We start from the raw sequence: 72,089 nt of genomic DNA on the forward strand, positions 1-72,089 counted from the left end.
GACTCTCATTTCTCCGTCCGACCCTCTTCTTTAAACGAGTCTCTGGACTTAATGCGATCGCTCGCCATTACGGAAGGATCACTTCCGAATTATGCCCAGCCCAGACTAGGGGCTGAAAGCAGGGAATTTTACATCCCACCCACCACCCACTTCATAGCTGATACGTCTCCAACGTATCTATAATTTTTGATTGTTCCATGCTATTATATTATCCATCTTGGATGTTTTATATGCTATTTTATATGATTTTTGGGACTAACCTATTAACCTAGAGCCCAGTGCTAGTTTCTGTTTTTTCCTTGTTTTTGAGTTTTACAGAAAAGGAATACCAAACGGAGTCCAATTGACGTGCCAAATTTTGATGATTTTTTATGGACCAAAAGAAGCCCCCGAAGTAAAAGAGTTGGGCCAGAAGAGTCTCGAGCTGTCCACGAGGGTGGAGGGCGTGCCCTACCCCCCTAGGCACGTCCCCCTATCTTGTGGACGACTCGGAGACCCCCCTGGCGTGAGACAGATGCCAAAAATTCCAATAAATATAGAAACCTCCTGAAAATAACCTAGATCGGGAGTTCCGCCACTGCAAGCCTCTGTAGCCACCAAAAACCAATCGGGGCCCTGTTCCAGCACCCTGCCGGAATGGGGAATCATCACCGGTGGCCATCTTCATCATCCCGACACTCTCCATGACGAGGAGGGAGTAGTTCACCCTCGGGGCTGAGGGTATGTACCAGTAGCTATGTGTTTGATCTCTCTCTCTCTCTCTCTCGTGTTCTTGATATGGCATGATCTTGATGTATCGCGAGCCTTGCTATTATAGTTGGATCTTATGATGTTTCTCCCCCTCTATCTCTTGTAATGGATTGAGTCTTCCCTTTGAAGTTATCTTATCGGATTGAGTCTTCAAGGATTTGAGAACACTTGATGTATGTCTTGAATGTGCTTATCTGTGGTGACGATGGGATATTCACGTGATCCACTTGATGTATGTTTTGGTGATCAACTTGCGAGTTCTATGACCTTGTGAACTTATGCATAGGGGTTGGCACACATTTTCATCTTGACTCTTCAGTAGAAACTTTGGGGAACTCTTTGAAGTTCTTTGTGTTGGTTGAATAGATGAATCTGAGATTGTGTGATGCATATCGTATAATCATACCCGCGGATACTTGAGGTGACATTGGAGTATCTAGGTGACATTAGGGTTTTGGTTGATTTGTGTCTTAAGGTGTTACTATGAACTCTAGGGTTGTTTGTGACACTTATAGGAATAGCCCAATGGATTGATCAGAAAGAATAACTTTGAGGTGGTTTCGTACCCTACAATAATCTCTTCGTTTGTTCTCCGCTATTAGTGACTTTGGAGTTACTCTTTGTTTCATGTTGAGGGATTGTTATATGATCTAATTATGTTGTTATTGTTGAGAGAACTTGCACTAGTGAAAGTATGAACCCTAGGCCTTGTTTCAACGCGTTGCAATACTGTTTTCACTCACTTTTATCACTAGTTACCTTGCTGTTTTTATATTTTCAGATTACAAAAACCTATATCTACCATCCATATTGCACTTGTATCACCATCTCTTCGCCGAACTAGTGCACCTATACAATTTACCATTGTATTGGGTGTGTTGGGGGGACAAGAGACTCTTTGTTATTTTGTTGCAGGGTTACTTGAGAGAGACCATCTTCATCCTACGCCTCCCACGGATTGATAAACCATAGGTCATCAACTTGAGGGAAATTTGCTATTGTCCTACAAACCTCTGCACTTGGAGGCCCAACAACGTCTACAAGAAGAAGGTTGTGTAGTAGACATCAGGCTCTTTTCTCGCGCTGTTGCCGGGGAGGCGAGTGCTTGAAGGTATATCTTTAGATCTTGCAATCGAATCTTTTTATTTCTTGTTTTATCACTAGTTAGTTTATAAAAGAAAATTACAAGAAAATGGAATTGAGGGTGCCTCATATGCTTCATCTTTTTAATATCTTTCGTGAAAATAAGGATTCCGATAATTGTGCCAAAATGCTAGAAGAAGAATGCATTAAAATGTTTGGCACTAAATCTTTGAATGATGAGCATGATTGCAATGTTGTTAGTACGGACTCTTTGAATATCCATACTACTAATGATGATTGCATTAGTCATGATGAAAATGTCTCTTATAAGCATGTCAATTTTTGTGGAGTGCATAGACTTTGCAAGTACACACCAAATAGGGAAGATAGATTTTGCAAGAGGCATAAGTACTTAGAAACTAAATGGTTGCAAGAAAGGCTAGATGTTTGTGCTGAAAATTTAAATTTTCTTAGCCATCCTTGTGAACTTTGCAATGAACATGGTCATTTAAGTATCCAATGCAAATTTTTTCATGATCGAATCGTGTCCAAAAATTGTGATGACTTGATTTCCCTTGCGCATCATAATGAACTTAGTTTGCTTGTGGGTTATGAAGAAATGAAACATATAACTAAGGATATTCCAGAATTTGCCCTTGATAAAGTTCTTGATTTTGATCTAGAGGAAATTTATATGTATTGTGCGGTGAATTGCATTGAAAATCCTTATATTGCCAATTATATAAAGACAAGAAAACAAATAGAAGATGAAGAGAATACTAATGAAAGGGAAGAGATTTCCCAATATCCTCCTATTCTTTCTTATGATGAATCAGGTAACGAGGAGGAGCCTTCTATTCAACCAATCTCATTAATAAGGAGCTCAAAAAGGAGGATTAAACCCACACATAGTGTGAAGAAGAAAAAGAAAAGATGGAGAAGCAAAGGTAAAAAGGTATCCCTCCCAAATGATGTTGCTCCTATTACTCATTGTAGTGATGATAATTGCTATACTATTGGTGCTATCCATACTATTAAGGATGAGAGTGAGTATGCTTATGATATGCAAAGGCCCAAGCTTTGGGATGCTATGTTTGATGAGAATGACATGTTTGAGAATTTATTTGCTGCAATTAATGTTTGTCCCAAGCTTGGGGATGCTATGTTTGATGAAGATGATATTTTTAGTCTCCCAAGTTTTGATGAGAAAATTTATTATGATGATAGCATGTCTCCTATTTATGATGATTATATTAATGAAAGTGGGTTTGGAAGAGTGTCAACTTTAGGAAGTAATGATCCCACTATTTTGGACGAATCTCATTGTGATAATTATAAAAGTGGATTTGGAGAGGTCATGACTTTATTTAGTAATGATTCCACTATCTTGGAAGAGGTTTCAATTGATTATGATGAGAACAAAGTTGCTACTTATGATGATTATTTTGATGATACTTATGTTATAAAAAGTAGTGATGATTATATTTACAAAACTTGTCATGATTACGATTACCCTTTTCCTGAAAGTTACTCTTTTAATGTGGAAACAATTTATAGTATTCGAGTTTCTTATGACACTCCCACTATTCCGAATGAGAAGAATTTTGCTTATGTGGAGAGTAATAAAAATTCTATGCTTGTAGATCATGAAAAGAATGATTTGTGTGATAGTTATATTGTTGAATTCATTCATGATGCTACTGAAAATTATTATGAGGGAGGAATATGTGCTTGCAGGAATTGCAATAATATCAAGTTTCCTCTCTATGTGCTTAAAATCTTGAAGTTATGCTTGTTTTTCCTTCCTATGCTAGTTGATTCTTGTTCCCATAAATTGTTTGCTCACAAAATCCCTATGAATAGGAAGTGGGCTAGGCTTAAATGTGTTAGTCATATTCTTCATGGTGCTCCCCTTATGTTTAATTCTTATCTTTTATACGAGCATCATTGGAATCATTATGCCTAGCTAAAAAGGCATTAAAAATAAGCGCTTGTTGGGAGACAACCCAATATTTACCCTTACTGTTTTTGTGTCTCCACATGATTAAGCTACTGTATTAATCATGTTTTATAGCTTTTGTTTCAATAAAGTGCCAAGTAAGACCTTTGGGATGATCTATGGTGATTGTTGTTTGATCTTGCTGATAAAAACAGAAAGTATGCGCTCACGAAAATAATTATCATTTTTACTAGAGAGAGATAAAATACCAATTACAACTGCAATAGATCAATATAATTTTTATCCTGGTCGTCCTAATTTTTCAGAATTTTTGGAGTTGCATAAGTATTCGAAACCTCCAGATTGCTATAGACTGTTCTGTTTTTGACAGATTCTGTTTTCGATGCATAGTTTGCTTGTTTTCTAGTTTCTATGGCTTATATTGCTTAATATAAATTCTAGAAATTATAGGGTACAGTAGGAATCATATGAGAAAAATTATGAATCTTGTCTCGACAGTACCTAAGTGGTGATTTGCTTTCTTATAGTAACGGAGCTTACGAGTTTTTTGTTAAGTTTTGTGTTGTGAAGTTTTCAAGTTTTGGGTAAAGATTTGATGGACTATGGAATAAGGACAACCAAGAGACTAAGCTTGGGGATGACCAAGGCACCCCAAGGTAATATTCAAGGACAACCAAGAGCCTAGCTTGGGGATGCCCCGGATGGCATCCCCTCTTTGGTCTTCGTTCATCAGTAACTTTACTTGGAGCTATATTTTTATTCACCAGATGATATGTGTTTTGCTTGGAGCGTCATTTTATTTTATTTTGTTTTGCTTGCTGTTTGAATAATATCCCAAGATCTGGAATTATTAAATGTTAGAGAGTCTTCATATAGTTACATAATTATTCAACTACTCATTGATCTTCACTTATATCTTTTGAAGTAGTTTGTCGTTTGCTCTAGTGCTTCACTTATATCTTTTAGAGCACGGCGGTAGTTTTATTTTATAGAAATTATTGATCTCTTATGCTTCACTTATATTATTTTGAGAGTCTTTTAGAACAGGATGGTAATTTTCTTTGGTTATGAAATTAGTCCTAATATGATAGGCATCCAAGATGGGTATAACAAAAACTTTCATATAGAGTGCATTGAATACTATGAGAAGTTTGATACTTGATGATTGTTTTGAGATATTAAGATGGTGATATTAGAGTCATGCTAGTTGAGTATTTGTGAATTTGAGAAATACTTGTGTTGAGGTTTGGAAGTCCCATAGCATGCACGTATGGTAACTGTTGTGTAACAAATTTGAAGCATGAGGTGTTTCTTTGATTGTCCTCCTTATGAGTGGCGGTCGGGGATGAGCGATGGTATTTTCCTACCAATCTATCCCCCTAGGAGCATGCGCGTAGTGCTTGGTTTTGATGACTTGTAGATTTTTTCAATAATTATGTGAGTTCTTTATGACTAATGTTGAGTCCATGGATTATACACACTCTCACCCTTCCATCATTGCTAGCCTCTTCGGTACCGTGCATTGCCCTTTCTCACCTCTAGAGTCGGTGCAAACTTCGCCGGTGCATCCAAACCCTGTGATATGATATGCTCTATCACACATAAGCCTCCTTATATCTTCCTCAAAATAGCCACCATACCTACCTATTATGGCATTTCCATAGCCATTCCAAGATATATTGCCATGCAACTTTCCACCGTTCCGTTTATTATGACACGCTTCATCATTGTGATATTGCCTTGCATGATCATGTAGTTGACATCGTATTTTTGGCAAAGCCACCGCTCATAATTTTTATACATGTCACTCTTGAATCATTGCACATCCCGGTACACCGCCGGAGGCATTCATATAGAGTCATATTTTGTTCTAGTATCGAGTTGTACTTTTTTAGTTGTAAATAAATAGTAGTGTGATGATCATCATTATTAGAGCATTGTCCCATGTGAGGAAAAAAAGAGAAAGGCCAAAAAAAGAGAAGGCCCAAAAAAAATATAAGAGAAAAAGAGAGAAGGAACAATGTTACTATCCTTTTCCACACTCGTGCTTCAAAGTAGCACCATGATCTTCATGATAGCGAGTCTCTTATTTTTTCACTTTCATATACTAGTGGGAATTTTCATTATAGAACTTGGCTTGTATATTCCAACAATGGGCTTCCTCAAAATGCCCTAGGTCTTCGTGAGCAAGCAAATTGGATGCACACCCACTTAGTTTATTTTGTTGAGCTTCCATATATTTATAGCTCTAGTGCATCCGTTGCATGGCAATCCCTACTCCTCGCATTGACATCAATTGATGGGCATCTCCATAGCCCGTTGATTAGCCATGTCGATGTGAGACTTTATCCTTTTTTGTCTTCTCCACACAACCTCCATCATCATATTTTGTTCCACCTATAGTGCTATGTCCATGGCTCGCGCTCATGTATTGCGTGAAAGTTGAAAAAGTTTGAGAATACTAAAGTATGAAACAATTGCTTGGCTTGTCATCGGGGTTGTGCATGATGGGAGAATTTTGTGTGACGAAAATGAAGCATGGCCAAACTATATGATTTTGTAGGGATGAACTTTCTTTGGCTATGTTATTTTGAGAGGACATGATTGCTTGGTTAGTATGCTTGAAGTATTATTGTTTTTATGTCAATATTAAACTTTTCTCTTGAATCTTATGGATCTGAATATTCTTGCCACAATAGAGAAGATTACATTGATGAATATGTTAGGTAGCATTCCACATCAAAAATTCTGTTTTTATCATTTACCTACTCGAGGACAAGCAGGAATTAAGCTTGGGGATGCTTGATATGTCTCCAACGTATCTATAATTTTTTTATTATTCCATCTATTATATTGTCCATCTTGGATGTTTTATATGCATTTATATGCTAATTTATATGATTTTTGGGACTAACCTATTAACCTAGAGCTCAGTGTCAGTTTTTGTTTTTTCCTTGTTCCAATTTTTGATGATTTTTTATGGACCAAAAGAAGCCCCTGAAGTAAAAGAGTTGGGCCAGAAGAGTCCCGAGCCGTCCACGAGGGTGAAGGGCGCGCCCTATGAGGGAGTGATAACCCACAAGTATAGGGGATCAATTGTAGCCTGTTTCGATAAGTAAGAGTGTCGAACCCAACGAGGAGCTAAAGGTAGAACAAATATTCCCTAAAGTTCTACGGACCACCGATACAACTCTACGCATGCTTAACGTTCGCTTTACCTAGAACAAGTATGAAACTAGAAGTACTTTGTAGGTGTAACGGGATAGGTTTGCAAGAATATAAAGAGCACGTAAATAAAACTAGGGGATGTTTTAGGAAAAGAAGCAATAAAGTTAGTATAGCGAGTGTGGAAAAGTGGTGGTAGGAGTTGCGAAATTGTCCCTAAGCAATTGACTATGTTACTAGACCGATAGCAAGTTTTATGTGGGAGAGGCCACTGCTAGCATGTCATCCGTGACTTCGAATTCCATGCACTTATGATTGGAACTATTAGCAAGCATCCGCAACTACTAATGTTCATTAAGGCAAAACCCAATGATAGCATTAAGATATATTGGTCCCCCTTCAATCCCGTATGCATTAATTTCTATGCTAGGTTGAAGCTTCTGTCACTCTTTCCCTCCAATACATAGTCCTATCAACATACAACTAACCCTATGGTGTGATCCACGCGCGCGCTCATATGATGGGCACCAAAGGACAACAACATAACCACAAGAAAATTAAACCAATCATAGCAATTCACCAATTACCAATAGGACAACGAAAATCTACTCAGACAGCATAGGATGGCAACACATCATTGGATAATAATATGAATAATAAAGCACCATGTTCAAGTAGAGGGTACAGAGGGTTGCGGGAGAGTGGACCGTTGTAGATAGATGGGGGAAGGTGATGAAGATGTTGGTGAGGATGACGGAGGTGTTGGTGTAGATTGCGGTGATGATGATGGCCCCGGCGGCGTTCTAGCGCCACCGGGGGAGAGGGGGAGAGGGTTGTCGGTGTCAAAACCGGCGGATCTCGGGTAGGGGGTCCCGAACTGTGCGTCTAGGATCGATGGTAATAGGAGACAGGGGACACGATGTTTACCCAGGTTCGGGCCCTCTCTATGGAGGTAATACCCTACGTCCTGCTTGATTGATATTGATGAATATGGGTGTTACAAGAGTTGATCTACCACGAGATCGTAATGGCTAAACCCTAGGAGTCTAACCTGTATGACTATGGTACTGAATGTGTCCTTTCCGGACTATCCCCTCCAGTTTATATAGACACCGAGGGGATCAAGGGTTTACACAGAGTCGGTTACATAAGAAGGAATCTTCCTAGTCGGTCGCCAAGCTTGCCTTCCACGCCAAGGAGAGTCCAATCTGGACTCAGGTATAGTCTTCGGCCTTCATGTCTTCACAGCCCATCAGTCCGGCCCATGATAACAGGCCGGACGCCCGAGGACCCCTTAGTCCAGGATTCCCTCAGTAGCCCCTGAACCTGGCTTCAATGATGAGGAGTTTGGCGCGCAGATTGTCTTCGGCATTGCAAGGCTGGTTCCCTTTTATCCGAACTTCAAGATAGTCTTCGAACGCGATGATAGTATCCGTACTTGTCACACACACCATACAAAACCATAGAGAGAATATATATTTTTACACGAGTCTAATCCGCTGACAGCTTTTACAATATGACATCATGTCTGTCTGGTCATAATTTCAGACCGTTTTTCGTCTGTTGTTCCACGTTTTGAGACGCGGTTGTCATTGGCACATCTTGTCAAAGTGGAGATCGTGCCCCATTATTACGGGATTCTCATCAATACGGGCGTGGGTAACCCAACCGTGTCATTTATACAGCCCTTGGGAATAGGCGAATCTTAAGGCGAGTGAGCAGGCGTTCAATATTCGTTGCCTTTATAAGGGGATAAGGATTCCCTCTTCCTCCCTCACGCCCTCTCTCTGTCTTTCCAATCTCGAGCTCCAGCGCCCAAGTTCTCATCTCCTTCCCACCCAAGCAACCATGTCCAGATCCAGAGGTCAGTGCAAGTGGATGGTTTCCTCCGTCAAGGAGTAGAACATTACGGAGCTTCGGGCGGCCCGATACTTGGCGAAGGAGATCATTCACCGCCTACCGGCCAAGGGACAAGTCGTCCCCACGCCGAAGCCCACCGAGAGGGTGGTGTTCCTCCCCCATTTCTTCCGTGGGCTAGGGTTTCCACTCCACCCTTTCGTCCGCGGGCTGATGTACTATTATGGGATAGATTTCCATGATTTGTCCCCGAATTCCTTCCTCAACATCTCGGCGTTTATCGTCGTGTGCGAGGCCTTCCTCTGCATCCAACCCCACTTCGGGTTGTGGCTCAAAGTCTTAAACGTGAAGCCGAAGGTGGTGGACGGCCAACAAGCAGAGTGCAGAGGAGCTATGGTGAGAAAGTTGTCCAACGTATCCTGGCCCAAAGGCACTTTTGTGGACACAGTGAAGGAGTGGCAGAAGCAGTGGTTCTACATCACAGAACCTCATGGCACCACCTGGGCCGTAGCTGCCGAATTCCGCTCAGACGCCCCCACGTGACTCACCTCGGGGGTTGAGAAGAGTCCGGACTGGGGTTCCCCTGACGAGGTGATAGCTCTGCAGACGCGCGTTCGGAGCATGTCAACCAAGAAAGTCAAGCTCGTTGATGTGATCCAGGTGATGCTGGTTCGCCGGATACTTCCGCGCCAGCGCCGAAGCCGTCCTTTGTGGGAGTTCAACCCGAAGAAGGATCAGACTTTGGTGAGGCTCTTCGAGACTACTCACGAAGGCGCATGGAAGTTGCTATTTAAGGGCAACGAGAAGCCACCGGCCACGGATTCAGACCGTGGTCACGATTGTAAACACCTGGCCGGTGAGGTATGCTATCTTTCGATGTATTCCCAACTTAATCATTTCAAGGATGATGTCTGAGCTTATCATTGCATTTCCAGGACTTGATGGAGAGGGCGAAGCGGATCCAGTGTCCGACTCCACTCCCTGAAAAACCGGTCATCCCGCGTCTGGCGAAGATGCTGGTGCCGGTGCCTTATAAGGTGCCGGAGAAGAAGGCCAAGGGGGCCAAGGGTGGCCCCCATCATAAGGGCACTACGGACATGACGTCCGAAGATGACAAAGCCCATTCCTCTGTCCCTGAGGACAACTGCAACGAAGAGGAGGAGGAGGAGGAAAAACACCCCCCCCCTGAGGAGAGGAAGAAGAAGAGGGCGGCTTCGGCGCATCCGGAGGCGGACACGCCCAAGAAGGGGAAAAGCGTCCCAGCGGTCAACACCGCGTGGGACATTGATAGCAGTCCGGAGAGACGCCCCCGCGCTAAGCCCCAGGCCGCATCGTAAGTGACACGGCTCTCTCATGCGCACATCCGGCCCTTTCTCTTTATTATTATGACATAGTTAATTGTGCTATTACTGTCCGTCCCGCGACCTTACCCAGCGATCCTCATCTGGAGTTTGCTGGCTCCGTCGGAGATGGCGAGCATGTCACCACCGCCTGCTTATTCCCCCGGGGCCAGGGACGACGCCGAGGTGTTATCCCAGAGGACCGCTCCGAAGCAGGGAGGAGCCCAGGACGTTGTCCGGGAGGCGCCACAGGGCAAGACCTCCACTGCCGGACACATGGGGGAGCCGATCCCCATGGAGATTGGCGTAGAGGACCGTATCTAGTTTGGCCCTCAGCCGAATACGATTCCAGAGGCCCATATGGCTCCGGAGTTGAGTGAGCGGACCCCTTTAAAGGAGGGGGATGTGTCGCTTCCACCGGTGGCCCTTGTCCATCCAGGGGTGCTGGATAACCTGATGGAGGCGCTTCGAAGCGCCTCTGTCGTGGACGAGCACCGTGTCCTTATGGGTGCGGTGATCGAGACGTTCAGTCCACCAAGAGTGGACTGAATGAAGCCTGCAGCAGCCTGTTGACAGGTTTCGAGGTAAGAAAGAGAAAAAACTCGAGTAGCCGGTAGCCCCTAAGACATTGTCCGGTGTTCGGAAAGAAGAACCGGACAGAGGATCAATCTTTCTGTTGTAGGAGACTAACGTGATATGTATGAATAAGCAGGCGTCGTTGTTGGCCGCGACCTCCCATGCTGCCGAAGTCTCTGAGCTGAGGCAGAGGCTGGAGCGGACCGAGAACGAGCTCGGCGAGGTTAAGGTTCAGCTCCAGGACAAGCAAGGTGAGTGACGACTTGCTGTGTGTTTAGAAAGGATAGGCGATGTATATTGACCGCTATGTCGTAATATGTGCAGGAGCCGCGACTGAGGTCGAGGCCGTGAAGAAGGCCCTGGGTGAGGCCGAGGAGAAGGTTGTCCAGCAACAAGCCGCCCATAAGAAGTCCAAGGCTCGGGTCAAAGAAATCCAGCAGGAGCTCCAGGATGCGATCAAGAAATGTGAAGCATTGGAGCATGATGCGTCGGCTCAAGGGACCGAACTCGCCCAGGCTCATCAGAGCGCGGAGACCACACAGAGTGAGGCCCAGGCTGCCCTCCCGGAGATCCAGGAGGCCAAGAAGATCACGGCGGGTAAGGCATTTAAGATGCAAAGCAAGTATGCGGAGAAGCAGTACCTTTTACTAACCCGGGTTCGGAGTTCCCCAGGAGCATTTGCGGATTTACCATGCAGTGTATCAGACGCTGCAGAGTTCTACCGAGCCGAAGGAGGGGGTTCTACGGAGAAGCTATTCTGGTCGCAGTATGCGGCGCCAGAGCATCCCGTGTCCTTCACCGATCAGCTGAAACAGCTGGTGGAGCTGCATAGGGTGGCCAAACTAGCCATGAAGGATCTTATGATCCGGCTATGGCCAGCCGAAGCTATGCCAAGCAGCTACTTCAGACTCGTGAGGCGAATGGTGAGCGCATGTCCTCGGCTGGACATCGTCAAGCGCTCGGCTTGTATTGAAGGTGCGCGCATGGCCTTTGCCTGTTGCAAGATGTGGTGGGCGAAGATGGATGTCGTCGAGGTGACCAGAGGGCCAACGGAGGGCTAGGAACACCGCACACCCGAACGGTATTTTGCGGATCTTTTGGAGGGTTCTCTCCTTGAGGCCGGACAATGTTCGTAGGATATTGTATTTGAATAAATGTATTCATGTTACCTTTGCCTTGTATTATGGGAACAAAGCCTATTTTGTAATGTAATATTGTTATGCTTTGAATTGTTTCCTCATGTGCGATCGTTTTGTATGTAATCTGAGGGTTGGCCAATCGTCGGCTTCTGCCCTCACGTAGGTAGTACGGAGGTGTTCAGGATGGAATCTAAACAATCTTGATCCAATTGTATGGTCCTTGAAGGAGTTGTTTAGCGCAACGAATAAGGCAATCAGACTGTACGGCTTAAATGCCCTCACTTAGCCATAGGAGTTTTATAATAAAGCGTAGGTGCAACCCCTGGTTCGAACCAGGGGGTTGTTAGCATCTGATCGGGAAGTGCCTATCTTTCTCATAATGCGGAAAAAATCTCCAACGATTTGTGACCCTCGAACAGCTGACCGGCTCTCGCCGTATCATGATAGTCAGTTTTCGGCTTTCTCTACTGAGGTGCTCATCTGGTCAAGGCCAAGCACAATCGCAGTAGTTCTCCCTTTACTACCCTAGCCAATTTAGCAGAACATAGGGTAGCAAGCACAGGAGCCGGGCAACCCAACTATTGACCAAAGACATGATTCGGAGCCAATGCATATAATGCTAAATTCAGGGTGCCGAACTTATCTTTAGGGATTGTTCAGACTTTGTTGCCGTATCATGGGGCGATGGAGAGCCCCTGGCAAATATGATACATACCAGTTTGTACGACTGCTAGGAACTAAGGAAAACAGAGGGAGAACAGAGATAGGGTCCGGAGCCCTTGAACTTGGCTTATAAACTGTTTCCATTATAGTTGGGTTAATGCGTCCAAGCACATTGGTACAAAATAATGCAATAAGCAACTGGCTATTTGACATGCCATACCCGAAGGTGGACTGCGCGTGGGTCCTGAAGAACGGTTAGCCTCTAGGGCTTCCCATGTACGCCTGTGCTCCGTGTCAATCTGGTGTGTTTGTCCTTTGACGGGATTGTTAATCTGGCCGTCGAAGGAGGCCCCCATAGGAGAAACCTGAAACAAGGGAAGAAGAGGTAGTAAAGTTATATGTGTGTCCGGGATCGGTCTGGCCGAACCGTGGATCCCGGGATAGCTTGTGCCTCCGTCGATGCCCATGGAATTTTGAGTGCGTAGTTATGGACGCGTGGTATGAATGCCACTACCTCATTGGGATTAGGACGGAGGCCTAATTGCTAATCAAGCTCTTGACGAGCCGCGTTGTCCTGTTGCAGTGTGGTCCGAACCCTCTTAATGATGTCTAGGGGCTCGGTAGCCAGACTATGTTGCTGCTTGAGAAGGCCGCTTTGTACCTCTGCTGCTAGGGCAGCGGTGTGCTCCTCTGTCCGGAGGGAGCGTTATGTGTTTCCGTTGACTGTTATGATGTCGCGCGGACCGGGCATCTTCAGCTTGAGATAAGCATAGTGTGGTACCACGTTGAATCTAGCAAACATGGTTCGTCCGAGTAATGTGTGGTAGCCACTGCGGAAGGGGACGATGTCGAATATTAACTCCTTGCTTCGGAAGTTGTCCGGGGAACCGAAGACCATCTCCAGCGTGATTGAGCCTATACAGCGGGCCTCAACGCCTGGTATGACTCCTTTAAAGGTAGTCTTTGTGGGTTTGATTCGTGAGGGATTAATGCCCATCTTCTGCACCGTATCCTGATATAGCAGGTTGAGGCTGTTGCCACCGTCCATTAGGACTCGTGTTAGGTGAAATCCGTCGATGATTGAGTCGAGGACCAGTGCGGCTGAACCGCCATGCCCGATACTAGTTGGATGATCTCGACGATCGAAGGTGATCGGGAATGACGACCACGGGTCAAATTTTGGGGCGACTGCCTCTACCGCGTAGACGTCCCTAAGTGCTCGCTTGCGCTCCCTTTTGGGGATGTGTGTAGCGTATATCATGTTTACCATTTTGACTTGAGGGGGCGATTTCTTCTGCTCTCCAGTGTGCAGTTGCCGGGGCTCTTCGTCCTCGTCCTCACTTTGTGATCCCTTTTCTTTGTTTTTGGCATTTAATTTGCCAGCCTGTTTGAAAACCCAACAGTCTTTGTTGGTGTGATTGGCTTGTTTGTCTGGGGTACCATGTATCTGGCATGGACGATCGAGTATGCGATCCAGGCTGGATGGTCCCTCGCTGTTCCTTTTGAAGGGCTTCTTTCGCTGTCCAGATTTGGAGCCGCTGAATCCGGCATTAACGGTGGTGTCATCGGTGTTGTCGCCATTGCTTCGGCGTTTGTGTCTGTTACGTCGGATCTTTCCGGAGCTGTTCTTGGCCTCGGAAGGGCCTGTCTTGCTGGTTGTGCTTTTGCTACGAGCCAGCCAGCTGTTCTCTCCCGCTCAAAAGCGGGTCATGAGTGCCATAAGGGGTGCCATGGACTTCGGCTTTTCTTGGCCGAGGTGGCATGCTAGCCATTCATCACGGATGCTGTGTTTAAAGGCCGCTGGGGCTTTGGCATCCGGACAGTCAACGATCTGGTTCGTTTTGGTTAGGAACCTAGTCCAGAATTTTTTGGCTGATTCTCCAGGTTGTTGAACTATGTGTCTTAAGTCATCGGCATCGGGTGGCTGGACATATGTACCTTGGAAGTTGTCAAGAAAGGCCTCTTCCAGATCCTCCCAGCTGCCTGTGTAATTCTCGGGCAGGCTATTCAGCCAGTGTCTAGTTGGCCCTTTGAGTTTCAGTAGGAGGTATTTGATGGCGTGGAGGTCGTCTCCCCGGGCCATGTGGATGTGGAGAATAAAGTCCTCAATCCATACTGCGGGGTCGGTTGTTCCGTCGTATGATTCAATATTGATGGGCTTGAATCCCTCAGGGAATTCATGATCCAACACCTCATCTGTGAAGCAGAGAGGGTGTGTGGCGCCTCTATATCAGGCCGCATCACGACGCACCTCTGATGGAGTGCGTCTGCGGTTATCAGCCCGGGTGTGACTAGGTTTGTCATGCCCGAATAGGTAGCCGTCATCCCGAGTTGGGAAGCGTCCTCGCGATCCGTAGATTGATCTGGTGTGTTCTGCTCTGCTGTCCAGCTCCTGCCGAAGGTCGTATGTATGGTTCCGAGCTGTTTTCTCCCTATTTTTGCGAGGTAGTGGGGCGGGCTGTTGTTCGGCCTGAGTTGCCGCTTTATCCCGACCGCGGGGTGGTCGATCCGCCGCACTATCCTGACCACGTGGTGGTCGGTCCGCATTGCGTGAGGGAGGTATGGGATTTGGTGCCTCCTCATCGAACTGAGGTAGCAGTCTACGCTTTGGGTAACTCTTGGCTAGGCACTTGAGGTCGTATTCTTCGGTTGCCAGGACATCAGTCCACCTATCAATGAGCAGGTCTTGATCGGCTTGAAGCTGCTTCTGCTTCTTCTTCAGGCTTCTCGTGATGGCTATTAGCTGGCACTTGAAGCGCTCCTGCTCAAGGGGTGCCTCAGGTATGATGAAGTCCTCATTGCCGAGGCTCTCATCATCCTCAGAGACTGGACAATAACTATCATCATCTGGGTCATTGGGCATGGTCTGATTATTAGGGTTATCTTGCCCGTTGTCTTGTTCCTCCTGTTCGGATGCAGCCCCGACAGGGTCTTCGTTATTTTCGGCGTCACCTGGAGTACTATTCTCTCCGGTGCTAGTATTCCCGTCGTTTGAGCGATGAGGCTTAGAGCGGCGTTTAGGGCGCCGGCGCTTGGACTATGTCTCAGGAGGTTTATTCGCAACTGGATCTCCTTTGTCATCATCGCTAGCTTTTTTAGGTGTGCCGACCATGTACACATCGTACAAAGAGGTGGCCGTCCAACGTCCAGTAAATGGCGGGTTTTGGCCTTGCTCCTGGCCGGCATCGTCGTCCATACCGTCGATGTCTTCGGAGCCGTAATCGAGCATGTCGGTTAAATCATCGACAATGGCTATGAAGTGGGTGGCGGGTGGGAAATAGAATTTCCCATCATCAGCCTCTGGCTCGAACCAAACATAGTTCGGCTGTGAGTGCTTCTCCAAGGACAAGTTCTTTAAAGAGTTTAGCACATCACCCAAGGGTGAATGCTGGAAGATGTCTGCGGTGCTAAATTCGAAAATCAATAACCGATCCAGCTCGGTGCCCGCAGGCGTACCCGATTTGGAACTCATAGCCAGAAACGAGTCTGGAGTTCCATTGACCTAGATATCGTGGGGTGCCGAGTCCATGTGCGGCTCCAATGTCGGGGACTCTGTGGCTTCGGATGGCACGATTTGCTCCGGTTCTAAGGTCGTTGCAGCAGCAGGGACCATCTGCTGGATGTGATCCGATGACAGATTTAGGTCATGTTCATCGGAGCGAGGGGGAGCGATCACTGCGGTCTCAAATCCATTAAATAAAGTCTCCACGGATATCCGTGATGTAGTTCAGGCTTCCAAACCTGACCTGGTGGCCAGGGGCGTAGCTATCAATCTGCTCCCTGTAGTACAAAGCCGCTGAACACGAAAATCTGTCCGAGGAAGAAGGTTTCTCCTTGGGCAGCGTCGCTGTAGATGATTGAAGGAGCGATCGAACCTTTCGTGGACGGCACAGTGGAATTCTCAATGAAAGCACCAATGTCGGTGTAAAAACCGACGGATCTCAGGTAGGGGGTCCCGAACTGTGCGTCTAGGATCGATGGTAACAGGAGACAGGGGACACAATGTTTACCCAGCTTCAGGCCCTCTCTATGGAGGTAATACCCTACGTCCTACTTGATTGATATTGATGAATATGGGTGTTACAAGAGTTGATCTACCACGAGATCATAATGGCTAAACCCTAGGAGTCTAACCTGTATGACTATGGTAATGAATGTGTCCTTTACGGACTATCCCCTCTGGTTTATATAGACACCGAGGGGATCTAGGGTTTACACAGAGTCGGTTACATAAGAAGGAATCTTCATAGTCGGTCGCCAAGCTTGCCTTCCACGCCAAGGAGAGTCCAATCCGAACTCAGGTATAGTCTTCGGCCTTCATGTCTTCACAACCCATCAGTCCGGCCCATGATAACAGGCCGGACGCCCGAGGACCCCTTAGTCTAGGACTCCCTCAAGGGCCCCCTTCTTCTTCTCCTTCTTCTCCTTCTTCTTCTTCTTCTTCTTCCTTGACCTTCTCCCTAGATGGAGAAGGGTTTCCCCTCTGGTCCATGGCCTCCATGGCGGCGGAGGGGCGAGAGCCCCTTCGAGATTGGATCTGTCTCTCTATCTCTCTCTGTTTCTGCGTTCCAGATTCTGGCCTTTCACCGTTTCTTAAATTCCTAGAGATCCGTAACTCCGATTGGGCTGAATTTTGGAAACGATTTTTACCCAAATATTAGCTTTCTTGCGGCGAAATAAGGGCACTAACCGCCTTACAGGGTGGCAACGAGGTCCCAGGGCACACCTGACCCCCTGGGGCGCGCCCCCCTGCCTCGTGGCTCCCTCGGGCATCGTCTCGCGTTGATTCTTCTTCCCAAAAATCACATATATTCCAAAAAAATATTCGTCAGTTTTTATCCGTTTGGACTCCATTTGATATGGATTTTTTGCGAAACAAAAAACATGCAACAAACAGGAATTGGCACTGGGCACTGGATCAATATGTTAGTCCCAAAATAGTATAAAATGTTGCCAAAAGTATATAAAAGTTGTAGAATATTGGCATGGAACAATAAAAAATTATAGATACGATGGAGACATATCAGCATCCCCAAGCTTAATTCCTGCTCGTCCTCGAGTAGGTAAATGATAAAAAAGATAATTTTTGATGTGGAATGCTACCTAGCGTAATCTTGATCATGTAATCTAATCATGGCATGAATATTAAGAAACGAGTGATTCAAAGCAATAGTCTATCATTTGACATTAAGACAATAATACCTCAGGCATACTAATAAAGCAATCATGTCTTTTCAAAATAACATGGCCAAAGAAAGTTATCCCTACAAAATCATATGGTCTGGCTATGCTCCATCTTCACCACACAAAGCATTCAAATCATGCACAACCTTGATAACAAGCCAAGCAATTGTTTCATACTTTTGACGTTATCAAACCTTTTCAACTTTCATGCAATACATGAGCGTGAGCCATGGACATAGCACTATAGGTGGAATAGAATATGATGGTGGAGGCTGTGTGGAGAAGACAAAAAGGAGAAAGTCTCACATCGACGCGGCTAATCAATGGGCTATGGAGATGCCCATCAATTGCTGTCAATGCGAGGAGTAGGGATTGCCATGCAACGGATGCACTAATAGCTATAAGTGTATGAAAGCTCAAACTGAAACTAAGTGGGTGTGCATCCAACTTGCTTGCTCATGAAGACCTAGGGCAATTTAGGAAGCCCATCGTTGGAATATACAAGCCAAGTTCTATAATAAAAATTCCCACTAGTATATGAAAGTGATAACTCAAGAGACTCTCTATATGAAGAACATGGTGCTACTCTGAAGCACAAGTGTGGTAAAAGGATAGTAACATTGTCCCTTCTCTCTTTTCTCTCATTTTTTATTTTTTTCTCTCTCTTTTTTAGGCTTCTTTGGCCTCTCTCTTTTGTTTTTTTGGGGGGGGGGGCTTCTTTGGCCACTTTTATTTTATAACCTCACATGGGACAATGTTCTAATAATGATGATCATCACACTTTTATTTACCTACAACACAATATTACAACTCGATACTAGAACAAAATATGACTCTATACGAATGCCTTCGGCGGTGTATCGGGATGTGCAATGATCTAGCATAGCAATGACATCAAAAACGGACAAGCCATGAAAACATCATGCTAGCTATCTTATGATCATGCAAAGCAATATGACAATGATGCTCAAGTCATGTATATGGATATGATGGAAGTCGCATGGCAATATATCTCGGAATGGCTATGGAAATGCCATGATAGGTAGGTATGGTGGCTGTTTTGAGCAAGATATAAGGAGGCTTATGTGTGATAGAACGTATCGTATCACGGGGTTTGGATGCACCGGCGAAGTTTGCACCGACTCTCAAGGTGAGAAAGGGCAATGCATGGTACCGAAGAGGCTAGCAATGATGGAAGGGTGAGAGTGCATATAATCCATGGACTCAACATTAGTCATAAAGAACTCACATACTTATTGCAAAAATCTATTACTCATAGAAACAAAGTACTACATGCATGCTCCTAGGGGGATAGATTGGTAGGAAAAGACCATCGCTCATCCCCGACCTCCACTCATAAGGAAGACAATCAATAAATACCTCATGCTCCAACTTCGTTACATAACGGTTCACCATACGTGCATGCTACGGGAATCACAAACTTCAACACAAGTATTTCTACAATCCACAACTACCCACTAGCATGACTCTAATATCACCATCTTTATATCGCAAAACTATTGCAGGGAATCAAACATATCATATTCAGTGATCTACAAGTTTTATGTAGGATTTTATGACTAACAATGTGAATGACCAATTCCTGTCATCTCTCTAAATAGATATAAGTGAAGAAAGAGAGTTTAATTCTTTCTACAAAAGATATGCCCACGCTCTAACAAATATAATTGAAGCAAAAGAGCATTCTACAAATGGCGGTTTTCTAAGTGAAGAGAAACATGCAATCCAAACTTCAAATGATATAAGTGAAGCACATGAAGCATTCTATAAAGCCATACTCAAAAAAATATAAGTGAAATTGTCAGGACCCTGATTCCAAGTCACATCAATCTAGCTGGTAACACCTCATATCACCTTGCGGCCTCACGCACGGTATTCCCACGCTTGTCGCCTTACCATTGCCAGGGACCATTTGCGCCTTTTGGCTCACATATATGATAGTGTCGCTAGCATCCATATGACAGAGAAGCCGGGCCGACATGGCTAGTCGTGAACCCAAAGCGGCACTAACCCATGGAGACAGGCATACATGAATCAACTTCGAGCATGATGGTCAGCAGCGTGTGAATCCGGGCTGTAGCACTGGGCTAGCAGGACTCCGGTAAACCGGGCTGTAGCAGGCTAGGCAAGACTCTGGATGTCACCCCGTGACATTCCCCCGAAGGGACAAACATAGGAACGAAGTGAAACACATGCCAGCCAGTCAAGTGTCCTGAGCAGTAGTGCTGGGCTAGCAGGACTCCGGTGAACCGGGCTGTAGCAGACTACTATGGCTCAAGGAAGCACTAGACTACATTTCCCCATAAGAGACGCTGCCAAGGATAAACAACTAGATTGTCGGATCCCACACATACCAAGCATTTCAATCATACACACAATATGCTCGATATGTGTAAATACAACATGGCATCACAACAAGACTCTACAACTCAAGTATTTATCATTAGGCTCCGAGGAGCGAGATATTACAAACATGGGTCTCCTGACCCAACAATCATAGCATACAAATCAAAGCACAAGCGGAAGCTTAACATGTCTGAGTACAGACATCTACAAATGAAAAAGGCTAAGAAGCATGACTATCTACCAGATCCTGCCAAGGGCACAAGATCGTAGCTGAGGTATCAAGCTAAATGTCGAAGTCCATGCAGAACTACTAGCGGGACTGAAGTCTCTCTGCAAAACATAAATTAAGCAAAGTGAGTACAAAAGTACTCAGCAAGACTTACATCAGAACTAGCTACATATGCATCGGTATCAACAAGGGAGGTGGTGGATTTTAACTGCAGCAAGCCAGCTTTGACCCAGTGGCTAACCTAATCTACGACTGCAAGCAACTCTTTTGAGGTGGCGCACACGAGTCCACATATTCACCATTCAACACACCACTATGGATCCGCTCCCATCTCCCTACGAGAAGGCCAACCATAGCACTCACACTTATATTGCGATTTTTAGAGTATCCACTTTCACTTGTCTATGAACTGTTATAGGCAACCCAGAAGTCCTTTACCGCGGACATGGCTATTCGAATAGATCATTTATAACCCTGCAGGGGTGTACTTCTTCACACACGCTCTCGCCACTTACCACCATGTACACATTGTGTATCTCGGCAACCTTCAAGCAGAAGCCTGGCGAGGGAGTCGGCCACGACCTAACTAACCACACAAGTCTCTAGTCCAGGTTTATTGCCTATTCGGGTTCCATCCGCGAGGAGATCCGGCCGGAGTTTCGCTCACAGTCCCAAACGATGTGTGCAGGGTTCCCGAGACACCAAACGGGCGCCCGGTACACCGTGCCATGGTGTATCTACCGCATCATAGCCCACCCCTAGGGTCAGGGCTACGCACGGCCGCCAACACATATCCTACAAACACCAGAAACTAGTTGCAACTCCTGGACAGAGGACAAGGGCAGTTAATAAGTCGAGAGGGTCCATTGGTTTCGGGCCCAATGCGTGGTAGCAGCTGTTCATGGATCACAAACACAGAACTCAGTTCCTAAGAACGGTTTCAATGAGACAACCCACCATGTACTCCTACATGGCCTCTCACCGCTACCTTTACCAAATTGTGTTCACACACTTAGCTCACACACAGTAGGACATGTTCATCACTGTTCCAATTCATCCCCGATGAATCAGACCTGACTGAACTATAAGCAGTAGCAGGCATGACAAACAAGCATGAATGAGTAGGCACATCAGGGCTCAAACAACTCCTACTCATGCTAGTGGGTTTCATCTATTTACTGTGGCAATGACAGGTCATGCAGAGGATAAGGGGTTCAACTACCGCAGCAAGTAACAGATGAATCGTTGTTGTCCTAATGCAGTAAAAGAGAGCAGGAGCGAGAGAGTGGGATTGTATCAGAATGAACAAGGGGGTTTTGCTTGCCTGGCACTTCTGAAGATATTATAGCTCTTCATCGGTGTCATCGAACTCATCGTCGGGATACGCCTACTGAGAGGGGACAAGCACGGGCAATAGAGAAGAACACAATCAATGCAAATGCGACAATATGATGCATGATCATGACATGGCAATATGCTATGATTTGTGCTAATGCATCTAGCAACAATTTAAATGAAGTCCATATGAACCAAGGGTTCATATGCAAATTCCATAAGGGGTATTTAAATGCCGTTATCATGTTTTCACATATACAGGGGGTATAAGTTGGTTGAACATGCATGAAAGTAGCATAAATGGATAGATTGGATTTTTCTGATAATTTTTCATATATAATTTATTTCATTTGGAGTTACGGTTGATTTTCTATGATTTTTAGAAGTTTAGGCAATTTCTAGAATTTCTGTAAAAGAATAAATCCAGAAAAGAGTTATTGCATCAGCATGATGTCACTGTGATGTCAGCGGTCAACGGGCGCGGTCCAGGTCAACCCTGACCAGTGGGACCCACTGGTCAGTGGTTAGTTAACTAACTAAATTTAGTTAGTGTTAAACTAATACTAATCCTAGTTTAGTTAGTGGCCTGGGGCCCACATGTCAGTGAGCCAGGGGAGGTCAAACCCCTGGTTAGCTAGGTCAAACTCGCCGGAGTTGACCCGCGTGTCGTCGCCGGCGACACCAGAGACGGCGGAGGGCGTCGGAAAAGCTCCTCCGGCGACCAAATTAGCGGCCGAGATGCTCTACGTGACGAGGAGTCTCGTCCGCGTCCAGTGGTGCTCACAGCAGCAGCTCTAGTGGCCTAAAACGACGGCGGCGGTGACTTGCACGGCGGCCGGAGCTCGGTTGTTCGCGGAAACGGCGCTGCGGTGTGCAAACGAGTGCAGCGTGGCACTGGGGAGACTCTACGCGCGGCGGTGAGCATGTTGGGCGCACGCCCGGGACCAAATGGTCACCGGAACGTCACCGGCATCGAGCGCAGGCGGCGGCACGTTTCGGCCGCGGCGGGGAACGGAGCTAGGGGACGAGGGCGAACGCTAAAGAAGAGGGGAAAAAGAGAGGAGCTCACGGCGGAGTCGATGAGCAGGTCAGTAGCTCGGGGGAGGCGTCAGAGCGAGCGGGGCGGCGAGAACGATCTCCAGCGAGCATGGTGAAGATGAGCTCGAAGACGACATTGCAGAGCTCCCGCGGTTGAATGGGTTGGCGTAGACGATGCAGGAGTGGACGACGGTTCTTCTGGACGCATCGACATGATGAGGGGTGGACGGTGGCTGTGGCTACGGCGAGCGGCGGCGGCGGTGGCGTTCGGCCGTGCGCGTGAGAGAGAGACAGAGGGGAGGAGGAGCACGGGGAGAGTGAGAGAGAGCCGGAGGGGTTGCGTTGCACCCTTAGCCAACTCCAGGCGGTCGGCGGCAAGCAGGAGGTGGCGAGCTACCGGTGCGCGCGCGTCAGGCACACGCTCTGCGTCCGACTGGCGCGAGGTGGAAGACGCCTCTGCCCCTGGTGGGCTGGGCTGGCCTACTGGGCCGCCAGGTAAGGGTTTTGTCTTTCCTGTGCTTTTCTAGTTATGTTCTGTTTTCTATTTTGCAGGTTTGTTTTGAATTTGGTTTTGAAACCAATTCAATTTTTTTTGCTTCTGAAAATATTTTTAGCGGCTAACAGAATTAAACCAATGCTCCACAAAATATTTCAGAATTATTGGACCTATATTGATTTAATAGTAGATATAAATCGAATTCAAATAGCTATTGACTTAATTCAAATGCCCAAAATAAATGTTTCTGAGACACCAAAAATATTGGTTTGGGTTTTACTTCTTGCCAATATTTCCAGAGGATAACAGGAACATTTTCTTGGACTCATTTGATGAGATTTAAATGTTGGTTATTTTTAGAGGTCTTCTGAGGCTTTTGAAAATTCCTCAATTCAAATTTCATTTGAATTTAAACATGATGCTCACATGAAGGGCTAGCCTAGCGCATACTAGAACTAGGGATGTGACAGCTCACCCCTACTAAACAAGAATCTCGTCCCGAGATTCAAGTCATGAGGTAAGAAGACAGAGGGGTCACAAAGCTAACACGATCTTCATGATCCGATTTGCCCTTCTCGAAGATGTAGATTCATTTCTCCAATTGATCTTGACGTCTTTGCTTTTGGAATCTTCTTCCAACACGACAAAGAGAAGGAAGGGAAAACCTAAAGAGTCGATCCTCTCGAGGATCGAGCAACTCACGATCAACTCACGAGATGAGACATAGAAACATATCTTGAGCTGAGACATGAAACATACATTCAGGGGGATGGGGTGTAATAGATGACAAAGGTCCAGTAGGTAGGCAACAAACCCACGCTCGATCACGACGTAGCGAGGAGTTAGCTGCCATAATTCCACAACGGGGCACCTTGGGGGAGGTGGCTTGTTGGATTGTTCCCTTAAGTGGCAAAAAGAATTACTTTTGATTCAAAGATCATTGAAACTCTTTATACCAGCCTAAGGCAAATCACAATCGATCATTTGAAGGAGTTTGAAGGAATGACATACTTGGACTAGAATGGATGATGTGGACTACCTTGTTGAAGACAACGTAATGGATGAATTTTCTTGCGCGTGCTCTCAAGAACTTGAGCATTTCCATATTCATCAAGATTCTACCAACATCCGAGTCGAGGATCCTGGCAACACATCTTACTACCTTGACGAATAGTGATGGACAATGTAGATGCATAGAAAGACAACCCTTTCTCAGATTTCACCTTAGCGATGCCAAGGGAATGAAATCTGGATGATCGACCGAGAGACATTTAGCACTCCGCTTCTAATGTTCTCCTTGATGTACTGGTTACCACGGTCATGCTTTAAAGCATCAACATAGTCATCAAGTAGTGGTCGGACTTCAGAATACAAAGGATCCATAAGGAACAACTACTGGAGTAAATCCTACGAAATCCTTATGGGGAGGTGGCCAACTTTCTCAATCAAGATACTACAATAATAAGTCTTCCGGTTGGGTGTGTTGGCCACACATCCACTTTACCAGGTTACAGAGAGACCAATATTACAGTCCTTGAGAAACGTTCCAACCATCATAGCTGCCTGGGATTCAGATCTGGTTAGTGTCAGGATAATCCAGACTCATCGGGTCTGGAAAGAAAAATGAAAGTTTGCAACACAAATCGACGAGATGACATTGCGAGATTCTCAGGGGAATGAACTACGATAGTAAGCTCCAAAACATGAGCCGGTTCTGCTACAAGCATGTGAACATGCTATCCTAGACAAGCATGGCCACCTGGTAGTCTTACAACGAAACACTACCGAGTTCAGGAGGGAACCATCAACGAGGATATCGAAGTTCTTGCGTAAGTCTAGCTCCTAAGAAGAAACTTCTTCTCCTTGAACAAACCAATCAGTGGCTTGGTGTGCTAGGAACACATATGGAGTGGAGGTAATTAATCTACCACACCATAGAATACTTCGCACATATACATGACTGATTTGGGATGATTCCAAGGGAAACATAACAAACCTTTCTCAAATTCATGGCGGCAACTTACACCTAATGCACGTGAACTTGGAGAAAGTCACTTCTTTCATCCAAGCATAAGCTTCATGAACGGAACATGAAGGCATTTCTTACAAAGTTTTCAACACTAGGTTGATGTTCAACATGAATCATGGGGGGACAAAATGTTGTTGATGGGCTCAACAACAACTCATCAGAATTTCCATATCACTGGACTTCCACCATCATGTGAACACGGTGATAGCATTGGTCAGACCAAAGGATGTAATGGTGTATGCTCGAGGAATCAACCACGAGTAAGACAACATTACGAATATCGTTGGTTCTAACTTGATTTGACGATGGCCCATACTCAAATCAAGGTTTAGACAAGACAATAGGTTCAACAACTGATCACGGGGATTAGTCGATGAAGATATCATCTATCTTCAACACACACACACACACACACACACACACACACACACACACACACACAAGGATATCCCTTAGCATGAACTAAGTCAGACAAGCTTCCATCTTCCAACTCTCCAAGTTGTTGTTTAGCTTAACCAACTAGCTCGGGGGTATCCAACACAGATTCTTGGAGAATGGATGGTTTAGAAAAAAACCAGCATGATCATGAACTCAACATAGCGGTCAGGTTACAACCTGGTAGTACTTCCAAGAAGATATTCGGAACATCATGAACCACCGATATGTTACTAAGCTTGAGAACAATCTTGCTTTTCAGAGCAAGACGATATGACCAAATAAGCAAGGGATTGAATAATCCTAACTCATTGATCGAAGAGTGCACCAGAAATAAGGACTACGTAGCACGATCAATCTTAGGATGATGATTTAATAATCAACACTCTAAAAATGAGAATATTGTCCATTTACTACAAAGCAACCAGTTGCTCGGAGTATTGTTTTCACACATCACAATTCACTAGTTGGAATTCCGGTTACAACAACACGGGGCCGAGGAATGAACAATGATGGCAAGAAGTATCACTAAATCAAGAATTCATAAGAAATGGTGCAATTGTCATGACAATCCTGACATAAAGGGGGTAATACTCCGAGGTAGAACAGAACAAAAGCTGGATTGGCATTTGATCTGCGGAATACAACTACTTTGACCCAATCCTAGAGATGGACGAGGTACTGGAGTTTGTTTCTCCTAGTTATTCCGGAATAGAATGGCTTGACGGACCACAAGAATAATAGGCATCGATGAACACGAATGCACAACTATTCCTGACTATCAATTGATAGGCTAGGGTCGGAATACAGCTGAGGAGGGTCAACTCAAGGAACATATAACTTTCTGAGTTGTGGATGCATAGGTTAGTATGTCGAACCAAGTTCAACATGTTTCTTCTGGATAACTCATGCAGAGAGGTAGGACTGGCAGAGTCACAATTATGAATGGAGAACTCCTCAAGAGTACTCTGATTGTGATCCTTTGGTTCAAATAACTTCTGCCTTAATGGTTCATGGTATTTGGAAGAAGGAAATTCCACGGACCTCGAGGACTGTCGCAAGGTTTCTAATATCCTAAAGGAACGAGCAACACTATCTACACGAATTAAGTAGAGTGAATCTTGGGTTCAAGAACCCAGGAAAGAATACCTACTAACTAATAACATCACGAGATGCTTTCGAGAATGGTGGTCAGAATCATCACACCGGGAACACAAAACATGGCTAGATTACTAGGTGACTCCCTAAAACACCTAGGGTCATAATAATAGCTCTAACATATATGTCGAGGTAGTAGAGTACCTCAGCAGACTGTTAGTGTGCTTAATCTTCCCCAAAAGGACAACGAAAACAGGAAGAAAGGATTTGCAAATGCATCAGACTAGTTAGAGACCTGGGATGACTCGGACAGCATAACGGCTGTAAATGCTTGAAATGATTTGAGACATCATGCAAAATGGTGGCATAACCACTCAACAACACAATATCAAGGTTCCGAGATCAACTGTCAACACACAGAAGATAGTAGGAACTGAACTGTGGCTTGAACTCAACAATCCTAGGCAACTACGATTTAGCAACACGTCGTCCTGAGAGATAGAAGAGAAGCCTAGTTCTTAACCCCCGCAGAAAAGAAGAGGGTGACTCAGATCAGAAGGCATAGGGTATAAGAAGTAAAAAGAGCCTTATGTTCCCTTCCAAAATCAATTCCCCTACATAACTAAAGCATTTCTAGACACAACTTCGACCAGTATGGCTTGGTAATCCTACAGGCAGTCAGGCTCTGATACCAACACTGTCAGGACCCCGATTCCAAGTCACATCGATCTAGCTGGTAACACCTCATATCACCTTGCGGCCTCATGCATGGTATTCCCACGGTTGTCGCCTTACCATGGCCCGGGACCATTTGCGCCTTTTGGCTCATGTATATGATAGTGTCACTAGCATCCATATGACAGAGAACCCGGGCCGACATGGCTAGTCGTGAACCCAAAGCGGCACTAACCCATGGAGACAGGCATACATGAATCAACTTCGAGCATGTCGGTCAGCAGCGTGTGAATCCGGGCTGTAGCACTGGGCTAACATGACTCCGGTAAACCGGGCTGTAGCAGGCTAGGCAGGACTCCAGATGTCACCCCATGACATTCCCCCGAAGGGACAGACACAGGAATGAAGTGAAACACATGCTGGCCAGTCAAGTGTCCTGAGCAGTAGTGCTGGGCTAGCAGGACTCCGGTGAACCGGGCTGTAGCGGATTACTATGGCTCAAGGAAGTACTAGACTACATTTCCCAATAAGAGAGGCCGCCAAGGATAAACAACTAGATTGTCGGATCCCACACATACCAAGCATTTCAATCATACACACAATATGCTCGATATGTGTAAATACAACGTGGCATCACAACAAGACTCTACGACTCAATTATTTATCATTAGGCTCCGAGGAGCGAGATATTACAAACATGGGTCTCATGACCCAACAATCATAGCATACAAATCAAAGCACAAGCGGAAGCTTAACATGTATGAGTACAGACATCTACAAATGAAAAAGGCTAAGAAGCCTGACTATCTACCAGATCCTGTCGAGGGCACAAGATCGTAGCTGAGGTATCAAGCTAAACGTCGAAGTCCACGCGGAACTACTAGCGGGACTGAAGTCTCTCTGCAAAACATAAATTAAGCAAACGTGAGTACAAAAGTACTCAGCAAGACTTACATCAGAACTAGCTACATATGCATCGGTATCAACAAGGGGGTGGTGGAGTTTAACTGCAACAAGCCATCTTTGACTGAGTGGCTAACCTGAACTACGACTGCAAGCAACTCTTTTGAGGTGGCGCACACGAGTCCACATATTCACCATTCAATACACCACTATGGATCCGCTCCCGTCTCCCTACGAGAAGGCCATCCATAGCACTGACACTTATCTTGTGATTTTTAGAGTATCCACTTTCACTTGTCTATGAACTGTTATAGGCAACCCAGAAGTCCTTTACCGCGGACACGGCTATTCGAATATATCATTTATAACCCTGCAGGGGTGTACTTCTTCACACACACTCTCTCCACTTACCACCATGTACACGTCGTGTATCTTGGCAACCTTCAAGCGGAAGCCTGGCAAGGGAGTCGGCCACGACCTGACTAACCACACAAGTCTCTAGTCCAGGTTTATCGCCTATTCGGGTTCCATCTGCGAGGAGATCCGGCCGGAGTTTTGCTCACAGCCTCAAATGATGTGTGCAGGGTTCCCGAGACACCAAACGGGCGCCCGGTACATTGCGCCACGGTGTATCTTCCGCATCATAGCCCACCACTAGGGTCAGCGCTACACACGGCCGCCAACACATATCCTACAAACACCAGAAACTAGTTGCAACTCCTGGACATGGGACAAGGGCAGTTAATAAGTCGAGAGGGTCCATTGGTTTCGGGCCCAATGCGTGGTAGCAGCTGTTCATGGATCACAAACACAGAACTCAGTTCCTAAGAACGGTTTCAATGAGACAACCCACCATGTACTCCTACATGGCCTCTCACCGCTACCTTTACCAAATCGTGTTCACACACTTAGCTCACACACAGTAGGACATGTTCATCACTGTTCCAATTCATCCCCGATGAATCAGACCTGACTCAACTCTAAGTAGTAGCAGGCATGACAAACAAGCATGAATGAGTAGGCACATCAGGGCTCAAATAACTCCTACTCATGCTAGTGGGTTTCATCTATTTACTGTGGCAATGACAGGTCATGCAGAGGATAAGGGGTTCAACTACCGCAGCAAGTAACAGATGAATCGTTGTTGTCCTAATGCAGTAAAAGAGAGCAAGAGCGAGAGAGTGGGATTGTATCGGAATGAACAAGGGTTTTTTTGCTTTCCTGGCACTTCTGAAGATATTATAACTCTTCATCGGTGTCATCGAACTCATCATCGGGATACGCCTACCGAGAGGGGACAAGCACGGGCAATAGAGAAGAACACAATCAATGCAAATGCGACAATATGATGCATGATCATGACATGGCAATATGCTATGATTTGTGCTAATGCATCTAGCAACAATTGAAATGAAGTCCATATGAACCAAGGGTTCATATGCAAATTCCATAAGGGGTATTTAAATGCCATTATCATGTTTTCACTTATACAGGGGGTATAAGTTGGTCGAACATGCATGAAAGTAGCATAAATGGATAGATTGGATTTTTCTGATAATTTTTCATATATAATTTATTTCATTTGGAGTTACGGTTGATTTTCTATGATTTTTAGAAGTTTAGGCAATTTTCTGGAATTTCCTGTAAAAGAATAAATCCAGAAAAGAGTTATTGCATCAGCATGACGTCACTGTGATGTCAGCCGTCAACGAGCGCGGTCCAGGTCAACCCTGACCAGTGGGACCCGCTGGTCAGTGGTTAGTTAACTAACTAAATTTAGTTAGTGTTAAACTAATACTAATCCTAGTTTAGTTAGTGGCCTGGGGCCCACATGTCAGTGAGCCAGGGGAGGTCAAACCCCTGGTCAGCAGGGTCAAACTCGCCGGAGTTGACCCATGTGTCATCGCCGGCGACACCAGAGATGGCGGAGAGCATCGGAAAAGCTCCTCCGGCGACCAAATTAGCGGTCGAGATGCTCTATGTGACGAGGAGACTTGTCCACGTCCAGTGGTGCTCACAGTAGCAGCTCTAGTGGCCTAAAACAACGGCGGTGGCGACTTGCGCGGCGGCCAGAGCTCGGGTGTTCGCGGAAATGGCACTGCGGTGTGAAAACGAGTGCAGCGTGGCACTGGGGAGACTCTACGCGTGGCGGTGAGCATGTTGGGTGCACGCCCGGGACCAAATGGTTACCGGAACGTCACCAGCGTCGAGCGCAGGCGGCGGCGTGTTTCGGCCGCGGCGGGGAACGGAGCTAGGGGACGAGGGCGAACGCTAAAGAAGAGGAGAAAATGAGAGGAGCTCATGGCGGAGTCGATGAGCAGGTCAATAGCTCGGGGGAGGCGTCAGAGCGAGCGGGGCGGCGAGAACAATCTCCGGCGGGCGCGGTGAAGATGAGCTCGAAGACGACGTTGCAGAGCTCCCGTGGTTGAACAGGTTGGCGTAGACGATGCAGGAGTGGACGACGGTTCTTCTGGACGCATCGACAGGACGAGGGGTGGACGGTGATTGTGGCTACAATGAGCGGCGGCGACGGTGGCGTTCGGCCATGCGCATGAGAGAGAGACAGAGGGGAGGAGGAAGACGGGGAGAGTGAGAGAGAGCCAGAGGGGTTGTGTGGCGCCCTTAGCCAACTCCAGGCGGTCGGCGGCAAGCAGGAGGTGGCGAGCTACGGGCGCGCGCGCGTCGGGCACACGCTCTGCGTCCGACTGGCGCGAGGTGGAAGACGCCTCTGCCCCTGGTGGGCTGGGCCGGCCTACTGGGCCGCCAGGTAAGGGTTTTGTCTTTCCTGTGCTTTTCTAATTATGTTCTGTTTTCTATTTTGCAGGTTTGTTTTGAATTTGGTTTTGAAACCAATTCAATTTTTTTTTTGCTTCTGAAAATATTTTTAGAAGCTAACAGAATTAAACCAATGCTCCACAAAATATTTCAGAATTATTGGACCTATATTGATTTAATAGTAGATATAAATCAATTCAAATAGCTATTGACTTAATTCAAATGCCCAAAATAAATGTTTCTGAGACACCAAAAATATTTGCTTGGGTTTTACTTCTTGGCACTATTTCCAGAGGATAACAGGAACATTTTCTTGGACTCATTTGATGAGATTTAAATGTTGGTTATTTTTAGAGGTCTTCTGAGGCTTTTGAAAATTCCTCAATTCAAATTTCATTTGAATTTAAACATGATGCTCACATGAAGTGCTAGCCTAGCGCATACTGGAACTAGGGATGTGATAGAAGTGCAATGAGCATTCTATAAATCAGCCAAGGACTATCTCATACCAGGATGGTGCATAAAAGAAAAGTGAGAACTAAATGCAAAAGACGCTCCAAGATTTGCACATATCACATGAACGAAGCGAAACTGAAATCATACCGATACTTGTTGAAGAAAGATGGGATGCCTTCCGAGGCATCCCCAAGCTTAGACCCTTGAGTCTCCTTGAATATTTACTTGGGGTACCTTGGGCATCCCCAAGCTTGAGCTATTGCCTCTCCTCCTTCTCCTCATATCGAGACATTCTCGATCTTTGAACACTTCATCCACACAAAACTCAACAGAAAGCTCGGTAAGATCCGTTAGTATAATAAAGCAAATCACTACTCTAAGTACTATTGCAAACCAATTCATATTTTATTTTTGCGTTGTAGCTATTGTAATATAAATTTTCCATGGCTTAATCCACTGATAGAAATCGATAGTTTCATCAAAACAAGCAAACTATGCATCAAAAACAAAATCTCTCTTAAACATGACAGTCTATAGTAATCTGAACATTCACCATACCTCTGGTACTCCAAAAATTCTGAAATAATTAGGAAAAATAAACATTTTTTATAGAAAGACAGTGCAAAAAGTTTCAGAGCCGTTTGACGTTCTAGTAAAAAAATGTAAAATCGCGCACTACAGCCAAAGTTTCTGTCTTGCACTGCACAAACCAACAAGCAATGTAAACATCCTAAAAGAAAATCTTGGCACATTATTCTTGTTTTTAAACTTTACAAAAGCACACAACAAAAATAAATGACTCTCTAAAACTTCTGGGTTGTCTCCTTGGCAGCCCTTTCTTTAAGGCCATTAAGCTAGGCATATAGTGCTCAAGTAATGGATCCACCCGGATCCCAAGGTATATCAAAGGCAATTTTAATTAACAATGATTTGTAATTTAGTAGTGAGCACAAAGTAACATATATCAAGCAATGACGAAGTCTAACTCTCTTCTTATGCACCGGCATGCCATACAAGAACAATTCATGCACATCAAGTAAAGGCCAATACATAGCATAAGCAGTTTCTTGCAATTCTATCGTGTTGGAAACGTAAAGAGGCGGAGATGTAGTTCCTCTCTCATAATAATTGCAAGTAGGAGCAGCAAGCACATGCATATTATATCTATAAAAACCATCATGTGTAGTAGTGAAACACAACCCATCAATATAATCCTTAATAATGGCAAACTTCTTTGATATACTGTAGTCGGGAGAATTCAAAAAGATAATAGGACTATCATGTGTGGGTGAAATAGCAACAATTTCATGTTTAATATAAGGAACTATAGAAATTTCATCTTCGTAAGAATAATTCATATTGGCATCTTGGCCACAAGCATAGCAGACATCAAGTTCATCAAAAAGGGATATTTCAAACGAATCAACGGGATCATAGCAATTATCATGGCATTCATCCTTCGGTAAGAACGAAGGGAAATTAAATAATGTATGAGTTGGAGAGTTACTCTCATTAAAAGGTGGGCATGGGTAGCTAATCCGATCTTCCTCCTTTTGTTCTTCGCTCTCCTCATCATCTTTTTCATCCAATGAGCTCACAGTTTCATCAATTTCTTCTTCCATAGACTCCTGCAAAATATTAGTCTCTTCTTGGACAGCGGAGACTTTCTCAATAAATTCGTCAATGTCATAATTGTATTTATAATTCTCATAGCAATATTTAAGGATAGCTAAATTTTCAGGTCTATAAACTGAATCATCAAAATCTTCAAACTCTTTAAACAAAGATTCAATTTCACAAGCACCCTTAAAAGCAACAAATTCTTATATTCATTCCACATCATAGTAATCATATATTTAGCATAAGAAGCTAGGGTTTGATTATCGGTAAATTCGCATGAAAAGGGAAGGTGTGGAGCCTTCATCCTAGAGCAACAAGTATAATCATATCTCAAGCATAGTTGTCGAGCATACCAATGCAACCTATAAATTTGATCCCATAATAGTTTCCCTTTTTGAGTCAAGCGATAATCCCTAAAGTATTCACGTTGATCCAACATGCCTCCCATTATATAATTGAATGGGATTTTCTCAGGATTATCAAAGTAGTACATAATATCTTTCACATAATGATCATCGAGGGTTTTAGGAGGTTCCCCATCTCCATCAGTAGCAAGTAAACCTAATTTTTTTGGTATTTCGTGTTCCATATCCATAACTAAGGATAGAGAACAACTTAGAACACCAAATAAAAATTAATTAGTGATAAAGCAAACAAGCACACATGAGAATATTCACCCCACGCTATAACTCCCCGACAACGGCGCCAGAAAAAGGTCTTGATAACCCACAAGTATACGGGATCAATTGTAGCCTCTTTCGATAAGTAAGAGTGTCGAACCCAACGAGGAGCTAAAGGTAGAACAAATATTCCCTCAAGTTCTACCGACCAACGATACAATTCTACGCATGCTTAACGTTCGCTTTACCTAGAACAAGTATGAAACTAGAAGTACTTTGTATGTGTAACGGGATAGGTTTGCAAGAATATAAAGAGCATGTAAATAAAAACTAGGGGATGTTTTAGGAAAAGAAGCAATAAAGTTAGTATAGCGAGTGTGGAAAAGTGGTGGTAGGAGTTGTGAAATTGTCCCTAAGCAATTGACTACGTTACTAGACCGATAGCAAGTTTTATGTGGGAGAGGCCACTGCTAGCATGTCATCCCTAACTTGGAATTCTATGAACTTATGATTGGAACTATTAGCAAGCATCCGCAACAACTAATGTTCATTAAGGCAAAACCCAACCATAGCATTAAGATATAATTGTCCCCCTTCAATCTCGTATGCATCAATTTCTATGCTAGGTTGAAGCTTCTATCACTCTTTCCCTCCAATACATAGTCCTATCAACATACAACTAACCCTATGGTGTGATCCACGCGCGCGCTTATATGATGGGCACCAAAGGACAGCAACATAACCACAAGCAAATTAAACCAATCATAGCAATTCACCAATTACCGATAGGACAACGAAAATCTACTCAGACATCATAGGATGGCAACATATCATTGGATAATAATATGAAGCATAAAGCACCATGTTCAAGTAGAGGGTACAAAGGGTTGCAGGAGAGTGGACCGCTTTATATAGATGGGGGAAGGTGATGAAGATGTTGGTGAGGATGACGAAGGTGTTGGTGTAGATTGCGGTGACGATGATGGCCCCGGCAGTGTTCCGGCGCCACCGGGAGAGAGGGGGAGAGGGGGCCCCTTCTTATTATTCTTCCTTGACCTTCTCCCTAGATGGAGAAGGGTTTCCCCTCTGGTCCATGGCCTCCATGGTGTAGGAAGGGCGAGAGCCCCTCCGAGATTGGATCTGTCTCTCTGTCTCTGTTTCTGCGTTCCAGATTCTGGCCTTTCACCGTTTCTTAAATTCCCGGAGATCCGTAACTCCGATTGGGCTGAATTTTGGACACGATTTTTATCCGGATATTGGCTTTCTTGTGGCGAAAGAAGGGAACCAACCGCCTTACGGGGTGGCCATGAGGGCCTAGGGCGTGCCCCCTGCCTCGTGGCCCCCTCGGGCATCGTCTCACATTGATTTTTCTTCCCAAAAATCACATATATTCCAAAAAAATCTCCGTCAGTTTTTATCCCGTTTGGACTCCATTTGATATGGATTTTCTGCGAAACAAAAAACATGCAACAAACAGGAACTTGCACTGGGCACTGGATCAATATGTTAGTCCCAAAAATAGTATAAAAAGTTGCCGAAAGTATATAAAAGTTGTAGAATATTGGCATGGAACAATAAAAAATTATAGATATGACGGAGACGTATCAGGGAGTACTGGACTAAGGGGTCCTCGGGCGTCCGGCTTGTTGGACATGGGCCGGACTAATGGGCTATGAAGATACAAGACCGAAGATTCTCTCACCCATGTCCGGATGGGACTCTCCTTGGCGTGGATGGCAAGCTTGGCGTTCAGATACGAAGATTCCTTTATCTGTAACCAACTTTGTACAACCCTAGTCCCCTCCGATGTCTATATAAACCAGAGGGTTTAGTCCGTAGAAGCCATCATAATCATATAGGCTAGACTTCTAGGGTTTTAGCCATTACGATCTCGTGGTAGATCAACTCTTGTAACCCCCATACTCATCAATATTAATCAAGGAGGACGTAGGGTATTACCTCCATCAAGAGGGTCCAAACCAGGGTAAAACTTCGTGTCCCTTGTCTCCTGATACCATCAACCTCAGACGCACAGTTCAGGACCCCCTACCCTAGATCCACCGGTTTTGACACCAACATTGGTGCTTTCATTGATAGTTCCACTGTGTCGTCTTCAAGAGGTTCGATGGCCCCGTCAATTATCTATAATAATGCTGTCCAGGGGGAAGTTTTTCTCCCCGGACAGATCTTTGTATTTGGCAGCGTTGCACCGCGGGCCAACTCACTTGGCCATCTAGAGCAGATCGACAGCTACGCCCTTGGCCATCAGGTCAGGTTTGGAAGCTTGAACTACGTTGCTGATACCCGCGGAGACTTGATCTTCGACGGGTTCGAGCCCACGGCAACCGCTCCCTGCCACCGCGATGAGCATGACCTAAATCTGTCATCGGACCATACCCAGGAGATAGCACCTGTGAGTGCTCCGGTCCTAGATCCAGAGCAGATTGCGCCACCTGAGGACGGGAAGCTCAACCCTGCCACGGGAGCCTCAGACTCAGCGGCGCTGGAGCTGCACCTAGACCCAACCTCGAACATGACATGCGTCATCGGAACCTCAGATTCGTCTCCGGCCACAGGTTTCGAACTCCGTGCGCCCGCGTCCGTCAAGCCCGATCAGGCGTCGGTCGTCAAATTCAGCGCCGCGGACATCGCCCAGAACTCACCTTTAAGCGATGTGCTGAACTCATTAAAATCCCTCTCCTTAGCAGGGAACTCAGAGTCGAATTGTATCCGGCTCGAACTAGGGGTTGATGATGGGGAATTTTGCTTCCCACCCACCTCCCACTTCATAGCCACTGTCGAGGACTTAACCGACATGCTCGATTATGGTTCCGAAGACATCAATGGTATGGACGACGATGCCGGAGAAGAGGAGGCCCAAAACCCGCCACTTACCGAATGCTGGACGGCCACATCCTCGTATGATGTGTACATGGTGGATACACCCAAAGTGAATAGCGGCGACGACAAGGAAGACCCAGTCGAGGATAAACCTCCTGAGATACAACCAAAGCGCCAACGTCAGCGGTGCCACTCCAAGTCACACCGTGGAAAAGACAGCAAGACCGGCACAGGAGAAAACAATACTCCGAACAATGCCGAAGACAATGAAGACCCTGTTGAGCCAACTTCAGAGCAGGACGAACGGGAAAACGGGCAAGTTAGCCCTGATGAACAGGCCATAAACAAAGACTCGAAGGACAGTAATTATCTTCCGCTCTCCGAGGATGAGGTGAGCCTCGACAACGAGGATTTTATCATGCCTGCGGAACCTCTTGAGCAGGAGCGCTTCAAGCGCCGACTAATAGCCACTGCAAGGAGCCTGAAAAAGAAGCAGCAGCAGCTTCAAGCTGACAAAGATCTGCTCAACGATAGATGGACTCATGTCCTGGCAGCCGAGGAATACGGCCTCGAGCGCCCATCCAAAAGTTATCCAAGCGCAAATTGCTACCTCAGTTCGATGACGAGGCACTGGAGCCCGTACCATCATCGCGCAATGTGGCTGACCGACCACCACGTGGCCGGGACAAAGCGGCAACTCAAGCCGAACACCAGCCCGTACTACCTCACCATAAAGGCAGAGATAAAACAGCTCGGGGACATACATATGACCTGCGGCAGGACTTGGACAGTAGAGCAGGTCAGAACAAATCAATCTATGGATCGCGGCGGCGTGCCCCGGCATGCGACAACGGCTACCTAGCCGGACGCAACAATCATAATCTCGCCCGGGCCGAGAACTATAGATGGACTCCATCCGAGCTACGTCGTGACGTGGCCCGATATAGAGGCGCCGCACACCCCCTTTGCTTCACTGATGAGGTAATGGAGCATGAATTCCCAGAAGGGTTTAAACCCGTAAATATCAAATCATATGATGGTACAACAGACCCCGCAGTATGGATCGAGGATTTTCTTCTCCATATTCATATGGCCCGCAGTGATGATCTCCATGCCATCAAATACCTCCCACTAAAACTCAAAGGACCAGCTCGGCACTGGTTGAACAGTCTGCCCGAAAACTCCATTGGTAGCTGGGACGACTTGGAAGAAGCCTTCCTTGACAACTTCCAAGGTACATATGTTCGACCTTCGGATGCCGACGACCTAACTCATATAATTCAACAGCCCGGAGAGTCAGCCAGGAAATTTTGGAGTAGGTTCTTGACCAAAAAGAACCAGATCGTCGGCTGTCCGGATGTCGAAGCCCTAGCGGCCTTTAAACATAGCATCCGGGATGAATGGCTCGCTCGACACCTCGGCCAAGAAAAGCCGAAGTCCATGGCGGCCCTCGCAGCACTCATGACTCACTTTTACGCGGGCGGAGATAGCTGGCTAGCCCGCAGCACTAACAATGCAAGCGAACCTGGCACTTGTGAAGCCAGAAATAGCAACGGCAAGCCCCGGCATAACAGGCACAATCGTTGAAACAATGCTGACAATACTGATGACACGGCGGTCAACACTGGATTCAGTGGCTCCAAGTCCGGTCAGTGGACAAAGCCATGTAAAAGAAATAACCAGGGCCCTTCCAGCCTGGACCGCATACTCAATCGTCCATGTCAGGTCCATGGCACCCTTGATAAACCAGCCAATCATACTCACCGGAGTTGTTGGGTCTTCAAACAGGCCGGCAAGTTAAATGCCGAAGACAAGTAGAAGGGGTCGCAAAGTGAGAATGACGACGAGGAGCCCCGTCCACCGAACATAGGGGACAGAAGAAGTTTCTCCCTCAAGTCAAAATGGTGAACATGATATACACTACCCATATCCCCAAGAGGGAGCGCAAGCGTGCGCTTGGGGACGTCTATGCGATAGAGCTAGTTGCCCCATAATTCAACCCATGGTCATCATGCCCGATCACCTTTGATCGCAGGGACCATCCGACCAGTATCTGTCATGGCGGTTCAGCCGCACTGGTTCTTGACCCAATAATTGATGGATTCTACCTCACACGAGTCCTCATGGATGGTGGCAGCAGCCTCAACCTGCTCTATCAGGATACAGTGCGGAAAATGGGCATCGATCCATCAAGGATCAAGCCCACCAAAACTACCTTTAAAGGAGTTATACCGGGTGTAGAGGCCTGCTGCTCGGGCTCAATCACATTGGAGGTCGTCTTCGGATCTCCGAACAACTTCGATATCATCCCCTTCCGCAGCGGCTGTCATGCACTGCTCGGACGAACCGCATACCCGATTCAATGCGGTGCCGCAGTATGCTTATCTCAAGCTCAAGATGCCCGGACCACGCGGTGTCATAATAGTTAATGGAATCACGGAGCGCTCCCTCCATACCAAGGAGCACACCGCGGCCCTGGCAGCAAAGGTACAGAGCGGCCTTCACAAGCAGAACCTTAATTTCGCGGCCATGCTCCCGGACACTGTCAAACGAGTCCAGACTACTCTCTGGCAGGACAGTCCAGCTCGTTAGGAGCTCGACTAGCAATTCGACCTCCATCTCAGTCTCGACCAAGTGGCGGCACAGGTACAACGCGTATATAACTATGCACTGAAAATACCATGGGCAGAGACGGAGGCATAACCAGACTGTGGTCCACAATATGGCTCAACCTTCCTTGGACACACATATACTTTTACTTTTCTTTTTATCCTTTTCAGGTTTCTTTCCCGCAGGCCCCTCTCGACGGCCTTATAATCGGTCATTTCGAAGGACGGATATACCAAGGTGGCAAGTAGCACAGCCGTATGGGGCAATCAATAGATGTTCTTCTTAGTGGTCATTCTACCTGTTTTCAGGACCCGTATGCAACTCCCCCTTGGTCTTGGCATATTAAATAGCCACTGTTGCTTATTGCACTATTTGTACAAATATGCTTTGACGTATTAATCAAAATTATAATGGAAACGGTTTGTGGCCCAACTTATGTGGCACTAGCTTACTACTTTATTTTTATTTTGCTACTTTTATTTGCATCCGTACACCTTGGTACGTCGTAATTCGCCATGGGCTTTATTGTGCCCCATACTGTGGCACCAAGTCCGAACACTTCTACAGTATAGTTCGGCCCCCGAATTTAGCATTATATGCATCGGCTCCGAATCATGTCTTTGGTCAATAGTTGGGTTGCCCGACTCCTGTGCTTACTACCTTACGTTCCGCTCTATCGGCTAGGATAGTAAAGGGAGAACTACTGCGATTGTGTCCTGGTTTATCCGGATGAGCACCTCAGTAGAGAAGCCGAAAACTGACTGTCATGATGCGGCATGAGCCGGTCAGCTCTTCGGAGGTTAAAATCTCTTGTGATTTTTCTGCATTATGCCACGGATTGGCCTTCACCCGATCAGGTGTCTACAGCACCCTAGTCCGGACTAACGGACACTAGGGGCTGCGCCTACATTTCTATGGTCAAAATCCTATGGCTAAGTGAGGGCGATAAAGCTGCATAGTCCGATTGCCTGGTTCGTTGCGCTAAACACCTCCTTCAAGGACCAATTCCTTGGATCAAGAGTGTTTAGATTCCATCCCGAACACCCCCGTACTACCTACATGGGGGTTGAAGCCGACGACTGGCCACCTCTCAGATTTAATAAAAAACGGCTGCACATGAGGTAAAATTCCAAAATAAACAACAAGCATTATGTTACATATCAGTCTTGTTTTCACCATACAGGGCGGGATAATATGAAGTTACTCATTCAAAGATAATATCTTTTAAACACTGGCCCTCTATGATGCGTGATCCCTTGAGGACATCATCAAAATAGTGCTCCGGCGTGCGGTGCTCCTTGCCAGCGGGCGGTCCCTCGGTCGCGAGCTTGACGGCGTCCATCTTCGTCCACTGTATCTTGACATGGGCGAAGGCCATCCGCGCACCTTCGATGCAGATCGACCGCTTGATGACGTCAAGCCGGGGGCAGGCATTGAGCAGCCGCTTCACGAGTCCGAAATAGCTGCTAGGTATGACTTCGGCAGGCCATAGCTGGATTATTAAATCCTTCATGGCTAGTTCGCCCACCCTATGTAGTTCGACCAGCTGTTTTAGCTGATCGCTAAAGGGCACCGGATGTTCTGGCGCAAGGTACTGCAACCAGAACAGCTTCTCCGTCGAGCTCCCCTCTTCGGCTCGGAAGAACTTCGCAGCACCGACAACACTGCGCGGTAAATCCACAAACGCTCCTGGAGAACTCCAAATCCGGGTTAGTAAAAGATACCTCTTCTTCACATATTTGCTTTGCATAATAAAGGCCTTACCCCCGTGATTTTCCTGGCCTCCTGGATTTCCTGGAGGGTGCCCTGGGCTTCAATCCGGGCATCATGTGCACTCTGGTGGGCCTTGGTAAGTTCGGACTCTTGATCTGCAATATTGCGCTCCAAGGACTCGCATTTCTGCACAGCATCCTGGAGCTCCTACTGGACCTCGCCAACCCTGGCCTCGTGTTTCTCACGAGTGGCTTGTTCCTTTGCTGCTCTCTCCTCGGCCTCGGCCAACGCCTTCTTGAGGGCCTTCACTTCGGTTCCTGCCCCTAATAAATATCATGGCACTATGGTCAGCACAAATCATTCATCCTTTCCGGATATACACGAGGTCATTGCATACCTTGCTTGTCTTCTAGCTGCCTTTTTACACGGCCGAGCTCTTCCTTGGCCCGCTCCAGACTCTGCTTTAGTCCGGAGACCTCAGCAGCATGAGAGGTTGCAACCAACAATGAAGCCTGCTTATTCACATAAGACATATTTAGTTAGTCTCCCACGGAAATTACTTGATCCTCTATCTGGCTTTTCTTTCTGAACACCGGGCAGAGTCTTAGGGGCTACTATCTATACTATGACGTTCTTTTTATTGCTTCGCTTACCTTAAAACCTGTTAGAAGGCTTGTGCAGGCTTCGGTCAGTCCGCTCTTGGCGGACTGAATCCTCTCAACCATCATACCCATAAGGGTACAATGTTCCTCCACAATAGAAGCACTTCGCAGCGCTTCCACGAGAGCATCCGGTGCCTCTGGATGGACAAAGGTCACCGGTGGAATTGGCGCACCTTCTTCCTTCGAAGGAGGCTGCCTGTCGGATTCCAGAGCCGTATAGGTCTCCGGGGTCGTATTCGGCTGGGGGCGAATTGAGGATGGCCCCCATCGCCAGTCTCCATGGGGATCTACTCCCCCATGTGTCCGGCGGCCGAGATGTTATCCTCTGGCACCACCGTGACGACCTCTTGTGCCTCCCCCTAAGCTGGAAGTGTCCTTCGGGACAACACTTCAGTGTCTTCCACCATCTTGGGAGAGGAGGCCACTGGGAGAGACCCGTTGTCCATCACCTTCGGATCCAGCGAGTTTCCTGAAGATGAGGATCGCTCGAGGTCAGAACGAGCCGGAATGTAAATGCATAATTCAACTTGTTAAAACTATGGAGTAAAGAAGCTAGATATTTGAGTGCGTCTTTGAGTACTTACGATTCGGCCAGGGGCTTATCCCTGGAGCGCCACTCTGAGCTGCTGTCAACATCCCATGCGGGGTTGTCCGCGACGGAGGCCTTCCCTTTCTTGGACGCCTCTGCCTCCAGATGCATGGACGCCGCCCTTTTCTTCCTTCCCCCCTTAGGGGGAGAATCTCTTTCCTCCTCTTCCTCGTCGTCGGTGGCGGGAGGGGAGTGGGTGTCGGCGTCTTCGGACGTCATGTCCGAAGTGCCCTTATGGCGGAGACCACCCCTGGTGCCCTTGGCCTTTTTCTTGGCCTTCTTCTCCAGCGCTTGATAGGGCGTCGGAACCAGCATCTTCGTTAGAAGCGGGATAGCTGGTTCTTCGGGCAGCAGAGCCGGGCACTGAATCTGCTCCGCCTTCTTTCTCCAGCCCTGAAAAAACAAATAGGAAAGTTTAGACATCTTCCTAGAGTATGCAAGTAAAGGGTACACCTTGAAATATGAAAAACTTGTCGCACTTGCGGGATGTGCCAGGTCGTGCCCGCAGTCTTCGGCCGTCGCTGGCCACGTCTCATTGGATTTGAAGAGCACCTTCCAGATGTCTTCGTGCGTAGTGCCGAAGAACTGTTGCAAGGTCTGGTGCTTGGCCGGATCAAACTCGCACAAGTGGCAAGTCTGGCTTTGGCACGGTAGGATCCGGCGAGCGAGCATTACCTGGATCACATTGACAAGCTTGACGTTCTTGTCCACCATGCACTTGATGCGCGTCTGGAGTGCAGTCAGCTCATCCGACGAAGACCACGCCAGGCCTTTCTCTAGCCAGGAGGTGAGCCGCATCGGGGCACCGGACTAGAATTCGGGAGCCGCGGCCCAGGTGGCGTCGCGAGGCTCTGTGACATAGAACCACTGTTGTTGCCACCCCTTGATTGTCTCCACGAAGGTGCCCTTGGGCCATGTGATGTTGGGCAGCTTGCTCACCATGACGCCTCCGCACTCTGCATGTTGGCCATCCACCACCTTCGGCTTCACGTTGAAGACCTTCAACCACAGTCTGAAGTGGGGAGGGATACGAAGGAAGGCCTCGCACACGAAAATAAATGCAGAGATATTGAGGAAGGAGTTGGGGGCCAGATCATGAAAATTCAGCCCGTAGTAGAACATGAGCCCGCGGACGAATGGGTGGAGAGGAAATCCCAACCCGCGGACGAAGTGGGGGATGAACATGACCCTCTCATGGGGCTCTGGGGTGGGGATGATCTGCCCCTTGGACGGAAGCCGGTGGGCGATCTCCTTGGCTAGGTACCCGGCCTCCCGGAGCCTGGTGATGTCCTTCTCCTTGACGGAGGAAACCATCCACTTGCCTTGCGCTCCAGATGCGGACATGACTAGAGTTCTTTTTGGAGGTGGAAAGGATGGAAGCTTGGGCGCTGGAGCTCAAGAATGGATGGGCAGAGAGGAAGAGGGTGTGGGTGAAAGAGGTGAATCCTTATCCCTTTATAAAGGCAGTGAATATCAAGCGCCTCCCCACTCGCCTTAAAACTCGTCTGTTTTCCAAGGGTCGCACAGACGGCACGATTGGATTACCCATGCCCGTATTTATGAGAATCCCGCAATAAGGGGACACGATCTCTGCTTTGACAAGACATGCCAGTAAAATCGCATCTCGAAATATGAAGCGGCAGGCCGAAAAAGGTTCGAAATAATGACTGGGTGATGATGTGGTGTCACGCTACAAAACGTTGTCAGTAGATTGGACTCGAGAAATATTATACTCTCTGTAGTTGTGTGTGGTGCTTGTTTTGCAGAGCCGGACACGTTCTTTGTGTTCGAAGGCTGTTTTGGAGTATTCGGAGGAGGAACCCGCCTTGCAATGCCGAAGACAATCTGCGTGCCAGACACCTCGTCATTGAAGCCTGGTTCAGGGGCTACTGAGGGAGTCCTGGACTAAGGGGTCCTCAGGCGTCTGGCCTGTTGGACATGGGCCGGACTGATGGGCTATGAAGATACAATACCGAAGATTCTCTCACCTGTCTCTGGATGGGACTCTCCTTGGCGTGGATGGCAAGCTTGGCGTTCGGATATGAAGATTCCTTTCTCCGTAACCGACTTTGTACAACCCTAGTCCCCTTCGTGTCTATATAAACTGGAGGGTTTAGTCTGTAGAAGCAATCATAATCATATAGGCTAGACTTCTAGGGTTTTAGCCATTACGATCTCGTGGTAGATCAACTCTTGTAACCCCCATACTCATCAATATTAATCAAGCAGGACGTAGGGTATTACCTCCATCAAAAGGGCCCGAACCTGGGTAAAACTTCGTGCCCCTTGTCTCCTGTTACCATCAACCTCAGACACACAGTTCAGGACCCCCTACCCGAGATCTGCCGGTTTTGACACCGACACCCTACCCCCCTAGGCGTGTCCCCCTATCTCGTGGACGACTCCGAGACCCCCCCTGACGTGAGACCAACGCCAAAAGTTCCTATAAATACATAAACCTCCAGAAAATAACCTAGATCGGGAGTTCTGCCGCCGCAAGCCTCTGTAGCCACCAAAAACCAATCGGGACCCTGTTCCGGCACCCTGCCGGAGGGGGGAATCATCACCGGTGGCCATGTTCATCATCCCGATGCTCTCCATGACAAGGAGGGAGTAGTTCACCCTCGGGGCTGAGCGTATGTACCAGTAGCTATGTCTTTGATCTCTCTCTCTCTCGTGTTCTTGATATGGCACGATCTTGATGTATCACGAGCCTTGCTATTATAGTTGGATCTTATGATGTTTCTCCCCCTCTATCTCTTGTAATGGATTGTGTTTTCCCTTTGAAGTTATCTTATCGGATTGAGTCTTTAAGGATTTCAGAACACTTGATGTATGTCTTGCATGTGCTTATCTGTGGTGATAATGGGATATTCACGTGATCCACTTGATGTATATTTTGGTGATCAACTTGCGAGTTATGTGACCTTGTGAACTTATGCATAGGGGTTGGCACACGTTTTCGTCTTGACTCTCTGGTAGAAGCTTTGGGGCACTCTTTGAAGTTCTTTGTGTTGGTTGAATAGATGAATCTGAGATTGTGTGATGGATATCGTATAATTATACCCGCGGATACTTGAGGTGACATTGGAGTATCTAGGTGACACTAGGGTTTTGGTTGATTTGTGTCTTAAGGTGTTATTTTACTACGAACTCTAGGGTTGTTTGTGACACTTATAGGAATAGAACAATGGGTTGATTGGAAAGAATAACTTTGAGGTGGTTTCGTGCCCTACAATAATCTCTTCATTTGTTCTCCGCTATTAGTGACTTTGGAGTGACTCTTTGTTGCATGTTGATGTTATATGATCTAATTATGTTATTATTGTTGACATAACTTGCACTAGTGAAAGTATGAACCCTTGGCCTTGTTTCAACGCATTGCAATACTGTTTTCACTCATTTTTATCATTAGTTACCTTGTTGTTTTTATATTTTCAGATTACAAAAACCTATATCTACCATCCATCTTGCACTTGTATCACCATCTCTTCGCTGAACGAGTGCACCTATATAATTTACCATTGTATTAGGTGTGTTGGGGACACAAGAGACTCTTTGTTATTTGGTTGTAGGGTTGCTTAAGAGAGGCCATATTCATCCCACGCCTCCCACGGATTGATAAACCTTAGGTCATCCACTTGAGGGAAATTTGCTACTGTCCTACAAACCTCTGCACTTGGAGGCCCAACAACATCAACAAAAAGAAGGTTCTATAGTAGACACCAATAGCCACTGTCGAAGATCTAACTGACATGCTGGACTACGCCTCCGAAGACATCGACGGTATGGACAACAATGCTGGAGATGAACAAGGCCAAAACCCTCCATTTACCGGACGATGGATGGCCACCTCCACATACGACGTGTACATGGTGAACACACCCAAAGAGGATGGCGACGATGGCAAGGAGAATCCGGTCGAGGACAAGCCTGGCAAAGCACCTCCGAAGCGACGACGTCAGTGGCGCTGCTCAAAACCGCGTCATGAAAAAGACGGCAATACCAGCACCAAAGACAATAATACGCCGGAGAATGCCGAAGACCCTGAAGCCCCTGTAGAGCCAACATCCGAACATGATGATTGGGAGGATGGGCAGGTAAACCCTGACGATCTTGTCGAGAATGAGGGTTCGGAGGATAGTAACTACCTACCGACCTCCAAAGAAGACATGAGCCTCGGTGACGAAGATTTCATCATGCCAGAGGAACCCCTCGAACAAGAGCGCTTCAAGCGCCGGCTAATCACCATCGCAAGAAGCCTGAAAAAGAAACAGCAACACCTTCAAGTTGATCAGGACTTACTCAATGAAAGATGGACTAACGTCTTGGCAGCCGAGGAATACGGCCTCAAATGCCCAACAAAGAGCTATCCGAAGCGCAAGATGCTACCCCAATTTGACGATGAGGTACTAGATCCCATACCGCCAACGCGTGACGCTGCTGACAGACCTGACCGACCACCGCGTGGCCGAGATAGAGCGGCAACCAAAGCCGAGCACCAGCCCGCAACACCCTGCCATAAAAGTCAGGGAATGGTGGACAGGACCTGGACAATAGAGCCAGTCAAACCAGATCAATCTATGGATCAAGGGGACCTGCCCCAGCGCGAGAGGATGGTCGTCAGGCCTGGCGCGACAAGCACAACCTCACTCTGGCCGAAAATCACATACAGACTTCTTCCAAACTGCCTCGCGACATTGCCCGATACAGAGGCACCGCACCCCCCTATGCTTCACCGATGAGGTAATGGAGCACTAGTTCCTAGAAGGGTTTAAACCTGTGAACATCGACTCATACGACGGCACGACGGACCCCGCAGTCTGGATTGAAGATTTTCTTCCCCAATACACATGGCTCGTGGTGACGACCTACATGCCATCAAATATCTCCCCTTGAAACTTAAGGGACCAGCACGACACTAGTTAAACAGCCTCCCAGAAAATTGTATTGGCAGCTGGGAAGATTTGGAAGATGCCTTTAGAGACAACTTCGAAGGTACCTATGTACGGCCCTCGGACGCCGATGACCTAAGTCACATAGTCCAGCAACCCGGCAAGTCAGCCCAGAAACTCTGGACAAGGTTCCTAATCAAAAAGAACCAAATTGTTGAATGTCCAGAAGCCGAAGCCCTCACGGCCTTTAAACACAGCGTCCGTGACGAATGGCTCGCCCGACACCTCGGCCAAGAAAAACTGAAGTCCATGCAGCCCTTACCGCACTAATGACCTGCTTTTGTGCGGGAGAAGACAGCTGGCTAGCCCGCAAAAGCAATAGCACCAGTGACCCCAGCACCTCTGAAGCCAGGGATAGCAATGGAAAACCACAACACAACAAGCACAAGCGTCAAATCAACAATGGAAGTACCGAAGACACAGCGGTCAATGCTGGATTCATCGGCTCTAAATCCGGTCAATGGAAGAAGCCATTCAAAGGAAACAGAGATGGTCCATCTAGTTTGGACAGAATACTCGATCGGCCTTGCCAGATTCACGGCACCCCCGATAAGCCATCCAATCATTCCAACGGAAAATGTTGGGTCTTTAAACAGGTCGGCAAGCTTAACGCCGAACATAAAGGGAAAGGGCTGCCCAGCAAGGACGACGATGAAGAGTCTCGCCCACCGAACACGGGGGGACAGAAGAAACTTCCCCCCGAGGTAAAAACGGTGAATATGATATATGTCACACACATCCCCAAGCGGGAGCACAAGTGCGCGTTAAGGGACGTCTATGCCGTTGAGCCGGTTGCCCCAAAATTCAACCCATGGTCGGCTTGTCCGATCACCTTCGATCGAAAGGACCACCCAGCCAGTATCCATCATGGAGGTTCAGTAGCTCTAGTCCTTGATCCAATCATCGATGGATTCCACCTTACACGAGTCCTCATGGACGGCGGCAGCAGTCTCAACCTGCTCTATCAAGACACTGTCCGCAAAATGGGCATTGATTCATCAAGAATCAAGCCCACTAAAACTACCTTTAAAGGAGTAATACCTGGTGTAGAGGCCCGCTACACGGGCTCAATAACATTGGAAGTCATCTTCGGTTTGCCAGATAACTTCCGAAGCGAAGACTTGGTCTTCGATATCGTCCCCTTCCGCAGTGGATACCACACACTGCTCGGACGAACCACTTTCGCCCGTTTTAACGCGGTCCCGCACTACACTTATCTAAAGCTTAAGATGCTCGGCCCATGTGGCATCATTACAATCAACGGAAACACAGAACGCTCCCTCCGTACTAAGGAGCACACTGCGGCCATCGTGGCTGAAGTACAGAATGGCCATGTCAAGCCGCACACCTCATCGGCCATCAAGCCGCCGGACTTCATTAAACAAGACCGGTCAGTTCCGCCTGCTGACAGCTCGGCAATTCCAGAGCTGGAATATCAGTTTCGCCTCTGTCGATCGCCACACACATCCGCGAAATTCGTACCGTGCGTGCATAATTATGCACTCAAAATACCTTGGGCATCAACGGAGGCACAATATGGATAGACCCATAGTACGGTTCGACCCTATATGGCCTTCCCCTTTTCCTTAATTATTTTTTCTTTCTTACCACAGGTGAATTGAAATCTATTCGTCCTATGGACCTACAAGGACTCTTTCGAGCCCGATTTCAAATAGCTGAAGACGATTCCTCTCAAGGAATCTCTCTCTCCAAAGCGAAAGCGGCGCAGACGTGCGGCAGGAGGTCCAAAGGATTTTGTAGACCAAAACTTTATTCAAGAACCTGTATAGAGCTTTTCCCATTCTTCTCAGACCCTTGGCATGTAAAATGGCCTTGGTGATTATGGTGCCCTCTGTAAGATCACGTTTTGACGCATCAATCAGATTTCAGTGAAAACAATTTTTATTCGGTATCACCTTTATTCATAGACTGTATACCGTCTCCTCAGTTGTCTCACTCACCTCGGCACAAATTGTCAGGGGCTCTATATGGCCACACATGTGTCGCCAAACAAAAGCCCGAATAGCTTTATAGCACAATTAGGAGTCCCGAGCTTGGCATTATATGCATCGGCTCTGAATCATGTCTTTGGTCAATAGTTGGGTTGCCCGGCTCCTTTGTTTGCTACCTTACGTTCCGTTTGTTCGGCTAGGGTAGTAAAGGGAGAACTACTGCGATTGTGTTTCTGGTTCGTCTGGTCAAGCACCTCAGTAGAGAAAGCCGAAAACTGACTGTCATGATGTGGCGAGAGCTGGTCAGCCACTCGGCAACTTATTAAAATCTTTAGCGATTATTTCCGTATTACACGAAGGACCGCTTTTCCGGTCACATACGTAACGCATCCGCATCCGGATAGCCGCGTACATACCAGGGGCTATCTTCTAGCCCCATCGTCAAACTCCTATGGCTAAGTGAGAGTGGTAAAGCCACATAGTCTGATTACCTAGTTCGCCGCACTGACACCTCCTTCACGGACCAAGACGTTGGGTTAAGTGTGACCATGTGCTATTCTGAACACCGCCGTAGTATCTACGTGGGGGCCGAAGCCCACGACTGGAAAACTCTTAGAAATACAAAAACGGCCGCATATGAGGAAAGAACTTTCAGACAAAGGCACAAATATATTACAAAGCCTTCATGTATAATAAAAAGTCTGGACAATTTGGTTACATTTATTTGAACATAATGTGCTTTGAGCACTGACCCTCTATCAAGCGGGCACCCTCTAGGACGTCCTCTAAATAGAGCTCCGGCGTGCGGTGGTTCTTGCCTCCGGGAGGGCCCTCGACAACCACTTCGGCAGCCTTCATCTTCGCCCAGTGCATCTTGACGCGGGCGAAGGCCATCCGTGCACCTTCTATGCACACCGACCGCTTGATTGCGTCGATTCAGGGCACTGCATCGACGAGTCGCCGCGCGAGGCCGAAATAGCTGCTCGGAATGGGTTCGGCTGGCCATAGCCAAACTATGACGTCCTTCATGGCCGCTCCGGACATCTTATGCAGCTCGGCCCATTGCGCCATTTGGTCGTTCAGCAACGTGGGTGCTCCCGCGCCGTGAACTATGACCAAAACAGATTCTCTGCCGCATGTCCCTCCTGAGACTGGAAGAATTGCGCGGCGTCGGTGGCACTCTTCGGAAGATCCGCAAAAGCGTCTGGAGAACTCCACAGTCGATTAAGCAAGGCATATCTCTGATCGCAAAACTTAGTCTTTAAAAGAAAGGGCTTACCAGCCGCTATCTGTTCGGCCTATTGGATCTCCTCATGAGCCGCCCTAGATTTGGACCGCGCCTCTTTGGCCTCCTGAAGGGCCTTGGCGAGCTCGTCCGCCTTAGCTTTATTCTCCTCCTTGAGGGACTTGCACTTGCGGGCGGCATCCTTGAGCTCTTGCTCTACTACAGATACCCTGTAACGCCCTCGATGCGGCTATATCTCCTATGTGTCGAAGCATGACTTAGAGGCATAACCGCATTGAAAGGAATGTCGCAAGTGAGGTAATCATCACAACAACCCATGTAAATAAGTAAAGGGGAAATGTACATAGTTGGCTTACACTCGCCACGTCACACAAATACAAAATTAAGTCATTACATTCATCCAATACACTCAGGGTCCGACTACGGTACCAAAATAAAGATCAACTCCCAAATGCGACAAAGTCCCCGATCGCCCCAACTGGGCACCACTACTGATCATCTGGGAAAGACACATAGTAACGGCGAGAGTCTTCAACGAACTCCCACTTGAGCTCAGTCATATCATCTGGAGCAGTATCATCGGTCCCTGCATCTGGTTTTGGAAGGAATCTGTGAGTCACGGGGTGTCGGTGTCAAAACCGGCGGATCTCGGGTAGGGGGTCCCAAACTGTGCGTCTAGGCCAGATGGTAACAGGAGACAAGGGACACGAAGCTTTACCCAGGTTCGGGCCCTCTCGATGGAGGTAAAACCCTACGCCCTGCTTGATTAATATTGATGATATGGGTAGTACAAGAGTAGATCCACCACGAGATCGAGGAGGCTAAACCCTAGAAGCTAGCCTATGGTATGATTGATGATGTGTATGTTGTCGTACGGACTAAAACCCTACGGTTTATATAGACACCGTATAGGGTTAGGGTTACATAGAGTCGGTTACAATGGTAGGAGATCTGCATATCCGTATCGCCAAGCTTGCCTTCCACGCCAAGGAAAGTCCCTCCCGGACACGGGATGAAGTCTTCAATCTTGTATCTTCATAGTCCAGGAGTCTAGCTGAAGGTATAGTCCGGCTATCCGAACGCCCCCTAATCCAGGACTCCCTCAGTAGCCCCTGAACCAGGCTTCAATGACGACGAGTCCGGCGCGCAGATTGTCTTCGGCATTGCAAGGTGGGTTCCTCCTCCAAGTACTTCATAGAAGATTTTGAACACAAAGATAGTGTCCGGCTCTGCAAAATAAGTTTCCACATATTGCCATAGAGAGAATAATATTTACACAAATCTAATCTGCTGACGTATTCCGTAGTGTGACAGACCATGGCCAAGCCTTTATCCAAGTCGTTTTATTATCCCACCTCAGCACGTCATGCGAGGCGGTTTCCTTGGCACGTCTTGTTAAAGCAGAGATCATGTCCCCTTATTCTGGGATTATCATTAATATGGGTGTGGGTAACCCAACCGCTTCTAGGACTCCTAGATTATAGGCAAGTCCAAACGGACACGGAGAGGACGCTTGATATTCACCCTCTTTATAAAGGGGACAAGGCTTTTATTTTTCCCTCCCATGCTCAATCGAATCCTTCTCCCACCTCAATTCCAAACGCCCGAAATTCAGGTCAGGTGCTCCGAACCTTCAGTCATGTCCGGATCTAGCCTTCAAGGCTGATGGGTGCCTTCCTCCGTCATGGAAGAAGACATCAAAAAGTTGAGGGAGGCCAGATATCTAACCGCCGAGATTTTGCATCGGCTGCCTCCCCGAGGGCGGGCCGTCCCCACCCCCGAACCCAACGAGAACGTCGTGTTCATCTCCCACTTCCTCCGAGGTCTAGGCCTTGCTCTGGATCCTTTCGTAAGGGGTTTGATGTTTTACTATGGGCTAGACTTTCATGATCTAGATCCGGACTCCTTTCTTCATATCACGACATTTATTGTTGTGTGTGAGGCCTTCCTTTGGGTTACCCCTCACTTTGGCCTATGGCTCAAGACCTTTGAAGTGAAGCTGAAGATGATCGAGGGGCAACATGCAGCATGTGGAGGTGCCTCAATACGCAAGATGACGGGAGCTCCGTGGCCCAAAGGTTCCATCCCAGAGGTGTCTGAATCATGGCAACAGGAGTGGTTCTACATCACGGCTCCTAGAAGTGCCAAGTGGGCGGCCCCCCTATTTTCCACTCGGGCCCCCCACCACAGCTGATGTCATGGATCAGCAGAGGTCTGAGCTGGGGGCCAGCCAAGGACGTGCCTATACTGCAAAGCCGCATTCGAGATCTCTTCAATGGAGATTTCAGTTTGGTTGCGGTAATACAGGTTATGCTAGTTCGTCAACTCTAGCCTTGCAAACGCCGGCCTCTTCGCCTATGGGAGTTCAATCCCAAGGGACCGCGTGCCCTTCAAAATTTCCTCGGCCTGACACTCGAGGAGATGTACAAGTCATTCTTCGGACCTCAGGTGGAGTATCCGGAAATCACCGAGGACATGGGCCTGAGCAGTAATCGCGCCGCCGAACAGGTAAGGCATCTTCCAGCCGAACATACTATCTCTCTTTGTTACGAAGTTATTTCTGAAAGTTTGCTTTTTGACCAGGACTGGCTAACAAAGGCGAAGTTGATTTGGTGTTCGGCCCCCCTCCCTGAGGGTTTGGAAAATCCGGTATTGGAAAGATGCTCCAGATCGCACCTTGCCCGGAGCCCTTGAAGGAAGATACTATGGAGGATAATGCGGGCGGACGCGGGCCCCCAACGCTACCCATTCTAGCCGAGGGAGTGAGCGTCTCCATGAAGGAAGACGACCAGAAGAGGAAAAGGACTGCGCTTGGGGATTCGGAAGCCGAAGCTTCCAAACGGGAGAAGAAGTCTCCCACAGAGGGTCCTACCTCGGGGGGCGCCGTTGCCGCACAAAGTCCGCGGGGGGATCAGTTCTCCCGCGAGTCGTAAGTGACCCGAAATACTTTTAATAGTATAGATATTCCATATTTTTATTCTGAGAAAATAACCACCACATATATTTTTGCAGTTCGGGCCTTAGCCCCTCTCAAATGAGCTCGTCTTCGGGGGATCTTCTTCCAGAGATGATGGAGAGCGAAATGCCTCCTCTGGACTCCTCCGTGCCAGAAGCGGGTGACCCAGAAGTGTCGTCGCGGAGGGCCTCTCCGAGTCCGGTGAGGCCAGAAGATAATCCCATCGACCCCCGAAGCTCCCAGTGTCCGGCTCTCGAAGAGGGCAAACAAAAGAGTCTGGCACCGTCTGGTGTGCGACCGGATGTTCTGGGGAGTTGGTGGGGCGAGCGGCCATCTCAGATGAACACCGTGTGCTGATGAATACAGTGATGGGGAGAATATCGTCCGCTGAAAGCGGATTGCATGAAGCTTTTATGAGTCTACTAACAGGCTTCGAGGTACGTAAAAGAATGTATGATAGTCCTGCACATGCAAGGTGTGCCCTGTGTAGATAGTAGCCCCTGAGACTCTGGTTGTTGTCGGAAATGACGACGAACAGAGGATCATATTCCCAGGTAATAACCATGTTGCCTCTATGTGCAGGTGATGGAAGCTTCGGTGGCTAGACGGACTAGCAAGTTTGCCCATTTAGAATGGCAGTTGGATGCAGCAGACGCCGACATCGAGCTTGTTAACAAAAGGCTTGACGAGGCGCAGGGTAAGTGTCCTTATCTGGTAAACGCCACATAGGAAGAGCAGCATGATGCCATGATCTTTAATATGTTGTGACTGCAGATGGAGCTGCCACTGTTGAAGCCTTGCGGGCAGAACTTGCCCGAGCCAAGGAACAAGCGAAGTTGGGTAATGTAGCTGTTGTGAAGGTGGCCGAGGAGTTGCAAGCCGAGAAGGCCGCGCATGGTGAGACCCGAGACAAGATGGCCAAGATGGCTATAGAATTAAAAGCCGCCGCTGACCGTTGTCGGGTTCTTGAAAAGGAAAACCAAGCGAAGGCATCAGACCTTGAGAAGGCTGCTGCGACGAAAAAGGATCTCCGCTCTGCTATGAGGGCAAAGAAGGAGGAGCTGCGGGAAGCCGGGGATATTGTAGCTAGGAAATCCTTTATGTTGCGGAGGAAATTCGGAGATCCACGGTATGCCCCTCTGGATCGGCTGTGGAGTTCGGAGGATGTGTATATGGATTTGACGGCGAGCGCTACCAATGCGGCCAAGTACTTCCAGGGTCAGACGGACCGTGAAGTAGACCAGCTGTTTTGGAGACAATTCCATTCTCCCGAGCGTCCACTTTCACTGACCAATTAGCCGAATGGGCCAAACTAAATAGGTTGTCCGGACTCTCCATGAGGACTGTTGTGGATCAGCTATGGCTGGAAAGGTCAAAACCGAACAGCTATTTCGGCTTGGTGCAGCAGGTCCTTGACGTGGTGCCGCGCATTAATGCGATGAGGAGGTCGGCATGCATAGAGGGCACACGGATGGCCTTTTCCTGTGTTAAGGCATACTGGGCGGAGATGGATGCTACCAATGTTGCAGCGCGGGATTCGGCTATAGGTCGAAAGGCTGCTGATCACTACTTTGAAGAAGTTCTTGAGGGTGCCCGTTTGATAGAGACCCAGTGCTCAAAAAAAATTATGTTGGAGTGATATGTAATCTCATTGTAAGCGAAATGCTTTTATAAATTTTTATAAGGCTATTTTTATACTTTTGCCTGAAAGTAATATGATGCCTCCTGGGCAGCCGTTTATGTATACATGTGTATAACCTGAAAGATTGCAGCCGTCGGCTTCAACCCCCATGCATATAATGCGGAGGTGATCGCAAAAACACGCATTCACACTTACCCAACGTCTTGGTCCTATTAAGGAGGTGATAGCGGAGCGAGCGAGGCAACCGGACTATAATGCTTTAGCACTTTCACTTAGCCATAGGAGTTTGACAGTGGGGCTACTAGATAGCCCCTGGTGGCTCCGACTCTCCCGATTTCGGGGTGCGTACATGCCTGGCCGGAAAACGGCCCTTCTATAAGGCGGAGGAATTCTAACATTCCCATAGGTCATCGAGTGGTTGACCAGTCTCACGCTATTGTCGGGACCCCGATTCCAAATCACATCGATCTAGCCGGTAACACCTCATATCACTTTGCGGCCTCACGCACGGTATCCCCACGGGTGTCGCCTTACCCTGGCCCGGGACCGTTTGCGCCTTTTGGCTCGCGTATATGATTGTGTCGCTTGCATCCACATGACAGAGAACCCGGGCCGACATGGCTAGTCGTGAACCCAAAGCGGCACTAACCTATGGGAACAGGCATACATGATTCACATCGAGCGTGTCGGTCAGCAGCGTGTGAATCCGGGCTGTAGCACTGGGCTAACAGGACTCCGGGGAACCCGGGCTGTAGCAGGCTAGGCAGGACTCCGGATGTCACCGCGTGACATTTCCCCGAAGGGACAGACACAGGAATGAAATGAAACACATGCCGGCCAGTCAAGTGTCCTGAGCAGTAGTGCTGGGCTAGCAGGACTCCGGTGAACCGGGCTGTAGCAGGCTAGGCAGGACTCCGGATGTCACCGCGTGACATTTCCCCGAAGGGACAGACACATGAACGAAGTGAAACACATGCCGGCCAGTCAAGTATCCTGAGCAGTAGTGCTGGGCTAGCAGGACTCCGGTGAACCGGGCTGCAGCGGACTACTATGGCTCAAGGAAGCACTAGACTACATTTCCCCATAAGAGAGGCTGCCAAGGATAAACAATTAGATTGTCGGATCCCACACATAGCAATACACGTCACACGTACGCATAACATGCAAGTATGTGTTGTACAACATGGCATCACAACATAACGCAAACTCATATAGATAAAGGCCCAGAAGAGCATTAAATACAAACAGGGGTCACATGACCCATCATTCAGAGCATACAAGAAACGGAAGCATTACATGTCTGAGTACAGACAACTACAAAAGAAAAAGGCTGGGAAGCCTGACTATCTACAAGTCCCTCCCAAGGGTACAAGATCGTAGCTGAGGTAACAAGCTACTCGTCGAAGTCCAAGCGGTACTACTAGTGAGACAGATGTCTCATCTGCAAAACATAAATAAAGCAAACGTGAGTACAAAGGTACTCATCAAGACTTACATCAGCTCCTATCATACATGCATTTGTATCAAGAAGGTAAGGTGGGGTTTAGTTGCAGCAAGCTAGCTTTGACTCAGTGGCTATCCTGTTCTACGACAACGAGAAACTTCTTTGAGATAAGGCAGCGCACACGAGTCCACTAATCACCACATCAATACACTACTATGGATTCATCCTCGTCTCCTTATGAGAAGGCCATCCATAGCACTCACACTTGTCTTGAGCATTTTAGAGTATCCACTTAAAGTTGTCTATGTACCAAGTAAGCATCCAAGAAGTCCATAACCGAGGACACGGCTATTCGAATAGATCATGATAACCCTGGAGGGGTGTACTTCTTCACACACGCTCTCACCACTTATCACCATATACACTTCATGTATCTCGGCAACCTTCAAGTGGAAGCCCGGCGAGGGTGTCGGCCACGACCTAACTAACCACACAAGACTCTAGTCCAGGTTTATCGCCTATTCGGGTTCCATCCGCAAGGAGATCCGGTCGGGGTTTCGCTCACGGCCCCAAACGATGTGTACAGGGTTCCCGAGCCCACCATCCGGGTGACACTCGGTACACCGGGCCACGTGTGCCTAGTCTGTCTCAAGTCCACCCTGTCGGGTGCCACTCGGTAGAAAAATAGCACTACCTACAAACACCAGAAACTATTTGCAACTCCTGGACAGAGTTCAAGGCGGTTAATAAGTTGAGAGAGCTTGGAGCGCCCGGAGCCCAATGTGTAGTAGTAGCTAGTCATTGGACAACTTACACAGAACTCAGTTCTTAAGGACGGTCCCAATGAGACAACCCACCATGTACTCCTACATGGCCTCTCACCGCTGCCTTTACCAAATTGTGTTCACACGCTTAACTCTCAGCACCAGAACATATCATAACACTCCAATTCATTCCCGATGAATCAGACCTGACACAACTCTAAGCAATAGTAGGCATGGCATGGTAGGAACACCACATGGCTCAATCAACTCCTACACACGCTAGTGGGTTTCAACTATTTACTGTGGCAATGACAGGTCATGCAGAGGAATGGGTTCAACTACCGCAGCATAAAGTAGCAGTTGAATCGTTGTTGTCCTAATGCAATAAAGGAGAGCAAGAACGAGAGAGTGGGATTGTATCGGAATGAACAAGGGGGGTTGCTTGCCTGGTAGATCAACAGGGGGGCACTGCTCCTCTGACAGGTACTCTGGATCGATCTCCGGATCAGAACCTATCGAGAAGGAACGGTGTCAAAAATCAAACACAAGTATATGCAACAATATGATGCATGATCATGGCATGAATATGTGATATTGTTTGAGTTAAAGCATGTAGCAATTATTTGGTTGAAGTCCATTTGAGCCAAGGGTTCAAATACAACTCCAAATGAAGCTCTTAATTATGCCATAAGTGTGTTTTCATATATACAGCATGTATAGGTTGGTTTGTCATGCATGAAAATGGTACAAATGGATAGATTGAATTTTTCTGATCATTTTTCATATATAAATTATTTCAATCTGAGCTACAGTTGAATTTCTATGAATTTTTGAAGTTTATATCAATTTCTGGAATTCTCTGAATTATTTAAAATCCAGAAAAAAATCATTATTGCATCAGCATGACATCATAGAGGCGTCAGCAGGGCTGACCAGGTCAAACCTAACGTGTGGGGTCCACACGTCAGTGACCGGTTAGTTAACAGGGGGTTAGTTTATCCTAATTATAGGATTAGTGGCGCTGGGGCCCACTGTCAGTGTCAGGTTTAGTTAAATGGTGATTAGCCTTAAGCTAATCACCTGACCCATGGGGCCCACCTGATGGGCCCGCGGGGTCAAACCCCACCGGCGTTTAACCACCGGCGAGGCCGAACACGGCGGAGGGCTCGGGAAACGCCCTCCGGTGACCATTTAGGCAACGGAGATCACGGACGAGGAGCTGGAGCTCTTCCGCGTCGTTTGGAGCAAGCGGGAGGCTGCGGGGGTGCCTGAGCTCGCCAGAAAGAAGCTCGAGGCGGCGGCTGAAGCACGGCTCCGGGCGAAAACAGGCTGCGGGGCACGGCAGGAACTGCGGAGGCCCTCTACGGCCTCCTGGCGTCACCAGGAGCACGGTGACGCGCGCGGGAGCAGCTGGCTCGGCCTCTGGACATGGTGGCGCCATGGCCGGCGGTGATGAGGTCTCGGGCACGGCAGCTGAGCTAGCTAGGCGGGGCAAACGAGCACGGGGAGGAGGGGAGAACGAAGTAGAGCTCATGCGGAGATCGTAGACATCGTCAGCGAGCTCGGGGACGCGCTGAGGTCAACAGTGCGGTGATGGGGATCCACGGCGGCCGAAGATGAAGACGATGGTGATGGAGGCGCTCTAGGGCCTCCCGAGGCATGTGGCTCGATGGAGAGGTAGACGCAGACATGGCGGAGCTTGCAGACACGGAGAGAGGGCGTGGGGGAGTCGGTGGCAACGGCAACGGCGAGCGGTGGCGACGGCAGCGCTCGGGCGGGTCGAGAGAGAGAGGGATCCAGGGGAGGAGGGAGAGTGAGAGAGAGTGAGAGAGGTGCGGGGCGGTGCGTGGCATCGCGCGGGGCATCCAGGCAACGAGGAGGAGGACAGGCAGGCAGGTGACGTGGCGCGCGGAGCGCGTGCGCGCGCCGGGCACACGCCTCGCCTACTGGCGTGAGGTGGAGGACGGTGCGGTGGCCAGTGGGCTGGGCCAGCACAGTTGGGCCGGCACAGTGCCAGGCCGCAGGTGGCCCAGGTAAGCATTTTTCCATTTTGTTTTCTTTTCTATTTTCTGACATTTGTTTCTGATTTAGTAAAAATACTAAATCATTTTATTTAATTCTGTCAAATTTTGCAGGGACCTAAGGAATTAATCCAAAGCCCCTCACCAAAATTCAGAATTATTGGACAATATTTTGTATATATAAAAATATTTATCCAACGCAAATAAATACTGGATTAATTCCAAATGCCCAAAATAATTACTTATGAGCTCTTTAAAATATTGGTTTGATTTTTATCTCTGTCCAATATTTTTAGAGAGCAACATGAGCATTTTCTTGGACCCTTTTGGAGCAATTTTTACTTGGGTCATTTTCAGAAATGATTTCTGAGGGTTTCACAAATCCCCATTTCAAAGTTAAATGGAATTTAAACATGATGCAAACATGAAGGCTAGCCTAGGTCATACCAAAACTAGGGATGTGACAACTCGCCCCCACTCGGAAAAATCTTGTCCCGAGATTCAGGAGTTGGTGGAAAGAAAGCGGGGTACTCAAGTCGAAGACGATCTTCACGCTCCCAGGTAGCTTCTCTCTCAGAATGATGAGACCACTGAACCTTGAGAAACTTGATGTTATGACATCGAGTGACACGCTCTGCTTGATCAAGAATGCGAACATGGTACTCTCGATAGGTGAGGTTATCTTGGAGATCAAGCGTTTCGTGGTCCACTCCATGGATGGGATCCGAGAAGCAACGCCTGAGTTGAGAGACGTGGAAAACATCATGAACTCGAGAAAGATGTGGGGTAGTTCCAACTAGTAGGCAACCTCTCCTCGTTTAGCGAGAATGAGAAAGGGACCAATGTAACGAGGAGCCAACTTGCCCTTGATACCGAATCGATGGGTACCCTTCAAAGGGGTAACCCGAAGGTAAGCTTTGTCGCCAATTTCATAAGCCACTTCCTTATGACTACGGTCATACTGGCTCTTTTGACGAGATTGGGCTGTTTTCAAATTCTCACGAATGATGCAAACTTGCTCTTCTGCCTCCTGGATCATATCCGGTCCAAAGAATTGTCTTTCACCGGTTTGTGACTAGTTCAAAGGTGTTCGACATCTTCGTCCATACAGAACCTCAAAAGGAGATTTCTTGAGGCTGGATTGGTAGCTGTTGTTATAAGCAAACTCGGCGAAGGGAAGACACTTCTCCCAATCCATACCGAATGAGATAACACAAGCTCTAAGCATGTCTTCAAGAATTTGGTTGACCCTTTCCACCTGACCACTTGATTGAGGGTGGAAAGCTGTACTGAAGGAAAGATGGGTGCCCATGGCAGTTTGGAAACTCTCCCAGAAATGAGAAGTGAAGAGACTACCACGGTCTGAATTGATCTCTAGTGGGACACCATGAAGTGACACTTTTCGAGAAATATATAAGTCAGTGAGCTGACTAGCAGTGATACTCTCCCGAACAGGTAGGAAGTGAGCCACTTTGGAAAGACGTTCAATGACTACGAAGATAGCATTATTCCCTCTCTTGGTCCTGGGAAAGCCGGTGATGAAGTCCATACCAACTTTATCCCATTTCCACTCAGGAATAGCTAAAGGTTGAAGGGTGCTAGCAGGTCTCTGATGCTCTGCCTTCACGCGACGACAAACGTCACAGTTAGCAATAAATTGAGCAATTTCTCTCTTCATCCTAGTCCACCAGAACCTCTAGCGTAGGTCCTGATACATCTTAGTACTACCGGGATGAATTGTGAGAGGAGATTCATGCGCCTCCTTAAGGATTAATTGTCGAAGATGTTGATTCTTGGGAACCACCAAGCGACTCTCAAAGAAAACAACACCACGATCATCTATAGAGAAACTACCACCAACTCCCTTGTTAATGTTTCTCTTGATCCGGGAAATTCCCGTATCCTGCTTCTGAGCAGAGATGATCTGACCCACAAGAGTAGGTTTCGCCACCAAGGTAGAAAGGAATCCATGAGGAGCGATGTGAAGGTTTAGCTTACAGAATTCCTCATGGAGAAGTGGTTGGCCCTGCTGCAACATGAGATTGTTGCAATAGGACTTACGACTTAGCAAATCAGCCATGACATTGCCCTTGCCTGGGGTGTAGGTAATCCTAAGTCATAATCTGAGATCAACTCCAACCAACGTCTTTGCCTAAGGTTCAAATCTGGTTGGGTGAAGATATACTTGAGACTCTGGTGATCGGTGTAAATCTCGCAACGTTTACCAAGAAGGTAATGTCGCCAGGTCTTAAGTGCATAGACTATGGCTGCAAGCTCTAGATCATGTGTAGGATAATTCTCCTCATGTGGATGCAACTGTCGAGATGCATAGGCAATCACATGGCGATCTTGCATAAGAATGCAACCTAGTCCCTGTCGTGAGGCATCACAATAGATAACAAAGTCCTTAGTGAAGTCCGGTGGCACAAGTATGGGGGCAGAAGTCAGGCGTCTTTTCAGTTCCTGAAAACTGTGCTCACACTGTGGGACCACTCAAACTTTTTATCTTTCTTAAGAAGATCCGTGAGAGGTTTGGCCACTTTGGAGAAGTTCTCAACGAAGCGGCGACCATAACTGGCTAGACCAAGGAAACTCCTAACTTGCTTAACTGTTTCAGGCGAAGTCCAATCAAGAACGGCCTGAACTCTCTCAGGATTGACGGCAATGCCCTTACCTGAGATCACGTGGCCTAGGTAGGTCACTTCTGGCAACCAAAATTCGCACTTGGAGAACTTGGCATAAAGGCGGTGCTCTCTGAGTTTTTCTAGCACAAGTCTAAGGTGTTCGGTGTGATCTTCCTCATTCTTCGAGTAAATAAGAATATCATCGAGGTAAACCATGATGAACTTATCTAAGTACTCCATGAAGATCGGTTCATCAAGCGAGAGAATGTAGCTGGAGCATTGGTTAGACCAAAGGACATGACGGTGTACTCGTACTGGCCATAACGAGTGATAAAAGCTGTCTTAGGAATGTCCCCATTTCTGATCTTGATTTGGTGGTAGCCTAACCTCAAATCCATCTTGGAAAAGACTGAGGATCCAGCAAGCTGATCATACAGGTCATTGATCCTGGGGAGCGGATACTTGTTCTTTATCATGACCAAATTAACGGGACGATAATCTACAACCATCCAGTCCGTACCATCCTTCTTCTTGACGAAGAGGACGGGGCAAGCCCAGGGAGAAGAACTAGGACAGATGAAACCCTTTTGCAAGGATTCATCGAGTTGTTTCTTAAGCTCAGCTAGTCCTAAGGGTGCCATCTTGTAAGGTCTCCTAGAGATTGGGGCGGTTCCTGGGATAAGATCTATGACAAACTCTACATCTCTATCAGGTGGAATACCTGGCAGTTCCTCTGGAAAGACATCCGGAAAGTCACGGACTACCGGGATTTCTTCAAGGTCAGGAAGAGGGTTGGCATTAAGAGAATAGAGTTGATGCTTTGCAACTCTAGTGGAGACAGTGACTATCTTGCCAGATGGGTGTGTAAGCTGAACAGACCTTGTGTAACAATCAATCTTGGCATAATGAGCTTTCATCCAGTCCATACCCAAGATGTTAATATCTGTAGACTTGAGGGCTATAAGTGATGCAAGGAATACAAGTCTGTCAACAAGGATTTCATTACCATGGCTTATTCTGGTAGTTTGCCATCTAGACCCTGGAGTTTGGATTTCTAGTGGAGTTGGCATATCACAAAATGACATGTCGTGCAAACGAGCATAGCCTTCAGAGATGAAGGAGTGAGATGCTCCGGTATCGAACAGAACCGAAGCTGGATGGCAATTGACAAGGAGGGTACCAAGAACGACATCCAGATCATCATGAGTGTCTTTAGCTGAGACGTGATGCACACATCCACGTTCAGTGGGAGCTGACTTGACACTAATCATCTTGCGTGATGGCTTGCCACGGCCAACAGACTTCTCAGGCTGGGTTGGAGCATAATTGGTTTGAGAGCAGTCACGTGCATAGTGTCCTGGCTCTCCGCAGGTGAAACAAGTCCCTGAAGTAGGACGTGGACCCGCTTTGACAAGCGGTCTATCAATAGGCCTGGGTGGAGCATGTAACTGAACTGGGTGAGGTACCACACAAGATGGCCTTGGTGTATAACCGGGTGGAAGAGCGGAGTTCGGAACCCAAATCCGGCGCTTCTGTGAAGTAGAACCGGAAGAAGAACCCAAATCACAGGTGTGCTTACGAGACTCCTCGTATGTGAGTTGAGCTGTCTCTGCATTAATGTCCTTGTTCACAAGAGCCTGGAAGGTATTGCAATGATGCAAGTGGAGATCATGACGCAACTTGGGGTTGAGACCCTTCCGGAACCTAGCCTGCTTCTTGGCGTCTGTGGACACTTCTTCTGTAGCATAGCGGGCAAGGTTCTCAAATTCTCTACTATAAGCATCAACAGCCATCTTACTCTGGGTGAAACTACAAAACTCTTCTCTCTTGCGGTCGATGAGAGCCAGAGGGATGTGATGCTCGCGAAAAGCCTCAGTGAAATCTCTCCAGGTGGTTTTCTGGCCAGCTGGAAGCATAGCCTCATAGTTCTGCCACCAAATACTAGCAGGACCTTCCAGATGATAAGCAGCATAGGTGACCTTGTTACTTTCAGCTACGTTCGCGGAGCACAGCTTGTGTGTGATACTACGGAGCCAGTCATCTGCATCGATGGTTCGATGGAATGATGGAAGGTAGGTGGTTTCAGACCAATGAAGTCATGGATGGACACAAACTCTTTGTGCTGATGGGAGGTGTTCTCCTCAATACGTGCCAACAAGTGGATAGAATCTCGCTTGTTCTTCTCCATCTCTAACATGAACTCTGCCAATGAAGGCTGGTCAGGAGGATCCTCATCCCTACCATCTCCGTGATTTCGGCTATGAGCAACAGAACTTCGGTTAACTGATGACATCCTGAAGAACCAACCAAGGAAACAAGGATGGATTCAGCATCATCATAAGGATGTAGATTATAGTACGAGAAAAATACTATCTCTTGAACTCCTAGGACAATTCCGGCAGCATAACGGCAGTAAAATGCTCGAAATGAGACATTCTGCAAAATACGGGGTAGCACCATACTCAACATCCTCACTCAAGGTTCTGGGATATTACTAAACAGGCTACACCGGAGGTACTCGAAAACTGGAATATGACTCTGATCAACCAAACCTAAGAGACTACGGAATAGTAACACGTGTTCCTGATAGACGGAAGAGAAAGCCTAGTTCCTTAACCCCGTAGGAAAGATAGGATGACTCAGATCAGAAGGCATGAGGCATAAGGAGTAAAAAGAGCCTTACGTTCCCTTCCACAATCAATTCCCCTATATAGCTAAAGAATTTCTAGACTCAACTTCGACCAGGTTGGCTTGGTAATCCTACAGGCAGTCAGGCTCTGATACCAAAGCTGTCAGGACCCCAATTCCAAATCACATCGATCTAGCCGGTAACACCTCATATCACTTTGCGGCCTCACGCACGGTATCCCCATGGGTGTCGCCTTACCCTGGCCCGGGACCGTTTGCGCCTTTTGGCTCACGTATATGATTGTGTCGCTAGCATCCATATGATAGAGAACCCGGGCCGACATGGCTAGTCGTGAACCCAAAGCGGCACTAACCTATGGGAACAGGCATACATGATTCACATCGAGTGTGTCGGTCAGCAGCGTGTGAATCCGGGCTGTAGCACTGGGCTAACAAGACTCCGGGGAACCCGGGCTGTAGTAGGCTAGGCAGGACTCCGGATGTCACCGCGTGACATTTCCCCGAAGGGACAGACACAGGAACAAAATGAAACACATGCCGGCCAGTCAAGTGTCCTGAGCAGTAGTGCTGGGCTAGCAGGACTCCGGTGAACCGGGCTGTAGCAGGCTAGGCAGGACTCCGGATGTCACCGTGTGACATTTCCCCGAAGGGACAGACACATGAACGAAGTGAAACACATGTCGGCCAGTCAAGTGTCCTGAACAGTAGTGTTGGGCTAGCAGGACTCCGGTGAACCGGGCTGTAGCGGACTACTATGGCTCAAGGAAGCACTAGACTACATTTCCCCATAGGAGAGGCTGCCAAGGATAAACAACTAGATTGTCGGATCCCACACATAGCAATACATGTCACACGTACGCATAACATGCAAGTATGTGTTGTACAACATGGCATCACAACATAACGCAAACTCATATAGATAAAGGCCCAGATGAGCCACATAGCATTAAATACAAACAGGGGTCACATGACCCACCATTCAGAGCATACAAGCAATGGAAGCATTACATGTCTGAGTACAGACAACTACAGAAGAAAAAGGCTGGGAAGCCTGACTATCTACAAGTCCCTCCCAAGGGTACAAGATCGTAGCTGAGGTAACAAGCTACTCGTCGAAGTCCAAGCGGTACTACTAGTGAGACAGATGTCTCATCTGCAAAACATAAATAAAGCAAACGTGAGTACAAAGGTACTCATCAAGACTTACATTAGATCCTATCATACATGCATTTGTATCAAGAAGGTAAGGTGGGGTTTAGTTGCAGCAAGCTAGCTTTGACTCAGTGGCTAACCTGTTCTACGACAACGAGAAACTTCTTTGAGATGAGGCAGTGCACACGAGTCCACTAATCACCACATCAATACACTACTATGGATTCATCCTCGTCTCCTTACGAGAAGGCCATCCATAGCACTCACACTTGTCTTGAGCATTTTAGAGTATGCACTTAAAGTTGTCTATGTACCACGTAAGCATCCAAGAAGTCCATAACCGAGGACACGGCTATTCGAATAGATCATGATAACCCTGCAGGGGTGTACTTCTTCACACATGCTCTCACCACTTATCACCATATACACTTCATGTATCTCGGCAACCTTCAAGCGGAAGCCCGGCGAGGGTGTCGGCCACGACCTAACTAACCACACAAGACTCTAGTCCAGGTTTATCGCCTATTCGGGTTCCATCCGCAAGGAGATCCGGCCGGGGTTTTGCTCACGGCCCCAAACGATGTGTACAGGGTTCCTGAGCCCACCATCCGGGTGCCACTCGGTACACCGGGCCATGTGTGCCTAGTCTGTCCCAAGTCCACCCTGTCGGGTGCCACTCAGTAGAAAAAAAGCACTACCTACAAACACCAGAAACTATTTGCAACTCCTGGACAGAGTTCAAGGCGGTTAATAAGTCGAGAGAGCTTGGAGCGCCCGGAGCCCAATGTGTGGTAGTAGTTAGTCATTGGACAACTTACATAGAACTCAGTTCTTAAGGATGGTCCCAACGAGACAACCCACCATGTACTCCTACATGGCCTCTCTCCGCTACCTTTACCAAATCGTGTTCACACGCTTAACTCTCAGCACCAGAACATATCATAACACTCCAATTCATTCCCGATGAATCAGACCTGACACAACTCTAAGCAATAGCAGGCATGGCATGGTAGGAACACCACATGGCTCAATCAACTCCTACACACGCTAGTGGGTTTCAACTATTTACTGTGGCAATGACAGGTCATGCAGAGGAATGGGTTCAACTACCGCAGCATAAAGTAGCAGTTGAATCGTTGTTGTCCTAATGCAATAAAGGAGAGCAAGAACGAGAGAGTGGGATTGTATCGGAATGAACAAGGGGGGTTGCTTGCCTGGTAGATCAACAGGGGGGGCACTGCTCCTCTGACAGGTACTCTGGATCGATCTCCGGAGCAGAACCTATCAAGAAGGAACGGTGTCAAAAATCAAACACAAGTATATGCAACAATATGATGCATGATCATGGCATGAATATGTGATATTGTTTGAGTTAAAGCATGTAGCAATTATTTGGTTGAAGTCCATTTGAGCCAAGGGTTCAAATACAACTCCAAATTAAGCTCTTAAATATGCCATAAGTGTGTTTTCATATATACAGCATGTATAGGTTGGTTTTTCATGCATGAAAATGGTACAAATGGATAGATTGAATTTTTCTGATCATTTTTCATATATAAATTATTTCAATCTGAGCTACGGTTGAATTTCTATGAATTTTTGAAGTTTATATCAATTTCTGGAATTCTCTGAATTATTTAAAATCTAGAAAAAATCATTATTGCGTCAGCATGACATCACAGAGGCGTTAGCAGGGCTGACCAGGTCAAACCTGACGTGTGGGGTCCACACGTCAGTGACCAGTTAGTTAACAGGGGGTTAGTTTATCCTAATTATAGGATTAGTGGCGCTGGGGCCCACTGTCAGTGTCAGGTTTAGTTAAATGGTGATTAGCTTAGATTAGCCTTAAGCTAATCACCTGACCCATGGGGCCCACCTGACGGGCCCGCGGGGTCAAAGGGGTCAAACCCCACCGGCGTTTAACCGCTGGTGAGGCCGAACACGGCGGAGTGCTCGGGAAACGCCCTCCGGCGACCATTTAGGTGGCGGAGATCACGGACGAGGAGCTGGAGCTCGTCCGCGTCGTTTAGAGTAAGAGGGAGGCTGCGGGGGTGCCTGAGCTCGCCGGAAACGAGCTCGAGGCGGCGGCCGAAGCACAGCTTCGGGCGAAAACGGGCTGCGGGGAACGACAGGAACTGCGGAGGCCCTCTACGGCCTCCTGGCGTCACCAGGAGCACGGTGACGCGCGCGGGAGCTGCTGGCTCGGCCTTTGGCCATGGTGACGCCATGGCCGGCGGCGATGAGGTCTCGGGAGCGGTAGCTGAGCTAGCTAGGCGAGGCAAACGAGCACGGGGAGGAGGGGAGAACGAAGTAGAGCTCACGGGGAGATCGTAGACGTCGTCAGCGAGCTCGGGGACGCGCTGAGGTCGACGGTGCGGCGATGGGGATCCACGACAGCCAGAGATGAAGACGACGGTGATGGAGGCGCTCCAGGGCCTCCCGAGGCGCATGGCTCGACGGAGAGGTAGACGCAGACGTGGCGGAGCTTGCAGACACGGAGATAGGGCGATGGGGAGTCGGTGGCTACGGCAACGGCGAGCGGCAGCGATGGCAGCGCTCGGGTGGGTCGAGAGAGAGGGATCCAGGGGAGGAGGGAGAGTGAGAGAGAGTGAGAGAGGTCCGGGCGGTGCGTGGCATCGCGCGGGGCATCCAGGCGACAAGGAGGAGGACAGGCAGGCAGGTGCCGTGGCGCGCGGCGCGCGCGCGCGCCATGCACACGCCTCGCCTACTAGCGCGAGGTGGAGGACGATGCGGTGGCCAGTGGGCTGGGCCAGCACAGTTGGGCCGGCACAGTGCCAGGCCGCAGGTGGCCCAGGTAAGCATTTTTCCATTTTGTTTTCTTTTCTATTATATGACATTTGTTTCTGATTTAGTAAAAATACTAAATCATTTTATTTAATTCTGTCAAATTTTGCAAGGACCTAAGGAATTAATCCAAAGCCCCTCACCAAAATTCGGAATTATTGGACAATATTTTGTATATATAAAAATATTTATCCAACGCAAATAAATACTGGATTAATTCCAAATGCCCAAAATAATTACTTATGAGCTTTTTAAAATATTGGTTTGATTTTTATCTCTGTCCAATATTTTCAGAGAGCAACATGAGCATTTTCTTGGACCCTTTTGGAGCAATTTTTACTTGGGTCATTTTCAGAAATGATTTCTGAGGGTTTCACAAATCCCCATTTCAAAGTTAAATGGAATTTAAACATGATGCAAACATGAAGGCTAGCCTAGGTCATACCAGAACTAGGGATGTGACAGCTATATCATGACAGTCAGTTTTCAGCTTTCTCTACTGAGGTGCTCGTCCGGATGAACCAGGGCACAATCGCAGTAGTTCTCCTGGTGCTACCTTAGCCGGCAAGGCAGAACGTAAGGCACCAAAACACAGGAGCCGGGCAAACCCAACATTTGACCAAAGACAATGATTCGGAGCTGATGCATATAGGGCCAAACTCGCGACGCCGAACACTCCCTAAGGTATTCGGTCTTTGTGGTATAAACCGGGCCTAAATAGTGGCCTTTGTAAGAAGCCCCTTGTGTCCAGGTACGTGCATTGTTCTGGCGTGGCCACATGCTAAGACGTCAGCATCCTTCTCAACGGTGGATATTATCAACAAGAGACAGTAAAAAAGGTTTACGCAGGGTCTTAATCTAAAAAGAATCCTTGGAGCGGGTCCCTACTGCACGTCTGCGCCTGTGTCTCCGTTGTGCCGTATCATGGATGGGTGTAGCACGATGATCGTCTGTAAAAGAGAGGGAGTTAAGTGAAAAAGTTGTCATGCAAAAAGATAGTTTTTGAAAGAAACCGTGTATATTTCAAGATGATAAGAAATTGCCACTTGTCTGCGCGCATTGAGCCCCTTGTATTGACAAATAGGGGTGTGACCACTTATTCCGTATAAATGGCGGTGTCGGACTTGATTAGTTGTATCTGAGGTCTTGATGTCCTATTGGATGCTTTCGCTTGTCCGGGCGCCTTTAGTGTGCGGCTGCCAAGGCAGCCTCACTCTCTTCGGCACGCAGAGATCGCTTGATATTTCCGTGCACTGTAATGATGCCACGTGGACCAGGCATCTTGAGTGTGAGGGAGGCGTAGTGTGGTATTGCATTAAAGCGAGCGAAAGCTTCGCGTCTGAGCAGTGCTTGATAGCCACTTTGAAACGGAGCGATGTGGAAAGTTAAATGCTCGCGATGGAAGTTGTCAGGGGAGCCGAATATAACTTGTAGTAGGAGGGAGCCCGTATGACGAGCCCCTGGGCCTGGCATTACTCCTTTAAAGGTAGTATTGCTATGGCGAATTTGTGTTGGGTCTAACCCCATCCCGCGGATTGTATCCTGATATATTAGGTTTAGGCTACTGTCGTCGTCCATCAAGACTCTTGTGAAATGATATCCGCCCTGGGTCTAATACCAAGGAAGCCCATCCTGTGTGTCGGATACTTGCTGAGTAATCGCGATGGTCGAAAGTGATCGGTTGAGATGACCAGTGGCAGGACGTCGTGGTGACAGGCACTTGGGTATATTTTCCTGGGAGTGCTGCGTTTTTTTCCCTTGATTACATGTAACACGTTTACTATTTTGACTTCTGGTGGAAATTTCTTTTGTTCCCCTGTGTCTTGCTTGGGGGCTCGTCCTCGTCTTCACTTGGTGTATCCTCCCCCTTGTGTACGGCGTTAAGCTTGCCAGACTTCTTGAAGACCCAACATTCTCTATGGGTATGATTAGCAGGTTTACCAGGGGTACTATAAATCTGACATACTTGGTCCAGAATTTTGTTGAGGTTGGACAATTCATCCCTGGTGCCTTTAGGGGGTGGCTTTTGTCCTGGCCGAGAGCTTTTGAATCCGGCATTTACTGTCGTGCCCTTCGTGATGTCTTCTTTATTCCGGCATTTGTTATTGCTGTTGCGCCGTGATTTCCTATTTCCATCTCTAATTTCAGATGTACTGGGGTCGCTGGTGCTGCATCTGGCTAGCCAGCTGTCCTCTCCCGTGCAAAAGCGGGTCATGAGGTTTGTTAATGCGGCCATCGTTCTCAGCTTATTTTGGCCGAGGTGTCTGGCGAGCCATTCGTCACGGACGCTATGCTTGAAAGCCGCTAAGGCTTCGGCGTCCGGACAGTCGACAATCTGGTTCTTTTTAGTAAGAAACATGTTCCAAAGCTTTCGGGCTGACTCTCTGGGCTGTTGAGTTATATGACTCAAATCGTCCGCATCCGGAGGTCGGACATAGGTCCCTTGAAAATTTGCCCGAAAGGCGTCTTCGTGCTCTTCCCAACTTCCAATGGAGCTTTCGGGGAGGCCTTTGAGCCAATGACGAGCTGGCCCGTTGAGCTTGAGGGGTAGGTACTTGATGGCGTGGAGGTCATCTCCTCAAGCAATATGGATATGAAGGATGTAGTCCTCAATCTAGACCCCAGGGTCTGTTGTTCCGTCGTATGCCTCTATGTTTACGGGCTTGAATCCCGCTGGGAATTCGTGGTCCAGCACCTCATCGGTGAAACATAGGGGGTGTGCGGCACCTCTGTAGCTGGGTGTACCGTGTTGTTCGGATGTTTGTTGTGTTGCATTGTATGCTGGGGCGCGCTTGTGTGGTCCATAGATGGATCTGGTTGCACCGTCCTTTGGGTGCGAGCCCTCGCATGGGTCATGTATTGTATTGTGAGTGGCGTTGTATGCCGCTCTGTGTTGGTAGAGGGGTCGTCTATCTGACCAGGTGGCTGCTTTGATATTTGGTTGTGGAGGTTCTGAGGCCTCCTCATCGAATTCGGGTAGCAGCTTCCGCTTTGGGTAGCTCTTGGAGGGGAGATTGTCGCCGTACCTTGCTGCTGTGCTGAGTATTTTACTCCATCTGAATTGGAGTGTGTCTTGCGCGGCCTTGAGCCTTTGCTTCTGCTTTTTCAGGCTCCTCGCGGTGGCAACAAGCCTTTTACGGGCAGTCTGCTGCTCCGGGTGTCTGTCCGGCGTTATGTCGTCCGGACCATTATCCTTGATAGGATTTGTTTGTTCGGTTTGATTATCCGGATTGCCGTTGTCCGGCAGCGGTTTGCCCTGCTCCAGCGCTGGGTCTACGTGATCGCTATTTCTGTCGAGGCGGGATTTGGGGCGGCGCTTGCGTCGCCGCTTTGACTGCTTTTCGAGGGAACAAGCCTTCGGTGCGTCCTTCCGCTCCTCATCGTCATCTTTTGGTGCGTCCACCATGTATATGTCATATGACGAGGTGGCATTCCAGGGCCCAATGTCTCCTTCATCGGCGTCCATACCGTCGATGTCTTCGGAGTCGAAGTCGAGCATGTCGGTTAAATCGTTGACAGTGGCTACAAAGTGGCTGGTGGGTGGGCTTTGAATTTCTTCATCGTCCGCATCCCAATCTCGCTGACCTAGTCCGGCCAGGGCTCTCCTGATAAAGAGAGAGACTTTAGTGATTTTATAATATCGCCAAAGGGCGATTGCTAAAAGATGTCCG

The sequence above is a fragment of the Triticum aestivum genome, chromosome 2A, assembly GCF_018294505.1.
Source record: "Triticum aestivum cultivar Chinese Spring chromosome 2A, IWGSC CS RefSeq v2.1, whole genome shotgun sequence".
Taxonomy (NCBI): Eukaryota; Viridiplantae; Streptophyta; class Magnoliopsida; order Poales; family Poaceae; genus Triticum; species Triticum aestivum.